At 49.1% G+C, this 62,290-nt stretch overlaps 3 protein-coding genes across 3 annotated transcripts; all 3 read left to right on the top strand.

The window, feature by feature from the left end:
- The first annotated feature begins 3,007 nt into the window (after positions 1–3,007).
- On the top strand, positions 3,008–23,273 carry LOC144113353 (uncharacterized). The gene is made up of 10 exons (XM_077646401.1): positions 3,008–3,855; positions 4,574–4,686; positions 5,367–5,486; positions 6,420–6,606; positions 8,422–8,616; positions 8,848–9,059; positions 9,434–9,618; positions 10,987–11,043; positions 12,354–12,442; positions 21,989–23,273. The coding sequence occupies exons 1-10, from the start codon at positions 3,008–3,010 to the stop codon at positions 23,184–23,186; spliced, it is 3,204 nt and encodes a 1,067-aa protein (XP_077502527.1). The 3' UTR covers positions 23,187–23,273.
- A 14,469-nt stretch (positions 23,274–37,742) lies between these two features.
- LOC144113349 (uncharacterized) lies at positions 37,743–42,620 on the top strand. Its single transcript, XM_077646388.1, has 5 exons — positions 37,743–37,852; positions 39,106–40,026; positions 40,762–40,862; positions 41,543–41,662; positions 42,496–42,620. Exons 2-5 carry the CDS (start codon positions 39,707–39,709, stop codon positions 42,618–42,620), a joined length of 666 nt encoding a protein of 221 aa, XP_077502514.1. The 5' UTR covers positions 37,743–37,852; positions 39,106–39,706.
- A 2,478-nt stretch (positions 42,621–45,098) lies between these two features.
- Positions 45,099–59,461, top strand: LOC144113347 (uncharacterized). The gene is made up of 4 exons (XM_077646375.1): positions 45,099–45,307; positions 45,680–45,864; positions 48,593–48,681; positions 58,327–59,461. Exons 1-4 carry the CDS (start codon positions 45,115–45,117, stop codon positions 59,459–59,461), a joined length of 1,602 nt encoding a protein of 533 aa, XP_077502501.1. The 5' UTR covers positions 45,099–45,114.
- Positions 59,462–62,290: the final 2,829 nt, after the last annotated feature.

Below are 62,290 nucleotides of genomic sequence, written 5' to 3'. Positions count from 1 at the left end.
GTCCACTAATACAACGAACGCAATTGGTGTTACCGTCAGGTTCGTTTTAAGTGGACTGAATTTAGTTCATTGGAAGAGCACGGCCTCGGTACCGAGCTCAACCTTTGCCTGAAGTGGCGTCAGGCGCAGCTTTGATAAGCACTCTTTCTGGAAAAAAGATTGTTCATAAGAAATTATGATTCAACAAACGACTAGAAATAGACGATAGTAAATACAGCAATCTTCATTATACATTTGACCGCGCGTCTATATTGCTGCGCTTTCCTCGTTTGCAAGTCCTTCGCGTGCAAGTGAGCCAATTCGTTGAAGGAGCAGGCAAGAGCATACCGACCCACCCGAAGCGCTTTTATTAGCAAAACAGATTTTTATATATGCGCACACTAGAGCCACGCAAGGAGTAACCAAAATCGAGACGAAGTAAAGGTGGACGATATACACAATGTGAGTGAATGCATTCATTCATTACTTGCATTATGCCCCTAGTCTTCATTCCTAGCTTCACGTGAACTGCAGACAACAGTTTTCACTTATGTTTGCCACACTGTCCTTACCACTTCGCAGCCAAAGCTCAGACCGCAGTCGTGCTCCCTCTCGCGTTCAGCTTCACCCCGCAGCAATGACCCCGCATTTCTGTGGGCTTGCTCTGACTGTCGAGTGGCCTCTGGTTGACTTCACTCTAGCTAACAGCCAACGATGATGCCTGGTGCACACTCCGCGCATTCCTTAGCCGTTGGCGTCTTACGAAGCGTGTGCAAGGCCTGGCATCACCGCCGATCAAGCACATTATATCTGTTGGTAATCGACGCCTTCATCTCTCTTGCATAGTATTCAATCCTCAGTCCACACAAGTTCCCGAAGCACCGAGCTTACGCGAACCCTTTGATTAAAAGTTGCGAGGACGAGACAAGGCACGAACTATGGGATGAAGCGCCTCATAGCCCTTCATGATTTGTCTCGTACTGAAGCCCCAGCATAAATTTCAACGCAAACTGAAACACCTAGAGAAGTTGGTGTGCTGTCGTGGCGACTCACTCCATCCCTGTCTCTCATGCTGCGTGTTTTCTCGATATGAATTCCAGGAAGTCCTGCACGACGAAACCCAGTCACCGGCGAAAAAATCTTCCATTCCTTTTCTTTTTGGTGGATTCTAGGTTTTTACAGATCACGCATCCTGCGCGGAACCAAACATTAAATGCCAGTGCGCATTTGCTCGCCATGTGCATCAGAATTAAATCCCAGGCATTCACTGGGTGCGCCTAGAATCTCATTAAAAACCAAAATAATAATTATCATCATAGGATCAAAATATTCACTTTTACGCTTCGCATCATTCACAGCTCTTTTTTCGTGTGATATTAATGTTTACATTCAACTAATTATACACTATAGAGCGATCGAAAACATTGGCAGTTTCAGTAGCAGGGAAAAATATCCCTGCACGCGGCAGCATTCATCGACACTGAAGAGGAGGACGGTCACGCGATTCCGCAGGTCGCGCGCATCCGCGAGGAGCCAGGAATCCCGCCTCCGTTTCGAAGACGTTCCAGCTCTTCTTGCTGTGGCAAGGCATCGGCAGAAACCTGCCGCTGGGAGCGCGCCATCCTTGACGCGTTCTTGGTGAGAAGGCGGCGGGTAAAAGAGGCGCGTTACAAGACCTTCGCCTGCCAGTATCTGGACCAGGTAAGCTACAAGGCTTAGCTAGGCTTAGCCCGGCCGCGGCGGCCGCATGTCGATGGAGGCCAGAGCGCCCGAGAGCTTAGCTACGTCGCTGCCCGCTCAGGAACCACAGTGGTCGGACTGATTCAATGCACTCCATTTCCTAGCCCGCACATGTGCGGCTTCGGGATGTTGAACCGCACAATGCATATGCCGTACCAAAGTAAAGCTGGATGCTGTGCGCCATATTGTGAGATCCGATGGGTGCTAAGGACGGGCACCACGCACGGGGACTGGTGTTCGTCATCTGATACGTGGGCGCACTTCAAACAGGCACGTAGAGATATCAGTCCCTGCGAGAGACGTGTGCTAATGATAATGATCAGGTCTGCGTGAGTCAGCTAACGGTTTCAAGGCATTGGTTATTTTGCCGATGCGTATTTGGAGCAATCCTGCCGGAATAAACCCGGGCATACGGAGGAGCAGAAAACGGTTTTCACTTATGTTCAGTGATGCATCCGAAATAATTTAAGTCGCAAAATCATCAGGCCTTCGCTTCGAATAGCCAGTTTGTCAGATTTTATTCGAATTCGAGCGATTAATATTTACAGTTTTTACCTGTTTATTGCATTCTCCTATACCCGTCGCGATGGATTTTTTTTAAACTGCCGTTCTGCTTATTAGGCTCTAGGTTTCGCGTGTTCGTTCCGGATCACAAAAGCTGCGTTTCGGCTAAGACGAAATTCTTTGTATACCGAGATTTTGCTGCACGACGGATGTGGACGGTGTGCCAAAGATGAGAACCCTAGAAATTCGAAATTACGAAAGTAGAAGGCGCCGACCAAAACAAAAAGGATGGGATGACGCTTCGGCTCCCCCCTGGAGCCTTGTTCTCCCCCGTCGGGAGATCGCTAATAAGTCTCCCGTGGGGGAGCCGAAACGTAATGCCATCCTTTCTTTTGGTCTGCGCCTTCTACTTTCGTCATGTATCATCCCGACCAGACAGAATTCCGTCAGAGTCTTTACTTGAAGACAGTCGAAATACGGAGCCATCTATCACAGCGTGGCTTATATCCGCTTCCTCGGCTTTGACACGGAAGTAGCTACTGTATAGTAACATTTGCTGCATTTAAAGATAATGCATGTTTAGCGTCATCTAGTCAACGCTAATGCTTGTTTCATGAAACCTCATTGGAAGATGTTGAAGATTAACGTACCTGACAAAATGAAGCGTATTTCACCACTTAGGGCTAGTGGCAGCTTTGATTTTCGTGCAGGAAACTACGCGACCTTGCCGAATTTTGAAGCATCTAAGCGCTAGCAGCTTTCCCCAAACAAGAAAAGGCGAGAGATGAAGGCGAGAGATGAGCCGCGAGATTTCTACGTGCCCTCTCACGACGGCGAAGACTGGGGATGCGGACCTCCCGAAGCCGGCTTCGAGAAAACAATGTACCATCCTAGCAGCGAGAAGAATGCGCGTCGTACAGAAGTGGTTCGTGGCGAGTGTGAAGCTCCGGGAGGTTACATTGTGGAAAGTATGAACCATGGTACCCGTCTGAACAGGGCCCTGCTTGCGCAAGTGGGTCGCGATGAGTGTAGCAAGGAAACTATTGACCGCCGTATCAGCCAGAAAAGGGGTGGAATCTCAGTAGCTGGCCGCGCCCAGAGCAGAATCCTGGAGTTCGACCTTATTGAAAGGATTGAGCGGCGCATCCGCGAGAACAAGGAATGGTGTGCAGATGTGGGCCGTCACGAGTACAGAGATCCTGGTCCTGACATCGTGGAGACCATGGAACGTTTTGAAAGCGAGAGTGGGTGGTGGCGTAGAAAGCGAGACCGTGAGCAGTCTGAAGCCCCTGCATCCGTCTTTGCGGAAGGTATGGGTCCTCGCTTAAGCCAATACAGAGGAAAGCATATAGAAGTGGGTCGCTACAAGTGCACAGCTCCCGAAGCTGGCACTATCGAAACAGTGGACCATCGTGTGGCCGAGGAAAGAAGACGCCATACAGAAGTAGACCGTGACAAATGCTGCGCTCCTGGATCCTACTTGATGAAGACGATGAATCGTCGTGCCAGAGAGTTTCGCGCATGCCACAGTTCGCCAAACTGTGTGGCGGCGAGCAAGGAAAGTGAGCCGCACTACTGCAGCTTTCTGACGAAGATTTTGACGCAAGTCAAGCCGAAAACAGGCGACAAGCGGTGAGTATAATTTATCGAAAGGCCGCCTATATGTGCGGCGTCTTAAGCCAATACACCATCGAACTTTTGATTGTTTTTTGGGGGGAATTATACGAGAACAAGATGCAGGATAGCGAACTAAGCAATAAAGAACTAAAACGTTTCTGCTTCTTTGCAAACACTGAAACGTCCCTCATAACCGCCCTGGTCGATATCTTGACCCCAAACCCTCCCCTGACGGCGTTGTGCTTTGTCTTGTGCGCCTTCTGATACCTGTTACTCTGACGCTCGGCCATCATTTCCAGAACTTTTCAATCATCCAGCTGCGATGTACGATGCATCCCTTTGTGGTATCCTAGCACCGAGAGGTGTCGCAAACTCGCCGAATAGAAAAGGAAGCATTATTTCAGTTGCTATAGCCCTTCCGTTTTTGATTACTGCAATAAACTGTTGTAATCGCTACCCGTTCATGCATGTGGTGTAACACGCGACATCCAAATGCGACACAAAGCAAAGGTGATGTGCTTGTCAAACATCACGCTCTCCCAGCATATATCGTAGCGACTTAGCGCAGCAGCGTTTTCACTGACTAACTTCGAGAACAATATGCCTTTGTGTGTGTGTCGAAACAGAAAACGATGATCGAAAGAGGAGGTGGTGGTGAGGAATGTACATTTGTCTCCTTTTTCTTCTCTTTTTATGTGCCTGTGAACGAAATCCAGATATCCTTGTTTGGCAGCGCGTTTTACAGGGACTACATAACCACTGATGTACTTACCCGCAAAGTTTTGACCCGGAAAATTATGTCTTTCGGAGGCATCACACCACCCCGGCCTAATGATTGCCCTAAAGGTAAGCTGCCCCTCATTTGCAACTTGCAGGCGTATAGTGGTCCATAGCTTGCGTTGTTATCCGCACGTGAGCTATAAAAAGAAACTCCATTTGCTTCGGATTCATGATTTTGTGACACTTACGTTGGTTCGCAGTTTTATGCGGACGCAGTGAAAAACCAGTGTTGCAAGCAACATAGAAAACGCTTTACACGCCCTTGAGATTAATCTTGCAATGGAAACCTTAATTAGCGAGCGACTATACCGGATTAACCGAGGCAAGAGAGTTTCATTACCGGCACTCAGACAGTTATGGGCATTAATTGTACATAACATCGACTTAGTATCTACGAAGGAAGCGCCCTTGGAGAGATCACTCCGGGTTTTATCATTTCCGTTTCTATCTCCGTTTCCTGCTTACATTTTTTAAGTGGGTCAGTCATTCGCATCGAAGATCGTCTTCTTTTTGCACCCTCGAAATCAGTTCCATGTGACGTATGACTCTAGGCCGTAGAGAAACACGCTGTTAAATAACTGCTCAGCGGGATCCTCGCGCATGCCTCCGACACCCGCAGAACGCGTTGTACCCTTGGTTCGCATGCGGCAAGGAGGCCTTCAGGTAGAAGAGTTCAGTGTTAAGTGTTGTTAGACATGTGGGAGGAACAAAGGAAGCTCATTCCAGCGCTCACGCGTTGCGTGCAGGAGACGCCGTGCTGTCCTATGACCCGGGCAGCAATAGCTGGAGCACCTACGGCTTCATGCCTCAGCCCATGTGCTATCACACTGCAGTCGTTGTGGGCAAAAACGACGTCGTTGTGGCAGGTGAGTGCAGTGCAAAACGCCTGCTACAAAAGCAACGTTAACGTCGGCTCTACTCGCAATGTTACACAAAGCTACAAACGGACTAAAATGAAATGCTTTCGATCAGCTTTTGGTCCCCAAGCATGAGTGATGCGCACAAGTGCTCCCCTCTGATATTGCTCTTTTCAAGTCAAACTTTATCCGATGATTAAATGCGAAGTTACTTTTCTTGTAGCTTATAGCTTTATCTGATACTTTCGAGCACCCGTGTCTTGTTCGAAGAGCTTCTAGCCAGCACTAACAGAAATGTTTCATACTCACGAAAAAAGATAAGCAAAATATGATAAACGAAGGAAAATACATTCAGAAATATTTTCACGTCCAACACGTTCCGTTTTAGCCAAGCATTCCTTTAGAAGAAAAAATAGCTGCAGATCTTGATGCATTTGTATTTCATACAAGAAGGAAATCTATGAAGTAAATTGCAAATCAGGAACCGTAATAAAGACGCATTTCTGAGCCCCTGCTTGTCGCTTGGTAGTCTTAGCTACTTATGCGCTATAAAATTGAACGCCATAGAACCTTTATGCGCCATAAAACCAAGCATCTGCGGCTGTCGTCCCATGGATAGTCTTATGCACAGCCGGGCTTAAACTCTAACCTCAGTTCAATTGATTTCTTTTATATTAATAATATTTACCGCACACACATATCATCCCACACTGTCGGTGGATCTCAACGGATGCACACGACGCACCGTGGGGCTAGAGGCGAAACAAGCTTCCAGGGTCTTTCTTCTTTTCGTTTCGTTTCCTCGGTCACCATACACGCAACTGCTTGGTGCGCATCGCAGCCAGTGCGGCGGCTGCTTACAATTTCGCGGCCTACACTTCCGATCCTGTGACTCGTCATAGGCAATGCGCATGCTTGAGTGCAACCGTGCCCTCTGCGCAGGCGGCCTGGACCCCCAGTGCGTGACAAGCAGCGGCAGCATGCAGCCATCGGGGAAGGCATTTTTATTCTGCAACACAAGGAAGAGGTGGATCGAGCTGCCAACAATGCACCATGGACGGGCCTTCCACGCCGCCATTGGCTGCTACGACCGCATGATCGTTTTCGGCGGAATAGATCGCACCGGCCGGTGAGATCACCTAGCCTGCACTCCAGAGCTTTGCTCGAATTCAGAAAATGCAACAGCCTCTATTCGCCCGCTGGAGCAGCCTGTGACAACAGCAAAAAAGAAAAGCCATGAATCAGTTTTACCAGCTGGCATGCACCTTTTGAACCCACAGGGGCTCGTCTAAGCATGGCCAGCATGAAGCGTTTTTTACACGGAGATACGCGCCGCGTCCGAAACAAACGCGGTCGAGCCGCCGAGATTGCATGTCACCGGTGTTTATGTAGCGCCCGCTTCTTACACACGTGGGGGTGCAGGTGTGGCGGCACAGCCGCGTGGGGTTCGCCGGCGGGGCGTTGTCGCGCGCAACAAATTTCTCCATGCGGGTCAGCGAGGACTTAGGCGCATCATTCGCCGTCGCTTCTTCGAACACACCACGAACAGAGCAGACTAAATGGCACCCTCCAAGAAACTGCAGCCCTTCCTGCCAGTTTTGATGAATTTAGAGCTGAAGTGATTCGCTTGCGTCTTGCAAGTGCTTTTTTCACGGCGCTAGAAATTTCACTGATTTCAGAATAAAGTGTTTCTAAATATGTCACTATAGCATTCAGCAGTGACGAGAGAGAAAAAGGCATCAAAATTTTGTTTTCCCCATTTGTTGTTGAGAACCGGGCATATTTTAGTTTTTTTTTTCATGTTGTGAAAACTTTTGACACTCTACATCGAGATAAATGCTGGAAGCATCAGCCGACAGCATGTTTTTTTAATTGCATCAGAAGCAACACCAGAGATATAGCGATGTTTCCGGAAAGCTTTTCCACATTCCTATGTCACTTACTGCCTGCAATGACGAAAGAATTGTTTGTTAAGCTTACTGGATAATTTTCGTTCGAAATTAAAACAAACTATAAGCGGCCTTGGGCGAAAGTCATAAATCATAACGGGGTTGACGAATATGACTTATGTCTCAGTACTATGAGATATAAAAGGAAACAAGATAAACTAATCATTAAGGTCATGTGGTCATTGCGGGACATTACGAGCTTTGCAGTGTTGGCAACGCATAATCGAAGCCAGAACAGTAAAGTGTAGAGGGGATTCTCGGTAAGAACAATAATGTTTTGACCTGAACAGAAGAGTCAATGAATCAATAAATGAGTCAATCAATCAAGTAATCGATCAATCAATCAATGCCTTTATTTTTTCCACACCAGAAACAAGGTGAAGAGGATGGCTCGAAGAAAAACTGGAAGTTTCCACTTGACGAGCTTAAAGCTCCCTATTTACTAGACATATACAATGACAGCCCAAACCACACATCTTTACAGAGTGAAAAGCGATTATAGGAAACACCAGATACAACAAAATATGTATTCAGGCTTTTGCTACAAGGAAAGCTTTTGAGCATATTGTTCTTAGTAGGGCCGATATTAACTCCTGGATCATGAAGGTGTTTGAGCAGGTCCGGGAGAGCATGATGGAGCATTTGTTCACTAATTTTAAGTGTGAAAACAAAATTTTCCAGAACTTATTGTTGCGTGCATGGTAATGTTTTGTTACAGCCGTTAAGTCTGCGCGTGCACGGAGAAAATCTTCTGAGTCATGTTTATAAAGTTCTGCCATGTACAATGAGTACATACGAATGGAATGGACATATATTGCATGTATGACATATTATACATGTGTGTGTAGATATTATGAGTGGAAAGAATGTTGTTTTTATTGAAGAGTTCTGCTTTGCAGTGGTACTGCTTGTGAGAAATAGAGCTCTTGTGGAGGAGGAGCAGTCGGGTGCTTATTTTAGGGCGTGATCCGATCGGCGCGACGGTTTTTCTGCAGGACGCTCAACAGCGCGGAAATGTATGACCTCAACGCGAAGCAATGGTCCTTCATCCACCCAATGCCGATGGCTCTCATGGGAATGGCTGCAGCCACCATCGACAGGCGAGTCTACATCGTGGGAGGCATCACACATGGCCTCGACGGGGACACTCTCCAGAACTCAGTGTATGCATTCGACCTGAGCAAAGACACGTGAGTGCCCGCTATACGCGTTGGACTGTTCTGAGGGCGAATGTTCCCCTTTATAGTTATCTTTACAGGGATAGGGAACGGATAACCTTTCGCGCAAATCTGAAATGCGCAAAATTCAGCGCACAAAGCTCTCTCATTAATATTTTTTGCGTTATGTTAACCGCAGTAAAGAATCGGTGGCAGACGGACTTCCTCTGCTCTCAGTAAAAGCAGACACGCCGTGTTTTGCAGCTGGACTGAGCTACCAGCGATGACGGAGAAGAGGGCCTTTTGCTCGGCCGTGCCCGTGCAGCCTGACCTCTGGCTAGTAGGGGGCGTCGTGGAGCTGAAGCCCGAGGTCAAGTGCACTTCGCGGATCGACGTGCTCCGTCTGGCCTCGTCGACATTGGAGCGACGATGTGACATGCCATCGCCGAGGCACTCTGTATGCTTGGCAAAGATAGGTGAGTGAGCCATTGGCAGTCGCCGACAAGCTCAATCCGCCACCAGAGTTCTGCAGATAACCCTGTCTTAAGGCGGGTTCACGATGGCTAGTCGCAGGGGTTGATCGCGAAACAGGTGTAAATCGATTTGTTACACTCTCTCCTCGATTTCCTAGTGCTGATATGTCGCTACCTGTTATGGCGAGTTTTCGCGTCGTACAGCAAACTAAGCGCAACATCGTTGCGGTCATCGAGAGCGACACCAAGGCATCCCTGACACAGATACTCGGCGTCAGCGCAGCCGGTGTGTTCTTATTGTTGTTCTTATTCTTCGTCGCGACCTCTTTATATCAAGGGCTGCAAACGTGAACAGAAACGTTGGCCACAACGCGCAGGCTACGAGGTGTACCTGGTTGGGGGCCAGGACGACAACAGCAGCCCGTGCGACGACGTGGTCCTGTTCAACCCCCTCCGTCGCAGTGTCATGCCGTGTGAACCGCTGCCGAGGGGCTTGGCGGGCGCAGCCGCAGCCGTGATGCCCGGCGATTGTTTCGATTGGCCACTGTTTCGTTGGATTTGGGTGAGTCTGGCTACTGCGCGTTTCGGCGGCGGCACCACTTGTTCCCCGCGGCCTCTACAGCAACGACCCATCGAAACAAGCATCCTTGATGATCAGTACTCACTCGTGCTTTCATATTCTTAATAGCCAAGTGGGACGTTTTTGTTCCAGGCGGCATGTCCCAGAAGACAGTGCTTCGTGCAGTTCCCATCAGCGGTTAATCAGAGAAACCGCTTACAGAGAAATGAGGTAGCCACGGCTCATAACGGTAGATTTCAAATCAGCAAAACTCATGACGTACACACCTGCGGGGCGTCCCAACTAAGCTGAATTTAACTGCAAAAAAAAAAGCACGGACGAGAAAACTGGCCTGATGTGCGATGATGAAATTGATGTGGCGCTGTCGCAGGCTGTCTAGCCCCCGCAGTTACTTTGAATCTAGATAGCCGAATAATCAGCATAACGTAATGAATTAAAAGGAACATAACCTACCCTGTGTGCGTGGAGAGTAAGCACACACAGCCGACAGAGCACTGGTAATGTTTGCACATCCCCCACATTACACCGGTGTAACAGCGCTCGCAAATCGAACGCGTAATTCGAGCTCTGTTAGTTAGTTTTAAAAAGGTATGCAACCTTGTTAGTACTTTTATGCCTGCAAGGTGCGGTCGCCTCGCGTCAATTGACTGGCTCAGGCGTGCACAGGCGATGAGACGTCCTGATTCTTTCATCAACGAACCATCTGCGCCAGAAAACCGCATTGACCATAATCGAGAAAACTTTGCGCAAGCCAAGACGAGAGGCAGAAACACGCACACACACACACACACACGCGCGCGCCCAAGTATGTGTCCGTGTTTCTGCCTCCCGTCTTGGTTTGCGCAAATTTTTCTTGTTATATCGCTTCAAAAACTGGACCAAGAATCTACACTATACGAAGCTTTGACTATTGTTGTTCGAACCTGGGCAAGTACTTTTCCGCCACGGCCAAACTGAAGAGGGGAGGGGGGGGGGGGGGGGGGTTGAGCTAAGTAGGCATAAAAAATTTGCGTGTAATGAATAGGCGTTATTATCGTGCTTCAGTCTGCTGAAACAAATGGTGTGTTTGAGTATGTAGTAGCCTAGGATGGAGTGTAACCTTGATAGTGATTAGTATTCGGTTATTTTTATTGGTGATTGATAATCAGTTATATGATTCATAATTGCGAGTGTAATCGATGACCGTGATCTGTAATGTGATATTGGATTGGCAAGCGATGAGAAATGAGAAAGAAAAGAAATAAAAAGAGGATAAATGGGGAGAAGGAGCTATCGCATCTACTCTTAAGGCGAAGCTTAAGAGCCCTCCTGATTTTATTTCCTCAATTTCATTTTCACGTGATTTTGCAGCCAACTACAAAGACGACACCGCATAACCGGGACAGAGCGGTGACCGTCACCCAAAAGGTTTGATTTAGTTTTCTTTATGGGGTTTAACGTGCAAAACCAATGTAGTCTATGATGCACGCCGCCGTGGAGGAATACAGTCAGTTTTGACCACCTAGATTTCTTTAACGTACACTGTCATCCCACAGTACACAGGTGTCTAACATTTTGCCTCCATCGAAACGCGACCGGCATGGTCGGGATCGAATCCGCGTGTTTCGGATGTTCAGCCCAGCACCGCAACCACTCAGCCACCGAGGCAGCTGCTCCAAAAGGCATACCTTTCCAGAGAGAGGTTAGCACCGACGCAAGGTAGAAGCTGATATAGGTTCAGAACCACGACGGTTTACACACACTAACGCCAGTACGTTATCAGGAAAATCTTTTTGCTCTTAAGACATTATCTCCCAGATTTTAACGCCATGAACAGGTTTTATGCGAACAAGAAACGCGGACGGCGCTTCCTTGATTCTCTTAACATTTTTTTTCTTCCTATTGACCAGTGCATGCTCCAGCCACACAACGCCAGAGATAGAAACCGAGGATTTATTGTGTCTGAAGCACCTACCCGAGGCGCACAAGTAATTGGCCAAACATTGGAACCGTATTGGCAAAGGCCGGCCTTACAAAGGACCAGGATGAGACCATCCTGTTGCAATATTGCGCCGATGACCTGTGGTCCTTGGGATTATGCCTGGCTCAGGCAAGAAGTATTTGCTGTTTAGATTGCGCATTCACAACGTCGCTTTTTGCGCCCGTGTGCTGAGCGATGCCAGTGCACGTTGAAGAACCACCGGTGGTCGAAATCGACACAGAGTCCTCAACTGTACGTTGGGCCTTAGAGTACATGTGTTGCTTCAAGACGTGAAACCCCACTATTCTCAATTCATAATTCAGTTATTTCATTAGCTGTAACATCGCAAGCGGCGAATTTACGCGGAGGCAGAGTGCTTCCCCGACCAACATATTTGCGAATGGGAAACAACGCAGGAACCCACTTTCTAAGGACAACAGTCAATTAAATAAATGGTTCAAACCGGTGCGCCATAAATTCGCCCGATCATACCACAGCAACTCAAAAGTAAAAAGTGCTTCTTGTGTCACCAGAAAGCAGCAGCAGAAAGGCTCAGTAATTCGGTTTTGATAAAAACTCTCCGCCTCATAAAAATACAGTTGAAAGCGGGCCCCGAGTGCATACCTGAGACGTACGTTTGCGCAGAGTTCGCCCTCTTCTGCCCACCGCACCGTGGCTGTGCTCCTGTCACGCCCGCTAACTCTAAACAGGAACACCTTGAGCAAACACCAAATTTCGCTTTCCCACTTACATGCAGGCGCGGCTTCATCGTGAGACCTGCATTCCGGCGCCTAAAGGTTACAGCGACCGCAACGCCTCTGGGTTCTTCGGTGCAGCGCAGTACCGGTACCACTATCTTTCTGCCTTTTTGTGCCGCTGAGGTTTTCGTGCCGCTGAAGTTTTCATGCCTTTTCGTGCCGCCTTCTCGCCCTCGGCCCTCGGGGAAAGAAGGCGACGGCGTCAGAGGAGGATCGCTTGCGTAGGATGAATAAAGGAAGAGTTCCACTGGCGCTAAAAAGACGAACACAGACGAAAGGACAGGCACCGACTCCAACCGCTTTTACAATGAGACCCAGTTCAACCCGTGCTTGATGCAGCTACTACGGACAAAAGAAGAATATTTGCTTGTGACAAATCGCGCTGCACAATTCTGTACACGCTTCAGCATAGCACAATAGGTCCCGATTTGAGGATCCCAGACTGCGCAGTCGTACTCCATAATAGATCTGATGTTTGTGAAATACAAAATTTCCTTAACCCTCTGAGGTGCATCTCGGAAATTCCTCTTTATGAAGTTCAAAATTCCTGCTGCCTTTGATAATATATTCGGATTGTTTTTCCCAAGTCAGGTCAGCAGAAAAATAAACACCAAGATATTTATAAACGGTTGTTTATTTAAAGGTTCGTTGTTTTAAAGGTAGTCAGGCAAAATTGGAGTGCCTCTGAACATAAAAGAAATACATTAACATTTTGCAGTATTCAAACACATCCTCCATTTATCAACCAAGAGTTGAATGCGGTCCAAGTTTTGCTGAAGATTATCTGAGTCACATGGTGCTTTAGTAGAACAATACAAAACAAAGTCGTTCATGAAAATTCACACTTTCGACTATGTCATTGACACAGATTAAGAACAGTAAAGGCCCCAACACAGATCCCCTGCGGGACACCAGAAGTGACCACTGCAGCGTTTGAAAAGCGCCCATTTATTTAAACGCGTTGCTTGCGCCCTTGCAGGTAATCTTTAACCCATTGAAACAATTTGCTTTGTATGCCAAGAAACAATAGCTTATGGAGTAACAGGACATGGGAAGCTGTCATCATCATTATCACCACCATCAACATCATCATCATCAGCCTTACTACGCCCACTGCAGGGCAAAGGCCTCTCCCATGTCACTCCAATTAACACTTTCCTTTGCCAGCTGCATCCACCCTTTGCCGACAAACTTCTTAATCTCATCCGCCCATCTAACCTTCTGCCGCCCTCTGCTACGCTTACTTTTTCTTGGAATTCACTCCGTTACCCTTAAAGGCCAGCGGTTATCTTCCCTTCGCGTTACATTCCTTGCCCAAGCCCATTTATTCCTCTTGATGTCTACTAGGAAATCATTAAGCCGCGTTTGTTCCCTCACCCACTCTTTCCGCTTCCGGTCTCTTAACGTTACACCTATCATTTTTCTCTCCATGGCTCGCTGCGTTGTCGTTAACTTAAGCTGAGCCCTTTTCGTTAGCCTCCTTGTTTCTGCCCCGTAGGTGAGTACCGGTAAGATACAGGTGTTGTACACTTTTCTCTTGAGGCAAATTGGTAAACTGCCATTCATGATCTGAGAGAACCTGCCATATGCGCTCCACCCCATTCTTATCCTTGTAGTTATTTCCATCTAATGATCCGGATCAGCGGCCACTACCTGTCCAACGTAGTCATATTGCTTTACCACTTCCAGGCCCTTGCTGCCAATTGTGAACTGCTGTTCCCTTGCTTGACTGTTGAACATTACCTTGGTTTTCTGTATGTTAATTTTTAGACCCGGCGTTCTGCTCTGCCTGTCTAACTCATTGATCATAATTTGCAGTTCACCTGGGTGACTCAGCAAAGCAATGTCATCAGCGAATCACAGATTATTTAGGTGTTCTCTATTTACTCCTATTCCCAACTGTTCCCAATTTAGGCCTCAGACTACGTTCTACAAAGAGGCGGTGAATAGCATTGGCGAGATCGTGTCTCCATGCCTGACGCCCTTTCTTATTGCAATTTTATTGCTGACTTTATGGAAGACTATAGTAGCTGTGCAGTTGCTATATATATCTTACAATATTTTGACATAAGGCTCTTCTACACCCTGATTACGCAATGCCTTTATGACTGCTGAGGTTTCCACTGAGTCGAATGCTTTCTCGTAATCAATGAAGGCTATAGAAAGAAGTTGGTTATATTCCGCGCATTTCACTATCAGCTGATTGATAGTGTGAATGATCTATTGTGGAATATCCTTTACGAAAGCCATCCTGGTTATTTGTTTGATTAAAGTCTAAGGTTGCCCTGACTCTATTAGCGAGTACCTTAGTATATATCTTGTAGGCAACGGATAGTAAGCTGATCGGTCTGTAATTTTTCAAGTCCTTGGCGTCTCCCTTCTTATAAATTAAGATATTTGCATTCTTCCAAGCTTCTGGTACTGTCGAGGTCAATAGGCATGGCGTATACCGGGTGGCTAGTTTTTCTAGCACGATCTCCTCCCCATCCTTCAACAGATCTGATGTAACCTGATCCTCCCAGCTGCTTTTTCATTTCTCCTAAGTCTGTCTTTACTTCCTCTTTTTTTTACTGGCGGGATGATGCAATGGTTTGCGCTACTGTCTCTCTCATTAACGCTCTGATTACATTGGGTATTGTACAGATTTGTGTAGAACTCTTCGGCTACGTTAATTATTTTATTCATATTGTTAATGGTATTGCCCTCTTTGTCTCTTAACGTATACATCTGGTTTTTACCTATGGCTAGTTTCCTCTTTACCGCTGTTGGGCTACCTCAGTTATTTAGAGCATGCTCGAATCTCTTCATATTGAACTTCCTTATGTCGAATACCTTGCGCTCATTTATTAGCTTCGATAGCTCTGTCACTTCTCGTCTGTCGGTAGGGTTAGACGCCCTCATGCTTTGGCGTTTCTTAATCAGGTCTTTCGTCACCTGAGAAAGCTTTCAGGTATCCTGTCGAACTGTTCTAACGCCTACTTCTACTGCGCACTCTGCAATCATGGAAGTCAGATTACAGTTCATTCTATGAACATCAAGATCGTCTTCCTCAGTTAAAGCCAGATATCTGTTTTTCAGCGATATCCTGAATTCCCCCACTTTCCCTCCTACCGCTAACTCGTTAATGGACGTCCTCTTCACTAGCTTTTTCCTTTCTTTCCAGGAAACTGTGTCGAAGGCCTTTTAAAGTCTAAAAATACTCAATTTACCTACTCGCGGCTGTCGGAAGCAGAGAATATATCATGACTTAAATCGGTTTCCTGGGTCATGTTTGAGCAGCCACACCTGAAACCATGTTGGGAGTCGGGGAGGAATTTATACCTTTTCGAGGTGTTTCATCACCGAACTGTAAATGATGTGCTCCATTAATTTGAAACAAATACAAGTAAGGAAGATAGGCCTGTAATTAGCGACACTATTCTTTGAGCCACGTTTGCGAATAGGAACTACATCAGCCATTTTACACTCGTCAGGAAGAGAGCTGGATTTAAACGATTTGTTGAAAGAAATCACTAAATAGTGAGCAATTACACCAGAGCGGGCCCGTAGGACATACGCCGGAAGACCGTTGGGCCCACCTGCAGAACCAGCTTTAATATATTGAAGTAATTTTGCTACACCACTGTGCGTATTAACCTGGACAGTAGTATCATTCGTTAGTGCCTCAGAGACTGGAGAGACTGGAGTGATGGACGGTACGTTAGTAAACATTAAGTCGAGGATAGAACCACCGTTACTTCATTGCCTTGCTGGCTCTGCTACTAACTTACCGGTACAGGTCATTAGCTAAAATAAATTCAGAAAAACCTACTGATAAGGCACTCGAGTCTGTCATATTGCATTCATTGCTGTCCCACTGGATAGTGGGCTTATTAAAATCACCACCTAAAACAAAATCTTGGTTAAGCGAAGATAAAAAATGTGATAGGTATTTAAAAACATCCGGATTAGTACATGCAGGAGAACGGTAGAACGAGCCTACAGCTAAGTGGCGACCATTATCTAACTGCACATTGCACCAAACTGATTCGCCGCACTCGAGAGGCGAGGAAAAAGCAGCAGATCGCAGGCAAGGATTCACAAGCATGCAGGAACACACCCCCTCCCTGGGTATTCCTGTCACGACGATATATTTCGAAACCAGTTAGGAAAACTTCAGGGTCCAGAATAGAATCATGAAGCCAAGATTCTGCGCCAATGACAATATGTGCCTAACGGCAGATACTAGAGCTGCAAAGTCATCTACTTTATTTTTCATGCATTGGCAGTTTACAACGAACGGTCAAGCCCTGCAGTACAGATGCAGAACAGTCTTGCCGGAACCTAGTAGAAACTCTCCGGCAAGTTCTGTATCTTGTTTCTAGCTATCGTTTATGAGTCTCGATAACTTGGGTGTGTTTCTGGTGATAAAGGGAACATTTCCCATCTACTGCCAGTTTGTCCCGCCGTAGCTTACAGGGCTTTTCCAAGGCACGAGCATACTGCAAAAGCTTCCAACGTGCATGTCTCATTGTAAATGTGAAGTCCTCGCGAATAGCACAAAAAGGTCCCTTTAGCATTGGGGCGCATGAAGTACTCGCTACCCATTGATGGCGGTTTATCAACATCCCTCACGAGTATATAAAAGCGGTCTCTCACCGGTACTCACCTATGGGGCAAAAATGTGAAGGCTGGCTAGCAAAAATGGTGTAGCTTAAGTTGAGGACAAGGCAGCGAGATAAGGAAAGAAAGATGAGAGGTGTAATATTAAGAGACCTGAAGCAGGCAGAATGGGTGAGGGAACAAACGCGGCATAGTTACATCCTAGTCGAAATCCAAAGGAAGAAATGAGTTTGGGCAGGACACTTAATGCGAAGGCAAGAGAACCGCTAGTCCTTAAGGGTAGCGATGTGGATTCCAAGAGAAGGCAAGCGTTCCAGGGGGCGCAAGTAAGTTGGGTGGGTGGATAAGGTTAAGAAATTCGTGTGCAGACGGTAGACGCAGCTGGCAGAGGACAAGGTTCATTAGCGAGGCATGAAATAGGCATGTGCCCTGCAGTGAGCATAGCCAAGCTGATGGTCATGATGATTACTTTGAACTACTTAACATGTGAAAACATCGTTTCGGGTGAACTCTAGGCACTAACATGAACTCTGAAAAGAGGTGTGCCGTGAAAACCAAAGTGCGACAATTATATTGGAGTGAAAGCGACCTTTGTTATATTTTATTCCGTTATTTTTGTATTTTGTGCGCATAAAGTTCTGTCCGTGGTTATTGTTGTCCTTTAGCTTCCTTGTAAAATCATGACAATCAGGAACCAGAATCTAAAACCGGTATCTTTTATAATTTTTTTGGAAAACGGTTTGGGAGGTAATGGTATAAGCAGAAATTTTCGCACGAATATGCATAGGTCGAGAAAAACCAAGGCGCGCAAATCATGCTGCATTCGTAAAAGCAACTTCTTAATATTGATAATGTATAGATAGGTAAGCTTCGATTGTGTCGCGTGCCAACTTCTTAGGATACCTGAACTGTACTGTGGTCTTTGCAAAAAGCTTTGCCATAAGCTTCTTACTTAAAAAGAGATGTGAGGGGCACCTGTTGCTGCAGCACTCGCTTCGGTGGTCGTGGCTGCTCTATCTGCACGCGGCAGGGATAGCCGCCTAGAAGACCCTTGTAGTCAGGCCGCTGCACTTTCCTCCCTTTCGTTCAACATTAGCAGCAGCAGCAGCAGTCAGATGGCAGTAGCAGCAGTGCTGTCGGCTCTCGTCGGCAAAAACGTCCTAAGCCAGCACTGACCACACTGGCATTTTAAAGTCGTTGACTCGAATCGCACTAAAACTTCCATTTATCTGCTTGAGTTTTCTCGTGATGTGGACAGACCAGTGCACGGATAGGACAAAAACTACGTGGACAGAGTTGAATATTTAGCCTTTAAATACATTCCTGCATTAAAAAACAGTTCATGAGTAGCGTCTGCATCTACATATGATCTGGAATCTAGTAAAAAATGAACAAAATCTAGTACTTTTAAGAGCATTGTTCTGGGCGCTATTATATTAAAAATAACATGGTTTGTGAGACACGTGTTAGTGTCTCATAGTGATGTCACGCGACCTATAAGTATTCGCAATACACGAACAGCTAGAACGTATCAGTACAGAGTCGGCTGAAAACTGCTGCATGCGGCTTTTAACCTAATACTAGCTACAGAGAGAGTTACTTCAAAGTCATTCATGCAGTACTGCAAGTAGTAATGCGCGTCGACCGGGAATATTGGGGCACTCCCGAACATGAAACCACAAGGCACAAAACCAGGTACTTGCACTTTCACACTGCAAAAAAAAAAAACATTGGCCAGGACGGGTTGATGTTCATTTCAGCCTGTCCATTGTCTGTAGAGTGAGTTTCCATATTACCGAGGACTAAATGAATTGTTATATGTATTTACACTGAGCTGAGCTCACGGAACAAAAATGCAACTAGAGTTTACAGGATTCACGCAGAGATGGCATTCCATAACGGCTTCTCATCTCAGACTGTCTATGTATATTCAGGTGGTGCTGAGGCAAAAAGACGTTGACGGATTAGATGTACGTCATCGTACATCACAATGTGCTGCTTGGCTATGGTCGTTTGACGCCCTTTCGACGTGGAGGCGAAACACTCTCTGAATTCGAACAATAGTGCACACAGCTGTTCGCGTTGGCTGGTTAACAGCGCGGAGTTGACATCGAGGCTCTCGAGGGGGAGAGGAGGCTGCACTGGTTCTGAGGAGAAGCACTCGGAGAAATCGGAGATGCGTTCGTCAAATGCTACGGCAAGACCGCGAAAAAGATGGCGATGCTCGCGCGTAATATTGGTAGCAAGTACCTGTGACTGTCCACTATTAAGATGGATCAGACTGCGGGCCACGCACACGCCTTGCGTCAGAAGTAATGAAAGGTTGGTTTCGGCGATGACGTCATCGTCCTGAAATGATTCGCTCTCAACCGTAATGAAGGCGCTGGTTCGAGGCGGCAGTGTGACGGTGTCCGTAAAAACTCGAAGCGTCTGGCTTGGTCGCGGTGTATCGCTGAAGGCGACAGCATTCTCAGTCGAAAATGTGACATTGTTAACGCGTAGGTCAATAATCGCCCCATATTCAAGCAGAAATTCGACACCTAAGATGAGGTCGCGCGAACAGTTATTCAGAACAAGAAAGCAGATGACATATGTGGACCCCCGGATTTGAACTCGGACGGTGCACATGCCGAGAGGTGCAACCAGATGACCACCCGCAGTGCGAACGTGCGCGCCAGCCCATGGCGTGAGAACCATTTCGAGGATGGTGGCGAGCTGGCTGCTTAGAATCGAATGATTACCACCAGTATATAATAACGCTCGAACGTGGCGAAGATCCAGTATCACACGTATGTCTAAAGAAAGCCGCTCGCGAGTTGGAGGCTCCGGAGGGGATGATCGGGCACAGGCGTTGTTGTCTGCAGGCTTTGGCACCGTTAATTTGTCAGCGGGGTGTGTCCTTTGTAATGCCGTCAGTGCGTTGAAGGGATAGGAGAGTACGGACGTCGTAATCGTCGAGGCGCCGTCATGTGTGAGCTTCGATGTGTCGAAGCGAAAGGGTACTGCGGAACTCGAAACCGTCGACGCGTCGTTGTGTCGAGGAAGCGTCGCTGTGTCGGAATGAACGGTGACCGCGGACTTCAGAACCGTCGAGGCGTCGGCATGTCGTGTCCGCGTCGATATGGGTCCCCCGCACAACGATGTCCAGCGAGCCCACCCCCTAAGGTCGCTGGCTGCAGTTTTCCCGCCGTGGGCTGGGTGACCGGCCTTGCCCTGCCCGGGAAAATCTCGCGGTATATGGTGAAGGACGACCCCTGGGGATGGCGATCGAGCCTGCTGGTGACGATACTGAAGCCAACGTTGGTCTTAAGGAAATCCGCGACAGCCCGGGGTCGCTCGCCTTAGCGGGGTCGAGGAGAATTGGCGGGAAACCCGGAGAGGACTAGTCAGCGGTAGGGGCAGTGCCGATACATGTAGGTGACCTGGTTCGCCGCCGTGAACGCATAAGGGGCGTCGGTCGGATGTGCGCCACACGTCGGATTTGTGCGGGGATCGTCGGGTAGCTTCCACGGGTGCAACACGGGTGCAGGCGGTCCCGGAACTTCAGCAGGAGCCGGAACGAAGGACGCCAAAGCCGGCGCAGGGCACCCCAGGGCTTCGGCGTATGTGAGACGACACTCAGGCGAGACAGGAAGAGGGAATGGACGAGTCTCCTCGGCAGGAAAGGACGGCCGGAGCGCTTGCTGCACCTCATCGCGGACAAAGATCGCTATGGAGCTTGAAATTGTTGGAAGGTCCCCGTACAGCTCGCGGAGCTCGTTGCGCAGAATCGAAAGTATGAGATCGCATAGCAGGGAGGCGTCGGTGCCATGGAATGGTAACTCGCTGCAAACGGAGGCGGCGGACACGGGTCGGTCTTACGCGGAGGCTCTGTGCTGAAGAACCCTATTGCTCGTGGAAGACTCAGTGAGAAACTCGGAGACAGTCTTCGGAAGGCTGCAGACAAGGCCAGCAAAAAGTTGCTCCTTGAGGCCACGCATGAAATGGAGTACCTTTTTGTCCTCGGACATTGCAAGGTCCGCGAGCCTGAAGAGGCGTGTCATGTCCTCTACATACGCTGCAACGTCTTTATTTGGAAGCTGAACTCGAGATTGCAGGGCGCGCTCTCCCCGTACGCGACGATCTGAGCTGCTCTATGTTTCTAGGTCTTCACGGTCTTCAAACCAGGTCCGAGCACCGTCGTCTAGACTGAAGTAGGCGTTTCTGCGGTGGGCGGCGTCATTCCACTGGTTGAACACGGCAACTCGCTCGTATGACTGCAACCAGACTTCAATGTCCTCAAAGAGGTCGCTGTGGAAGGACTTCGGGATGCGGGGGTTCTGGAGCGTGAAGTATGGTGTGGGCGCCCGAGCCATTGGTGTGGTCGCACCAGGCATTGAGGAGGCGCGAAGTGCTCCAAGGGCATAGCGGATGGGTCGGGCTCGAGTGGTAAGCCTCGTATCCGGCGGCGAGCACGGTGGACGGGCGTCTTGATGGGTATAGGGCCGAAGCGCCGGCTAACCGTTGGGGTACGGAACGTGAGATCGATCCCACCTCCACCAGATTTGTCACGGTGTTGGTGACAAGACAGGGACCCAGCAACAGAGGGCTCGGCAGCAAGTCCCGTCCAGAGATCGTCCATGCTCTACGCATGAAGCCGTATTTTGCACGATGACCCCCCAGATACTTCGAGCCTTTATTGTGTGCTTGAGTGTGCATGTGTGTGCTCGTGTGTGTGCTTTTTAAGAGGGGAGGAATACCAGGTGGCGCTGAGGCAAAAAGACATTGACGCTGGTGGCGCGCGGAGTGAAGGACGTTGAAGATCGCCGTTTCTCACACCGAAGGACGTACTGCAGAGCCCTCTTTTGCCGGGTCCCTGCCTTGTCACCAACACCGTGGAGGAAAACGTTCTAATTACATGTAGAACTGCTGTTAACAGGTGTTCCATCTATTTCCAACCACGATTACAAGAGATTGGGGCCTCCACTCTCCCTCCAATGCATCAAGCCTTCCAAAACCCCCCGGCCCAACAGGCGCCTTCGGCCCTTCCCAGGCCCTCATCCGACACTGCGGCTCCGCCCTCCTGGCGCCAACGGAAACCCCTGCACTCCAGGCACCCCGCTCTCCCGGCGTCTATGGCCCTCACAGCACCCCCGGCCCTTCCCCAAGCAGTCGCAACTCTCCAAGCGGCTTCGGCTCTCCTGGCGCCCCCAGCCCACCCGGCGTCCTTGGCAATCCCGGCACCACCGGCCCACCCAGCACGCCCGGCCCTCCATCCGGCCCTGACTCTCCCGGCGCCCCCGACAATCAAGACGGCCTCGCCCTACCCGGCGGCCCCGGCCCTCCCGGCGCCCCAGGCCGTCACGACGGCCTCGCCCTTCCCAGTGGCACCGGCCCTTAAAGCAGCTGCGGCCCTGCCGGCGCCAGCGGACCTCCTGGCGCCCCCGGTCCTTCGGGTGCCCTCCAGAGCCCTCCAGACACGCCAGGCCATCCGGGCGCTCCTGGCCCTCCTACATGCCTCGGTCCCCTCACTACTCTCGGCCCTCCAGGAAGCCCGGGTTCTCCAGTTGGCCCGGACTCTCCCGGCCTCAGCCCTCGCAGCGCGCCTGGCCTTCTCGGCGCCCCCAGTCCTCACGACGCCCTCGGCCTTCCCAGCGGCACTGGCTCTCCCGGTGCCAAAGGCCATCCCGGTGCCCCAGGCGCTCCCGGTGCCCCCACCCGTCCCGGCACTCCCGGTCCTCCTGGCAACCTCAGCCCTCTCTTCACGCCCGGCCCTACAGGCGGCCCTGACTCTCCCGGAGGACTGTGCCCTCCCGGCAACCCCGCCCCTCACGGCGCCTTCGGCCCTTCCAGTGGCCGCGGCCCTCCCGGCGCCACCGGTCCTCCTGGCGCCCCCGGTCTTCCCAGTGCCCCTCAGCCCTCGGGACACGCCAGGCCATCCGGACGCTCTTGGCCCTCCTAGAGGTCTGGGTCCCCTCGCTACGCTCGGCCCTTCAGGAGGCCCGGATTATCCCGGTGGCCCAAACTCTCTCGGCGGCCTCGGAAATCCCGGTGAACCCGGCCCTCCAGGCACTCCTGTCCCTCCTAGTGGACTCGGCTCACGCTTCACGCCCGGCCCTCCAGGCGGCACGGACTCTCCCAGTGGCCGCGGCTTTCGCAGCACCCCTGGCCTTCCTGCCGACCTCGTCTCTTTCGGCGCCCCTGGCCCTCACGACGGTCCCGGCCCTCAAGGCACCCCCGGCACTCCCTAAGATTCTAGCTCTCCCAGCAGCCACGGTGCTCCCGGAGTTGCCGCCGAAGTCGCCGAAGCGCAGAAGCCGGTAACTCAGAAGGCTGCCAGAAAGGGTGGCCTATGATTAATAAAGGCACAGTAGGTCGGCCAGAATGGATGTCGCAAGATTGGCAGCGCACGGCGCTACTACAGTTAGAGCATTCCAATCGGATGACCAGATGTAGTCGCTTTAAACGTGCCTCGCAGCTCTTTAGGCTGTGTTTGCTTTGCGCTGTCGTCACAAACACTTAAAGACGTGAAGCTGATCGCGCACATCTACTGGTGCGTTTCTTTTGCAGCCAATATTGACATATTTACGAGAGTGCTATCGGCGGCTACTGAGAGTAAGGCCCCTTATTCTTAGAAAATAGCACGAACGAACGAAGGATCGAGAACGATTAAACACACTGACGAGCGCTGACTCGCCACTACATTTTATACTGAGAAAAAAACACATTTATAACCGACAATCACATGACCATCGCACATGCCCAGAGTAAAATATTAGGACCAAAACATATATATCAATGGCTAAAAACTCCTATTCATCGGTAGCAGCTAGGACAGCCGAGGCAACCAAAAACACGAAAAAAAGAACCACGAAAAATTCAAATTCACTAAAACAAATCACGTGTTGTCTAGGAAAGGAATCTGAATATTGACTAACAATAACGATGGCTGACTAACGCATTCATCCTGTTTCTTCAGATCCCTGTCATTGGTTGATCACCGGCTGTTCGCAGTAGCCTCGCTTTCAATGCTGCCCCTCTGCCGGGCTTACCGCGTTTATGCTTTCAGTTTAGACTCTTTGCCCAGCCGGCACACACGCACGCAATCATTGTGGCTTTCAGCCTGTCTGGGAGCGCTCAGTTTCGATGAAGCTCCGAAATTTCGCAGGTATATAGCTATGATTCTAGTTGACACCACCGTATTTTTTCAAAAGCGCTCAGCGTTTTCGATAACAGTAAATTTCTTGCAAATGTATAACAAATTTCATGCTTCGTACTGCGGTGTTTGTAATTCATTCTGTGCCCCTGGAGGCGAGATTGTGCCCAAGAAAGGTGTTGATCTACATTCTAAGCTTGAAATTGTATATGAGCTGATTTGTCTCAATGCTTCATAACATGCATTTCAGTTAATTTGATGGAACTCTCAATGGAATAAGGACAGGAGAATGACTGTTCATGCGGTCCACTGCCATATGGCAAATAAACACAAAATAGGGATGTCGTACAGAATTTAAAGGTTGGTTGTTTCGTTCTGCGACATTTATTTTGTCTTGCTGAAGACATATACAGCGGACGGTAAAAAAAGAAAAACACTACACTATTGCTAACGAATGAGGAAAGAAAACCAGACAGAAGGCTGGGATGTTAAGCCATCTCCTAAATAGAGATCACTCTACTTGATTCTGAAACTTGAGTGCCGACTATAGCAGTATTTCAACACAGCGACAGCACTGTGTCGAGCAACTGTTTCGGACATTTACATGGGCCATATGACGTTCTCATCGGTGACAAGCAGTGTTTTAAAAAACATCTTTGCACGGGCGTTTAATATGGTGACGTAAGCGCCGATTAAAACAGCGACGATCTTCCGGCTTCTCCCTTCTACGAAGAAGTGCTTAAAATCTTGACGACACCACTGTTACCGAAATTTTCCATTCCAGCCGCCTTCACCTACTTGGTGCCGCTCGTTGTAAGACGCCACCAGAAAACGCTTCGTGGGCTTTACCTTCGGCAGCGTTGGTGATGTTCCTTCAAGTAACTGTTTCTTTGCAGTAAATGTACCGCTGCTAGGAGGGCCGGGAGGTGCCGGGAGGGCCAGGGGCGCCGGAAGGGTCGAGGCCTCCAGGAGGGTCAGGGGCGCAGGGAGGGCTGAGGACACCAGGAGGGTCAGGGGCTCAGGGAGGTCCGAGGCCGCCAGAACGGTCAGGTGCGCAGGGAGGGCCGAGGCAGCCAGGAGGGTCAGGGGCGCAGGGAGGGCCGAGGCCGCCAGGAGGGTCAGGGGGGCAGAGAGGGCCAAGGCCGCCAGGAGGGCCAGGGGCACAGGGAGGGCCGAGGCCGCCTGGAGGGTCAGGGGCTCAGGGAGGTCCGAGGCCGCCAGTAGGGTCAGTGGCGCAGGGTGGGCCGTGGCCGACAGGAAGGTCAGGGGCGCAGGGAGGACCGGGTGCGCCGAGAGGGCCGAGGCCGCCGTGAGATCCAGGGGTATCGGGAGGGCTGAGGCCCATTCTCATTATTAAGGATTGCAAATCAGCTGTCCCCCGACGAACACCTTGTTAGGTGCTAAAATTGTGCAGAGATGTGCGCCCTTCAGGAAGGGTGCATAGGATGAAAGTTGAAAGGGCGCACATCAGTAAAAGACTTGCTTCATGGTTGCATCAGTGTGGAGCTCCCTTCCAACATGCATTCGTAGAGGTGGTATGGAAAATTAGTACGTTTTAATGGGGGTGCAACCATTCCATCCTCTAAAGCATAATTAAGTGCACCCTTCCTTATGGGTGCTGATCTCTGCACCCTTTTTTAGCACCCAACATTAGGAAATGGGTGTTCGTCTAGCGACAGCTGATTTGCAGCCTTAAGGGTGAGAAATTATTTAGTGTACGCCGTGAGAGCCGGGGGCTCCGGGAGGGCCGAAGCCGCTGGGGTGTGCGACGAAAGGGCTGGGGGTGCCGGGAGGGTCGTGGACGCCTGGAAGGCCGGGGGTGCCTCGAGGGTCGAGGCCGCTGGGAGGGGCGACGAAAGGGCTGGGGGCGCAGGGAGTGTCGGGGACGCCTGAAAGGCCGGGGGTGCCGGGAGGGCCGGGTGCGCCGGGAGGACCGAGGCACCAGGAGGGCTGGGCGCGCAGGCTCGGACGAGGGCTAAAAGCGCTGGTTGGGACGGGGTTTTTGGAGGGCTGGGTGCGCCGGAGCGGCAGAGTGGAGGCCCCAATCTCTGGTCGTCAGATGGTAACAGTAGTGCTACGTGTATCCTTGAACTTTTGCTCCCTCTGACCTTGACTAGATACATTGACAGTCTGAGACATGAGGCTTCGTACTGCAATGTCTTCTCTGCGTGAATCTTGTATCCTGTACTTCGAACTCCAGCTGCGTTTTATTTCCAGAACTTAACTCATGGCAACAGATGACACTAAAAGCCCAGCCTTTCAGAAATTTTCCAAATACGTATCGCTAAAATAACGAATGCCTTATAACCTTTAATAGACTCCCGCAGACCACACCAATCGCACAGATAACATGTAGGGGCAGACATCTCGACGTACATCATTGAGGAAATTTCGCGGGATGTAGGTTTCGAAATTTTTTTTGCTGTGCGACCGAGCGAAGGAGGTCAACACAAAGCATTGATGCTCAAGAGGACACCGAACGTTTCCTAAAAACTGACCAGCGAGGCAGCAGAAAATTATGTTTCGTGAATCCACATCTCGCAAACTTTTGTCGTTGACTGTACCTCTTCAATGTGCGCGTACATATCCAATTATGGATTTCAGTCGCTGGCAGACGGCAGACCGCATGCTGCTTTCCTTAGGTACGGCATATGCTGCGTGGTGTTTAACGTCCCGAAGTTGCACACGGGATATGAAATGGAGTGCACCGATTAGAACCGAGCACTGGGGTTCCTGAAAGGGTAGCGACGTCGCTCAGCTCACGAGCGTTCTGGCATTTGCCCTCCATCGACATGCGGCCGCCACGGCCAGGATTTCTCCTATGTCTTGTAGCTTACATGATCCGGCTACTGGCAGGCGAATGTCTTGTAAGGAACTCTTTTACCGGCCAGCGTCTCACGAAGAACACGTGAAGGATGGCGCGATACCAGCGGCACTTTTCTGCTGGAACATTGCCGCAGCAAGATTAGCTGGCACGTCTTCGTAGCGGAGGCGAGATTCCTGGCTGCTCGTGGATGTTGTTGTTGTTGTTGTCAGCCGATCAAAAGGTGGCACATACGCACACTGGGAGATCGGCCAGGAATCGGGTGACTATTCACCTGAACGCAGTTAATAAAAAGGAAATGCACGTGGGAGCGCAACACCGGTGAATTCTTCGTCATGAACAGAAAAGGGATGAGAGTTTGATTTCAACATTATAAGAATAATAATAAAGAGAGGGAATAAATAATAATAATTAAGTCAAGATGTAATAATTGATAGAAAAGTTTCGAACACTTAGCAAGGCAGCCGTTGAGATTCTATCAGGAAATTTAGAACAGCGGTACAAAAAGATCTGTGGCTTAACCCAAATGTGGTGGCGCCAAATGATAGCAAGAGCAGGCTGCTCAAACTAAGGCCAAGATGCTGCAAGGGCTCCTCCAGCAACCTTTTTCTCAGAGTTGAATCGGCGACAATGCAGCCAAAAATGTTCTATAGATTCAGGCTCACGGCCAAATGCACAAAGGGGAGAGAGCGCCAAACCCGACTTGTGTAAATAGAAATTTAGAGGGGGGGATGCGGCAGCACAGCCTCGTCAGTGATACCTCAAGCTGCCGAGAGCAACAAATTTTCCTGTTCCAATAATATTTAAGCTGCTCATTATCCGCCGATGTTAAAAGTGTTGTCTTGCGTGCTTAAAAACGCACGTCGCCGAAACCAAGATGCTGTAATATAGGCTGTAGCCGGGATAATTGGCAACACGAGGCCGCTGAGAGAACCCTTTGCGAGATTGTCAGCAATCTCATTTGCTGTCACACTGCTGTGACCGGTAACCCATACTAAATGAACAAGGCTCAAATGGGGAGGAAGTAGGGATAAGAAAGTTGTTAAAATGGGACCGTCAAAATGTGCAGCGAAGGACGAACACAAAGATAAAGTATCAGTAATTACTGCAACTGCTGTAATTGAGGGGTCTAGCTTGCGTAGAGAAAGTACAACTGCTAGAAACTCTGCTTGAAAAATAGGGGTGAAATCTGGAAGGCGCCGTGAAAAGGACCAGTCTAAATGCGAGCAAAATATTCCCACGCTTGCTTTTTCATTGCATTGCGATGCGTCAGTGGCTATTGCTATATCTGTAGGTAGGGTCCTCAGATGATCTTCTAGAAGACCATTTAGAATACTCGGTGGCAAATGTTTTGCATTTTTTGGGAATATGTCGTCGAAACCAATGTGAATAGGGGGCCCATTGCGAAGCGCAGGAAGGATATTATAAATGTTTACATCTAAAGGCTGAAGTAAACTTTGCACAAACACTACCTGAGGGGAATTGAAACGAGACCAGGGGACACCAAAGAAGGAAGTCGGCTAACAACAGAAAATGCTTTGGGAACGGTGGAAATGGGATTCATAGATCTTGAGGTAAGCTTGCACAGTAAAAAATTAAAGTCGTGATAAGAGAGGCGGAATGCGGGCTTCAAGGTACAGCGCATTGATAGCCACAAATTTTGGAAGGCCGTGGCACATGCGAAGTGTTTCCCTCTCTAAAAGGACGAGGGTACGAAGTTTATATGTTGCCGAGCTTGAAAACAACACTAATCCAAATTCTAAAATTGGCCTGACATACACAGTGTAGATCATTAATAGCGCATCTCTGCGCGACCTGCGGAATCGCGTGACCGTCGTCCTCTTCGATGTCGATGGGTGCTGCCGCGAGCTGGGATTTCTTCCTTGCTATTGAAACTGCAACTGTTTCCGATCGCTCTATAGTTTATAATTTGTGAAAGGAACAAAAATTTAGATTACATTTAAGAAAGCTGTGAACGATGCGAAGCGTAAATTGTGATTATAGACGATGCTAAGATGATGCTGCTGATGACGATTCAAGTTGGCTGATGAGATTTTAGGCATGCACAACGCATGTCTGGGGTTTAATTCTGACAACGTGGTGAGCAAATGCGCCCTCGCATTGGATGTAAGCTTTGAGGAGGATGCGTGATTGATAAAAACCAGAACCCATCAAAAAGAAAAAGGAAACCGAAAGAAAAGGAACTTCTAGAAAAAATAACAGAGCTAACGCATACAACCATGAACTAGAGACGAAACAAAGGACACAAGCGTCTCTCGTTCTGTGTTAGCGCTGTTATTTTCGATTGCCGGGAATTATCACGTCACTCAAAAGGTAGGTTTAATGAAGATTCTTTTCGTTTCTGACAAGCACGCGTCTCGGAGGACTTGCTGAAATTCATATCGAGAAATCACGCAGCATAGAAGAGAAGGTTAAGAAGCGTATAGGATTGGGCAAGTTGGTCAGATATGCTAAAGGGAAGAATTGCGCAGCATCAAGTAACGAGGACAGCAGACGCTTGTGCATGTGTGTGCTCTCCTGCTGTCGTCGTTGCTTGGTGCTGCGCCATTCTTCCCTTTAGCATGAAAGACAGGGACGCAGCAAGAATCGGCACGACAGCACATCAACTCGCTCATCTGTCTCGACTTGTTTTGGAATTTATGCTGGGGCTTCACTACGAGATAAAACATGAAGGGCAATGAGGCGCTTCGTCAAGTCGTTCGTGCCTTGTCTCGTCTCTTTGCCTTGTCTCTTTCTCAGTCCTGTCTTTCGTGCGCTGTGCCTTCATTTAGTACCATGTAGCGACTAGCCCAGACAAACACCTTATTGCAAGCCTGGTGCGTCGGGAACTTGAGGGGACCGAGGATTTAATACCACTCACGGGAGATTAAGGCGTCGATTGCCTGCAGCAATCACGTGCTTGATGGGCGGTGATGCCAGGCCTCACACACACTTCGTAAGAAAGCGATGCTGGGACACCAACGGGTAAGCAAGTACGGCGAGTTTACAACAGGCATTGTTGGCTGTTAGCCAGAGTGAAGTGAACCAGATGTCACTCAACGATCACGCAACCCCACTGTAAAGCGGGGGATGGTGGGGTCACTGCGGCGGGGTGAAGCTGAACCAGAGAGATAACACGACTGCAGTCTCAGCTTTGGCTGGCAGAGTGGGTTAATGATATCCAAGTCAAGATCAAGAGAAAGAAATGGGCTTGGACAGGGCATGTAATGCGAAGGCAAGATAACCGTTGGTCCTTCAGGGTAACGGAGTGGATTCCAAGAGAAGGCAAGCGTAGCTGGGAGCGGCAGAAGGTTAGGTGGACGGATGAGATTAAGAAGTTCGCGGGCATAGGGTGGCCGCAGAAGGCAAAATACCGGGTTAATTGGAGAGACATGGGAGAGGCCTTTGCACTGCAGTGGGTGTAGTCAGGCTGATAATGATGCTGGTGATGACAGTGTGAACATCAGTAAATACTGTTCTCTACATTGTAAGTGAATCTAGGAATAAATATCTGGGGCATAATGCAAGTAATGAATGAATGCAGTCACAGGCTTTGTGAATATCACGAACTATTGCTCCGTCTCGATTTCGGCTTCTCCTTGCGTGGCGCTAGTGTACGCTTACATAAAAACCTGTGCTTTACTTTTAAAATTGCTTCGTACAGTTTGCTCACTTGTAAAAAAAGAATTCGCTAAGCGTGCAAAGTGGAGCCACTGATACGCGATCACACAAAGATCTCATGAATATTGTTGTATTTACTGTTGTCTATTTCTAGCCGTTCCTGGACTCATAATTTTTTATTAGCACTCTTCTTCCCAGGAAGAGTGCATATCAAAGCTAGCTGCTGCAATTGCCGATAGAGGTTGAGCTCGGTACCATGGCGGTGCTCTTCCTATGAACAAATTTCATTTGCATCGCACGAAGTCGTCACCTCTTCTGTACCGCTGCGCAAAACTCGGAAACAGTAAAGCAGGGCACTGTACGAGATTTTGTGCGACGTTTGCCCGACGTATAAATATTAGATTTAAGAGCGGTGGGAAGGGGTTCCTTTGAGAAAAACACAGTGACCTTCATCCTTAACCGTAGATATTTGCTGGCCTGTATTCAAGTTACTGTATTAAAGGAACGGTTTCAGTTTCAGGATAGAGACACAGGGAGAAAAAAACTTTAATTAGGTGACCAATTCGCAGGAGCCGGGTGGTCGGGGCCCCTAGTCCAGTCCTCCGCTGGCGGCAGGGAGAGACATGCCAGAGACACTGGAGGGAACCATCCTGTGCCCACCCCCTTCCCAAGAGCACCTTTCATGTTTCGCTGATATCCGCTCTTTCCGATATTACGCTGAGACACTCCTTAAAGACGGACCGGGAAGCCAACAATACCGGGCGTTGTAGTGCTCCAGCAAAATTCAACTTTACGCGTGTTCCTTAGAGGAGGCTAGGGGTTCAAATCTGCCAGTTCACTGCCACAGTTGTCAGGGATTGTACCACAGTTCTGCCATGCTCAGTTTATAGGAACAAGAAAGGGACAACTTGAAACAGATTGTTGAGGAAGTTCACATCTTACGTGTGCAACCCGATGAATGTGTTAGCTCGACTTCTGTCTCTATCCTCCAAAAAGAATTAATTTCCTTATCACGAAACCTTTTCGTTGCTTTTTCCTTTTCTTTCGATATGCATTTTGTGTCATTTATGTTGCGGTCTTTCATGTCTTAACTTCCACGTGCGGTTGCCGTCTTACAAGTTTCGGAGCTGGCTTGTTATCCTTTTCATGTACGAATAGTGTCGTTTATGTTGAGCCCTTTCATTTTTTCATTTCTTCACTTCCACATGCACGTTTCTTCGCCGAAGATCTTTTGTTGTTTTACCATTTATGTCTTCATCTTATCTTACAATTGGTCATAGGGTCACACGCGCAATCTATCTATAAAAACGATAATGTTTTTCAGTAAAATCTCAGTTTTATTATAGCCCTGATTTGTCGCCTGCCTCCGTCCCATGTCTGTTGCGGTTTTTACTCGTTGTGTCTTACCAAATGGCCTACAACGTTGCCCTCGTAAGGTGTTAAGGGGTGTACACACTGCGATGGCATAACTGATAAAACACGAGTGAAATATCTTACTACTCGGTCCAGTTCCTGAACGATGTCCGAAGCAGTAAGTGTCACTCAAGTGGTTTTAAAGCGCAAGATTGCGCACTAGGTTTCACTCGCGCCCAGTCACATCATGGGCTGCAAGCAGTTTGGCAGTGCGGGGCATGTGTTTGTACAGTCCAGCCCTCCTTCATATCACCTTAAAGTTCGCGATGAAGAATGAGGCGCGGCAGCGCATGATACTCTCTCAATCCGTCAATCAATGGAAGCTTTATTTCCTCATAGAAGAAAAAGTTCCACAAAATATTTGGACCTATAATCTACATGGATAGAATACGCTCCAATACAAAGAACATATTTGGGAAATCGTGTAAGAAATGTGTAAACTTAGATTTCAGCAAAATTCAAAGAGCAAAATTGCAGGGAACGCTTAAGCTTCGCCTTAAGGGTATGACACGATAGCGTAATGGGTGAATTTCCTTATATGCACATCTTCTCTACTCTACATTCACAGATCCATGGGAGTCCTCACACCCCTCCTGGCGCAGTATTGCAGAGGTCAAGCGATGCGCCACAGCCCTGCGACGGCAGGTGCTCCCATCGGTCATGCAGTGGGCGTGGTCAGTCTAATGGTCGCGATGATGAAAGTTGTTTTCATAAAAGGCTTGGGCGGAAGCTGGACCACTTCACAGTGTCGAGCCTGAAGCTGAAATTGTTCCATTATTGCAGTAACTTGAGCACCTCCTAGGAAGGTATACGTGTAAAGATGTGAAGAAAATACTGTGACACCCCGTTTTGATCGCTTGTAAATGTACCATGTATATATCGAGCAAAAGTTAAACAAGATCTGATCTAGTGTCCTGGTTTACCATTTCCTAGTTCTGGCAGCGGTAAAATGTGATGACGGCTTCGTGCGGTGAGAGCGGAATTACAGTCGACCGCACTTATAACGGCCGCAGTTATAACAAACGCTCGCTTATTACGATCCAGGGTGGAACTACCGTCAAAATATGCATTACGGCTATGAAACTGCGTGTCAGATAAAACAACCATGGCCGCCCCACTTAGTTATTGCGATCAAAAAGAAGCTGTAAACTTCCCCTGCTGTCAAAAAAAAAACGCGCGCTTTGCGTCAGTCCGGAGGTCGAGGAGCGTCTCCCAGCTCACGTGATCCCTCCACTCAATAAAGCTCAATAAAGTATCGCCCCCCCCCAAAGAAAAAAGAATAAAAAACCGCCATTAAAACTTAGCGTGCCCAGACAGGCTAAAAGGCACAATCGGTGCATTCGTGTGTGCCGGCTGCACAAAGCGTCTTAAACTGAAATCAGATGCGCGCTAAGCCCGACACAGGGGCAGCATTGAAATCGAAGCTACTGCGAACAGCCGGTGACAAACCAATGACAGCGATCTGAGACGTTTTTAAACCAGTTACATGAATCTAGGAGGTCCTCCTGGCTCATCCGGACACGTGTCATGCATCGCCTTCGCAAAAGAAAATCCGCCTTCTGCGCTGCCGCCGTGTGCAGGAAGCGCACAGACGGCTGGCTCACATGAGAAGCAGTACCTTCATTTCTACATCCTTAGAACGTCGTAGAGGGACGAAGACGAGCGTGCCGCCCTACCGTAAAAAGTTGCCGCCAACGCTTCAATCGCTCTCGTACAAAGCTGGAGAGCTTAGAAAGCGGCTTGATTGAGTCGGTCTTCGGGAAACAAACGTTGTTCAACTGGACTTCATAAAGAAATAAGGGCCACATTTGTCCAACTGTATGTTTTTCCAGTACAAGGGCAAGTCCACTTATACAACGAACGCAATACGCCTGACCGTCACGTTCGTTGTAAGTGGACTAGACTGAAGTTCATTGGAAGAGCACTGCCTCGGGACCGAGCTCAACCTGTGCCAGCAATGGCGAAAGGTAGCTTTGAAAATAACGCATTCTGGATAAACGATTTTTAATAATAAATTATGATTCAATAAAGAACTAGAAATAGACGATAGTATCTGCAGCAATGTTCATGAGACGTTTGTTTGACTGCGCATCTATATGGCTCCACTTTCCTCAGTTTGCGAGTCCTTCGCGTACAAGTGATCCAATTGACCGAAGTAGCAGGCGACAGCATTCCGACCCACCCGAAGCAATTTTATTAGCAAAACATAGGATTATGTTCAGGAGAGCAAGCTGCCGGGCTAGTTGGTGATGCATGTTGTAAACTTGGAAGCGCAAAAAATCGGACGACGGACAGAGTAAGGGAACCTGTTTTTTGTGTTCCCTTACTCTGTCCGTCGTCCGGTTTTTTGCGCTTCCAAGTTTACAATAGGATTGTGTGTGTGTGTGTGTGTGTGTGTGTGTGTGTGTGTGTGTGTGTGTGTGTGTGTGTGTGTGTGTGTGTGTGTGTGTGTGTGTGTGTGTGTGTGTGTGTGTGTGTGTGTGTGTGTGTGTGTGTGTGTGTGTGTGTGTGTGTGTGTGTGTGTGTGTGTGTGTGTGTGTGTGTGTGTGTGTGTGTGTGTGTGTGTGTGTGTGTGTGTGTGTGTGTGTGTGTGTGTGTGTGTGTGTGTGTGTGTGTGTGTGTGTGTGTGTGTGTGTGTGTGTGTGTGTGTGTGTGTGTGTGTGTGTGTGTGTGTGTGTGTGTGTGTGTGTGTGTGTGTGTGTGTGTGTGTGTGTGTGTGTGTGTGTGTGTGTGTGTGTGTGTGTGTGTGTGTGTGTGTGTGTGTGTGTGTGTGTGTGTGTGTGTGTGTGTGTGTGTGTGTGTGTGTGTGTGTGTGTGTGTGTGTGTGTGTGTGTGTGTGTGTGTGTGTGTGTGTGTGTGTGTGTGTGTGTGTGTGTGTGTGTGTGTGTGTGTGTGTGTGTGTGTGTGTGTGTGTGTGTGTGTGTGTGTGTGTGTGTGTGTGTGTGTGTGTGTGTGTGTGTGTGTGTGTGTGTGTGTGTGTGTGTGTGTGTGTGTGTGTGTGTGTGTGTGTGTGTGTGTGTGTGTGTGTGTGTGTGTGTGTGTGTGTGTGTGTGTGTGTGTGTGTGTGTGTGTGTGTGTGTGTGTGTGTGTGTGTGTGTGTGTGTGTGTGTGTGTGTGTGTGTGTGTGTGTGTGTGTGTGTGTGTGTGTGTGTGTGTGTGTGTGTGTGTGTGTGTGTGTGTGTGTGTGTGTGTGCGCGCGCGCGCGCGTGCGTGCGTGCGTGCGTGCGTGCGCTTTTTAAAAAATACGGTGGTCTCAACTAGAATCATAGCTATATACCTGCGCAATTTCGGAGCTTCATCGCAAAAGCACCGAAGTTTGGGCCAGTTGGTAATGATCCATCTTGAGAAAACGAAGCAGCACGAAAAAACGGGGACGAAAAATGATTGCGTGCGTGTGTGCCGGCTGGGCATAGAGTCTAAACTGAAAGCTGAAGCGCGGTAAGCCCGAAAGAGGGGCAGCATTGAAAACGAGGCTACTGCGAACAGCCGGTGATCAATCAAAGACAGTGATCTGAAGAAACAGGATGAATGCGTTAGTCAGCCATCGTTATTGTTAGTCAGTAAACAGATTGCTTTCCTAGACAACACGTGATTTGTTTTAGTGAATTTGGTTTTTTCGTGGTTCTTTTTTTCGTGTTTTTGGTTTCCTCGGTTGTCCTAGCTGGTACATATGAATAGGGATTTTTAACCATTTACATATATGTTTTGGTCCTAATATTTTACTCTAGGCATGTGCGATGGTCATGTGATTGTCGGTCATAAATGTGTTTTTTTCTCAGTAGAAAATGTAGTGGCGAGTCAGCGCTGGTCAGTGTGTTTAATCGTTCTCGATCCTTCGTTCGTTCGCGCTATTGTCTAATGAAAATGAACAGCGATCTCAGACGTCTATAATCAATCGATGAGGCCCTCCTGGCATGTGGCGTGCGTCGCCTGCGCAAATGAAACTCCGCCTTCTGCACTGCCGCCTGGTCAAGGAAGCGTACAGACGGCTGGCCCACATGAGAAGCACTCGCTTCATCTCTACATACTTGCAACGTTGTTGAGCAACGAAGACGAGCGTGCCGACCTACCGTAAAAAGTTGCCGCGAACGCTTCAATCACTCTCGTACCATGCCGGAGAGCTTAGAAAGCGGCTTGATTGAGTCTGTCTCCGGGAAACAAACGTGGTTCAGCTGGACTTCATAAAGAAATAAACGCCACATTTGTTCAGTTCTGTTTTTGCCGTACTAGGGCAAGTCCACTAATACAACGAACGCAATTGGTGTTACCGTCAGGTTCGTTTTAAGTGGACTGAATTTAGTTCATTGGAAGAGCACGGCCTCGGTACCGAGCTCAACCTTTGCCTGAAGTGGCGTCAGGCAGCTTTGATAAGCACTCTTTCTGGAAAAAAGATTGTTCATAAGAATTTATGATTCAACAAACGACTAGAAATAGACGATAGTAAATACAGCAATCTTCATGATACCTTTGACCGCGCCTCTATATTGCTGCGCTTTCCTCGTTTGCAAGTCCTTCGCGTGCAAGTGAGCCAATTGGCTGAAGGAGCAGGCAGGAGCATACCGACCCACCCGAAGCGCTTTTATTAGCAAAACAGATTTTATATATGCGCACACTAGAGCCACGCAAGGAGTAACCAAAATCAAGACGAAGTAACAGTTGACGATATACACAATGTGAGAGAATGCATTCATTCATTACTTGCATTATGCCCCTAGTCTTCATTCCTAGCTTCACATGAACTGCAGACAACAGTTTTCACTTATGTTTGCCACACTGTCCTTACCACTTGGCAGCCAAAGCTCAGAGCGCAGTCGTGCTCCCTCTCGCGTTCAGCTTCACCCCACAGAAATGACCCCGCATTTCAGTGGGCTTGCTCTGACTGTTGAGTGGCCTCTGGTTGACTTCACTCTAGCTAACAGCCAACAATGATGCCTGGTGCACACTCCTTAGCCGTTGGCGTCTTACGAAGCGTGTGCAAGGCCTGGCATCACCGCCGATCAAGCACATTAATTCTGTTGGTAATCGACGCCTTCATCTCTCGTGCATAGTATTCAATCCTCAGTCCGCACAAGTTCCCGAAGCACCGAGCTTAAGCGAACCCTTTGATTAAAAGGTGCGAGGACGAGACAAGGCACGAACTATGGGATGAAGCGCCTCATAGCCCTTCATGATTTGTCTCGTACTGAAGCCCAAGCATAAATTTCAACGCAAACTGAAACACCTAGAGAAGTTGGTGTGCGGTCGTGGCGACTCACTCCATGCCTGTCTCTCATGCTGCGTGTTTTCTCGATATGAATTCCAGGAAGTCCTGCACGACGAAACCCTGTCAGCGGCGAAAAGATCTTCCATTCCTTTTCTTTTTGGTGGATTCTAGCTTTTTACAGATCACGCATCCTGCGCGGAACCAAACATTAAATGCCAGTGCGCATATGCTCGCCATGTGCATCAGAATTGAATCCCAGGCATTCACTGGGTGCGCCTAGAATCTCATTGAAAAACCAAAATAATAATTATCATCATAGGATCAAAATATTCACTTTTACGCTTCGCATCAATCAAAGCTCTTTTTTCGTGTGATATTAATGTTTACGTTCGACTAATTATACACTATAGAGCGATCGAAAACATTGGCAGTTCAGTAGCAGGGAAAAATATCCCTGCACGCGGCAGCATCCATCGACACTGAAGAGGAGGACGGTCACGCGATTCCGCAGGTCGCGCGCATCCGCGAGCAGCCAGGAATCCCGCCTCCGTTTCGAAGACGTTCCAGCTCATATTGCTGTGGCAAGGCACCGGCAGAAACCTGCCGCTGGGAGCGCGCCATCCTTGACGCGTTCTTGGTGAGAAGGCGGCGGGTAAAAGAGGCGCGTTACAAGACCTTCGCCTGCCAGTATCTGGACCAGGTAAGCTACAAGGCTTAGCTAGGCTTAGCCCGGCCGCGGCGGCCGCATGTCGATGGAGGCCATAGCGCCCGAGAGCTTAGCTACGTCGCTGCCCGCTCAGGAACCACAGTGGTCGGACTTATTCAATGCACTCCTTTTCCTAGCCCGTACATGTGCGGCTTCGGGATGTTGAACCGCACAATGCATATGCCGTACCAAAGTAAAGCTGGATGCTGTGCGGCATATTGTGAGATCCGATAGGTGCTAAGGACGGGCACCACGCACGGGGACTGGTGTTCGTCATCTGATACGTGGGAGCACTTCAAACAGGCACGTAGAGATATCAGTCCCTGCGAGAGACCTGTGCTAATGATAATGATCAGGTCTACGTGAGTCAGCTGACGGTTTCAAGGCATTGGTTATTTTGCCGATGCGTATTTGGAGCAATCCTGCCGGAATAAACCCGGGCATACGGAGGAGCAGAAAACGGTTTTCACTTATGTTCAGTGATGCATCCGAACTAATTTAAGTCGCAAAATCATCAGGCCTTCGCTTCGAATAGCCAGTTTGTCAGATTTTATTCGCATTCGAGCGATTAATATTTACAGTTTTTACCTGTTTATTGCATTGTCCTATACCCGTCGCGATGGATTTTTTTTTAAACTGCCGTTCTGCTTATTAGGCTCTAGGTTTCGTGTGTTCGTTCCGGATCACAAAAGCTGCGTTTCGGCGAAGACGAAATTCTTTGTATACCGAGATTTTGCTGCACGACGGATGTGGACGGTGTGCCAAAGATGAGAAACCTAGAAATTCGAAATGACGAAAGTAGAAGGCGCCGACCAAAAAAAAAGGATGGGATAACGCTTCGGCTCCCCCCCAGAGCCTTGTTCTCCCCCGTCGGGAGATCGCGAACAAGTCTCCCGTGGGGGAGCCGAAACGTAATGCCATCCTTTCTTTTGGTCGGCGCCTTCTACTTTCGTCATGTATCATCCCGACCAGACAAAATTCCGTCACAGCCTTTACTTGAAGACAGTCGAAATACGGAGCCATCTATCACAGCATGGCTTATATCCGCTCCCTCGGCTTTGACACGGAAGTAGCTACTGTATAGTAACATTTGCTGCATTTAAAGATAATGCATGTTTAGCGTCATCTAGTCAACGCTAATGCTTGCTTCATGAAACCTCATTGGAAGATGTTGAAGATTAACGTACCTGACAAAATGAAGCGTATTTCACCACTTAGGTCTAGTGGCAGCTATGATTTTCGTGCAGGAAACTACGCGACCTTGCCGAATTTTGAAGCATCTAAGCGCTAGCAGCTTTCCCCAAACAAGAAAAGGCGAGAGATGAAGGCGAGAGATGAGCCCCGAGATTTCTACGTGCCCTCTCACGACGGCGAAGACAGGGGATGCGGACCTCCCGAAGCCGGCTTCGAGAAAACGATGTACCATCCTAGCAGCGAGAAGAATTCGCAGCGTACAGAAGTGGTTCGTGGCGAGTGTGAAGCTCCGGGAGGTTACATTGTGGAAAGGATGAACCATGGTACCCGTGTGAACAGGGCCCTGCTTGCGCAAGTGGATCAGGACGAGTGTAGCAAGGAAACTATTGACCGCCATATCAGCCAGAAAAGGGGGGTGATTACAGAAGCTGGCCGCGCCCAGAGCAGAACCCTGGCGTTCGACCTTATTGAAAGGACGGAGCGGCGCATCTCCGAGAACAAGGAATGGTGTGCAGATGTGGGCCGTCACGAGTGCAGAGATCCTGGTCCTGACATCGTGGAGACCATGGAACGTCTTGTAAGCGAGAGTGGGTGGTGGCGTAGAGAGCAAGATGTGAGCAGTCTAAAGCCCCTGCATCCGTCTTTGCGGAAGGTATGGGTCCTCGCTTAAGCCAAAACAGAGGAAAGCATATAGAAGTGGGTCGCTACGAGTGCAGAGCTCCCGAAGCTGGCACTATCGAAACAGTGGACCATCGTATGGCCGAGGAAAAAAGACGCCATACAGAAGTAGACCGTGACAAATGCTGCGCTCCTGGATCCTACTTGATGAAGACGATGAATCGTCGTGCCAGAGAGTTTCGCGCATGCCACAGTTCGCAAAACTGTGTGGCGGCGAGCAAGGAAAGTGAGCCGCACTACTGCAGCTTTCTGACGAAGATTTTGACGCAAGTCAAGCCGAAAACAGGCGACAAGCGGTGAGTATAATTTATCGAAAGGCCACCTATATGTGCGCCGTCTTAAGCCAATACACCATCGTAATTTTTTTTTTCTGGGGGGGGGGGGGGAATTATACGAGAACAAGATGCAGAATAGCGAACTAGGCAATAAAGAACTAAAACGTTTCTGCTTCTTTGCAAACACTGAAACGTCCCTCATAACCGCCCTGGTCGATATCTTGAACCCCCACCCTCCCCAGATGGCGTTTTGCTTTGTCTTGTGCGCTTTCTGATACCTGTTACTCTGACGCTCGGCCGTCATTTCCAGAACTTTTCAATCATCCAGCTGCGATGTACGATGTGTCCCTTTGTGGTATCCTAGCACCGAGATGTTTCTCAAACTCGCCGAATAGAAAACGAAGCATTATTTCAGTTGCTATAGCCCTTCCGTTTTTGATTACTGCAATAAACTGTTGTAATCGCTACCCGTTCATGCATGTGGTGTAACACGCGACATCCAAATGCGACGCAAAGCAAAGGTGATGTGCTTGTCAAACATCAAGCTCTCCCAGCATATATCGTAGCGACTTAGCGCAGCAGCGTTTTCACTGACTAACTTCGAGAACAAAATGCCTTTGTGTGGGTGTCGAAACAGAAAACGATGATCGAAAGAGGAGCTGGTGGTGAGGAATGTACATTTGTCTCCTTTTTCTTCTCTTTTTATGTGCCTGGGAACGAAATCCAGATATCCTTGTTTGGCAACGCGTTTTACAGGGACTACATAACCACTGATGTACTTACCCGCAAAGTTTTGACCCGGAAAATTATGTCTTTCGGAGGCATCACACCACCCCGGCCTAATGATTGCCCTAAAGGTAAGCTGCCCCTCATTTGCAACTTGCAGGCATATAGTGGTCCATAGCTTGCGTTGTTATCCGCACGTGAGCTATAAAAAGAAACTCCATTTGCTTCGGATTCATGATTTTGTGACACTTACGTTGGTTCGCAGTTTTATCCTGACGCAGTGAAAAACCAGTGTTGCAAGCAACATAGAAAACGCTTTACACGCACTTGAGATAAATCTTGCAATGGAAACCTTAATTAGCGAGCGACTATACGGGATTAACCGAGGCAAGAGAGTTTCATTACCGGCACTCAGACAGTTATGGGCATTAATTGTACGTAACATCGACTTATTATCTCCGAAGGAAGCGCCCTTGGAGAGATCACTCCGGGTTTTATCATTTCCGTTTCTATCTCCGTTTCCTGCTTACATTTTTTAAGTGGGTCAGTCATTCGCATCGAAGATCGTCTTCTTTTTGCACCCTCGAAATCAGTTCCATGTGACGTATGATTCTAGGCCGTAGAGAAACACGCTGTTAAATAACTGCTTAGCGGGATCCTCGCGCATGCCTCCGACACTCGCAGAACGCGTTGTACACTTGGTTCGCATGCGGCAAGGAGGCCTTCAGGTAGAAGATTTCAGTGTTAAGTGCTGTTACAAATGTGAGAGGAACAAAGGAAGCTCATTCCAGCGCTCACGCGCTGCGTGCAGGAGACGCCGTGCTGTCCTATGACCCGGGCAGCAATAGCTGGAGCACCTACGGCTTCATGCCTCAGCCCATGTGCTATCACACTGCAGTCGTTGTGGGCAAAAACGACGTCGTTGTGGCAGGTGAGTACAGTGCAAAACGCCTGCTACAAAAGCAACGTTAACGTCGGCACTACGCGCAGTGTCACACAAACATACAAACGGACTAAAAGGAAATGCTTTCGATCAGCTTTCGGTCCCCAAGCATGAGTGATGCGCACAAGTGCTCCCCTCTGATATAGCTCTTTTCAAGTCAAACTTTATCCGATGATTAAATGCGAAGTTACTTTTCTTGTAGCTTATAGCTTTACCTGATACTTTCGAGCACCCGTGTCTTGTTCGAAGAGCTTCTAGCCAGCACTTACAGAAATGTTTCATACTCACGAAAAAAAGATAAGCAAAATATGAGAAACTAAGGAAAATACATTTAGAAATAGTTTCACGTCCAACACGTTCCGTTTAAGCCTAGCATTCCTTTAGAAGAAAAAATAGCTGGAGATCTTAATGCACTTGTATTTCATACAACAAGGAAATCTATGAAGTAAGTTGCAAATCAGGAACCGTAATAAAGACGCATTTCTGAGCCCCTGCTTGTCGCTTGGTAGTCTTAGCTACTTATGCGCTATACAATTGAACGCCATAGAACCTTTATGCGCCATAAAACCAAGCATCTGCGGCTGTCGTCCCATGGATAGTCTTATGTACAGCCGGGCTTAAACTCTAACCTCAGTTCAATTGATTTCTTTTATATTAATATTATTTACCGCACACACATATCATCCCACACTGTCGGTGGATCTGAACGGATGCACACGACTCACCGTGGGGCTAGAGGCGAAACAAGCTTCCAGGGTCTTTCTTCTTTTCGTTTCGTTTCCTCGGTCACCATACACGACACTGCTTGGTGCGCATCGCAGCCAGTGCGGCGGCTGCTTACAATTGCTCGGCCTACACTTCCGATCCTGTGACTCGTCATAGGCAATGCGCATGCTTGAGTGCAACCGTGCCCTCTGCGCAGGCGGCCTGGACTCCCAGTGCCTGACAAGCAGTGGCAGCATGCAGCCATCCGGGAAAGCATTTTTATTCTGCAACACAAGGAAGAGGTGGATGGAGCTGCCAACAATGCACCGTGGACGGGCCTTCCACGCCGCCGTTGGCTGCTACGACCGCATGATCGTTTTCGGCGGAATAGATCGCACCGGCCGGTGAGATCACCTAGCCTGCACTCCAGAGCCTTGCTCGAATTCAGAGAATGCAACAGCCTCTATTCGCCCGCTGGAGCAGCCTGTGACAACAGCGAAAAAGAAAAGCCATGAATCAGTTTTACCAGCTGGCATGCACCTTTTGAACCAGCAGGGGCTCGTCTTAAGCATGGCCAGCATGAAGCGTTTTTTACACGGAGATACGCGCCGCGTGCGAAACAAACGCGGTCGAGCCGCCGAGCTTGCATGTCACGGGTGTTTATGTAGCGCCCGCTTCTTACACACGTGGGGGTGCAGGTGTGGCGGCACGGCCGCGTGGGGTTCGCCGGCGGGGCGTTGTCGCGCGCAAAAAATTGCTCCATTCGGGTCAGCGAGGACTTAGGCGCATCATTCGCCGTCGCTTCTTCGAACACACCACAAACAGAGCAGACTAAATGGCACCCTCCAAGAAACTGCAGCCCTTCCTGCCGGTTTTGAGGAATTTAGAGCTGAAGTGATTCGCTTGCGTCTTGCATGTGCTTTTTTCACGGCGCTAGAAATTTCACTGATTTCAGAATAAACTGTTTCTAAATATGTCACTATAGCATTCAGCAGTGACGAGAGAGAAAAAGGTATCAGAATTTTGTTTTCCCCATTTGTTGTTGGGAACCGGGCATATTTTAGTTTTTTTTTCATGTTGTGAGAACTTACGACACTCTACATCGAGATAAATGCTGGAAGCATCAGCCGACAGCATGTTTTTTTTTAATTGCATCAGAAGCAACACCAGAGAGATAGCGATGCTTCCGGAAAGCTTTTCCACATTCCTATGTCACTTATTGCCTGCAATGGCGAAAGAATTGTTTGTTAAGCTTACTGGATAATTTTCGATCGAAATTAAAACAAACTTCGCTCAAAAGAAACACTGACGTGCAAGTCCTAATTGTAATGCTCGGTAAGTGTCATCATATAAGCGGCCTTGGGCGAAAGTCATAAATCATAACGGGGTTGACGAATATGACTCATGTCTCACTACTATGAGATATAAAATGAGACAAGATAAACTAATCATTAAGGTCACGTGGTCATTGCAGGACATTACGAGCTTTGCAGTGTTGGCAACGCATAATCGAACCAGAATAGTAAAGTGTAGAGGGGATTCTCGGTAAGAACAATAATGTTTTGACCTGAACTGAAGAGTCAGTGAATCAATAAATGAGTCAATCAATCAATCAATCAATCAAGTAATCGATCAATCAATCAATGCCTTTATTTTTTCCACACCAGAAACAAGATGAAGAGGATGGCTCGAAGAAAAACTGGAAGTTTCCACTTGACGAGCTTAAAGCTCCCTATTTACTAGACATATAGAATGACAGCGCAAAGCACACATCTTTACAGAGTTAAAAGCGATTATAGGAAACACCAGATACTATAAAATACGTATTCAGGCTTTTGCTACAAGGAAAGCTTTTAGCATATTGTTCTTAGTAGTGCTGATAATAACTCCTGGATCATGAAGGTGTTTGAGGAGGTCAGGGAGGGCATGAGAGAGCATTTGTTCACTAATTTTAAGCGTGAAAACAAAATTTTTTAGAATTTATTGTTGCGTGCATGGTAATGTTTTGTTACAGCCGTTAAGTCTGCGCGTGCACGGAGAAAATCTTCTGAGTCATGTTTATAAAGTTCTGCCATGTAGAATGAGTACATACGAATGGAATGGACATATACTGCATGTATGACATATTATACATGTGTGTGTAGATATTATGAGTGGAAAGAATGTTGTTTTTATTGAAGAGTTCTGCTTTGCAGTGGTACTGCTTGTGAGAAATAGAGCTCTTGTGGAGGAGGAGCAGTCGGGTGCTTATTTTAGGGCGTGATCAGATCGGCGCGACGGTTTTTCTGCAGGACGCTCAACAGCGCGGAAATGTATGACCTCAACGCGAAGCAATGGTCCTTCATCCACCCAATGCCGATGGCTCTAATGGGAATGGCTGCAGCCACCATCGACAGGCGAGTCTACATCGTGGGAGGCATCACACATGGCCTCGACGGGGACACCCTCCAGAACTCAGTGTATGCATTCGACCTGAGCAAAAACACGTGAGTGCCCGCTATAGGCGTTGGACTGTTCTGAGGGCGAATGTTCCCCTTTATAGTTATTTTTACAGGGGAAGCGAACGGATAACCTTTCGCACAAATCTGAAATGCCCAAATTCAGCGCACACAGCTCTCTCATTAATATTTTTTGCGCTATGTTAACCGCAGTAGAGAATCGGTGGCAGACGGGCTTCCTCTGCTCTCAGTAAAAGCAGACATGCCGTGTTTTGCAGCTGGACTGAGCTACCAGCGATGACGGAGAAGAGGGCCTTTTGCTCGGCCGTGCCCGTGCAGCCTGACCTCTGGCTAGTAGGGGGCGTCGTGGAGCTGAAGCCCGAGGTCAAGTGCACTTCGCGGATCGACGTGCTCCGTCTGGCCTCGTCCACATTGGAGCGACGATGTGACATGCCCTCGCCCAGGCACTCTGTTTGCTTGGCAAAGATAGGTGAGGTAGCCATTGGCAGTCGCCGACAAGCTCAATCCGCCACCAGAGTTCTGCAGATAACCCTGTCTTAAGGCGGGTTCACGATGGCTAGTCGCAATGGTTGATCGCGCGACAGGTGTAAATCGATTTGTTACACTCTCTCCTCAATTGCCCAGTGCTGATATGTCGCTACCTGTTATGGCGAGTTTTCGCGTCGTACAGCAAACTAAGCGCAACATCGTTGCGGTCATCGAGAGCGACACCAAGGCATCCCTGGCAGATACTCGGCGTCAGCGCAGCCGGTGTGTTCTTATTGTTGTTCTTATTCTTCGTCGCGACCTCTTTATATCAAGGGCTGCAAACGTGAACAGAAACGTTGGCCACAACGCGCAGGCTACGAGGTGTACCTGGTTGGGGGCCAGGACGACAACAGCAGCCCATGCGACGACGTGGTCCTGTTCAACCCCCTCCGTCGCAGTGTCATGCCACGTGAACCGCTGCCGAGCGGCTTGGCGGGCGCAGCCACCACCGTGATGCCCGGCGATTGTTTTGACAGGCCACTGTGTCGTTGGATTTGGGTGAGTCTGGCTACTGCGCGTTTCGGCGGCGGCACCACTTGTTCCCCGCGGCCTCTACACCAACGACCCATCGAAACAAGCATTCTTGATGATCAGTACTCACTCGTGCTTTCATATCCTTACTAGCCAAGTGGGACGTTTTTGTTCCAGGCGGCATGTCCCAGAAGACAGTGCTTCGTGCAGTTCCCATCAGCGGTTAATCAGAGAAACCGCTTACAGAGAAATGAGGTAGCCACGGCTCATAACGGTAGATTTCAAATCAACTAAACTCATGACGTACACATTTGCGGGGCGTCCCAACTAAGCTGAATTTAACTGCAAAAAAAAACACGGACGAGAAAACTGGCCTGATGTGCGATGATGAAATTGATGTGGCGTGTCGCAGGCTGTCTAGCCCCCGCAGTTACTTTGAATCTAGATAGCCGAATAATCAGCATAACGTAATGAATTAAAAGGAACATAACCTACCCTGTGTGCGTGGAGAGTAAGCACACACAGCCGACAGAGCACTGGTAATGTTTGCACATCCCCCACATTACACCGGTGTAACAGCGCTCGCAAATCGAACGCGTAATTCGAGCTCTGTTAGTTAGTTTTAAAAAGGTATGCAACCTTGTTAGTACTTTTCTGCCTGCAAGGTGCGGTCGCCTCGCGTCAATGGACTGGCTCAGGCGTGCACAGGCGATGAGACGTCCTGATTCTTTCATCAACGATCCATCTGCGCCAGAAAACCGCATTGACCATAATCGAGGAAACTTTGCGCAAGCCAACACGAGAGGCAGAAACGCGCACACACACACACGCGCGCCCAAGTATGTGTGCGTGTTTCTGCCTCCCGTCTTGGTTTGCGCAAATTTTTCTTGTTATATCCCTTCAAAAACTGGACCAAGAATCTACACTATACGAAGCTTTGACCATTGTTGTTCGAACCTGCACGGGCAAGTACTCTTCCGCCACGGCCAAACTAAAGAGGGGAGGGGGGGGAGGGGGGGGCTAAGTAGGCACCAAAATTTGCGCGTAATGAATAGGCGTTATTATCGTGCTTCAGTCTGCTGAAACAAATGGTGTGTTTGAGTATGTAGTAGCCTAGGATGGAGGGTAACCTTGATAGTGATTAGTATTCGGTTATTTTTATTGGTGATTGGTAATCAGTTATATGATTCATAATTGCCAGTGTAATCGATGACCGCGATCTGTAATGTGATATTGTATAGGCAAGCGATGAGAAATGAGAAAGAAAAGAAATAAAAAGAGGATAAATGGGGAGAAGGAGCTATCGCATCTACTCTTAAGGCGAAGCTTAAGAGCCCTCCTGATTTTATTTCCTCAATTTAATTTTCACGTGATTTTGCAGCCAACTACAAAGACGACACCGCATAACCGGGACCGAGCGGTGACCGTCATCCAAAAAGTTTGATTTAATTTTCTTTATGGGGTTTAACGTGCAAAACCAATGTAGTCTATGATGTACGCCGCCGTGGAGGAATACAGTCAATTTTGACCACCTAGATTTCTTTAACGTACACTGTCATCCCACAGTACACAGGTGTCTATCATTTTGCCTCCATCGAAACGCGACCGGCATGGTCGGGATCGAATCCGCGTGTTTCGGGTGTTCAGCCCAGCACCGCAACCAGTGAGCCACCGAGGCAGCTGCTCCAAAAGGCATACCTTTCCAGAGAGAGGTTAGCACCGACGCAATGTAGAAGCTGATATAGGTTCAGAACCACGACGGTTTACACACACTAACGCCAGTACGTTATTAGGAACATCTGTTTGCTCTTAAGACATATTATCTCCCAGATTTTAACGCCAGGAACAGGTTTTATGCGAACAAGAAACGCGGACGGCGCTTCCTTGATTCTCTTAACATTTTTTTTTTTCTTCCTATTGACCAGTGCATGCTCCAGCCACACAACGTCAGAGATAGAAACCGAGGATTTATTGTGTCTGAAGCACCTACCCGAGGCTCACAAGTAATTGGCCAAACATTGAAACCGTATTTTCAAAGGCCGGCCTTACAAAAGGACCAGGATGAGACCATCCTGTTGCAATATTGCGCCGATGACCTGTGGTGCTTGGGAATATGCCTGGCTCAGGCAAGAAGTATTTGCTGTTTAGATTGCGCATTCGCAACGTCGCTTTTTGCGCCCGTGTGCTGAGCGATGCCAGTGCACGTTGAAGAACCCCCGGTGGTCTAAATCGACACAGAGTCCCCAACTGTACGTTGGCCCTTAGAGTACATGTGTTGCTTCAAGACGTGAAACCCCACTATTCTCAATTCATAATTCAGTTATTTCATTAGCTGTAACATCGCAAGCAGCGAATTTACGCGGAGGCAGAATGCTTCCCCGACCAACATATTTGCGAATGGGAAACAACGCAGGAACCCACTTTCTAAGGACAACAGTCAATTAAATAAATGGTTCAAACCGGTGCGCCATAAATTCGCCCGATCATACCACAGCAACTCAAAAGTAAAAAGTGCTTCTTGTGTCGCCGGACAGCAGCAGCAAAAAGGCTCAGTAATTCGGTTTTGATAAAAACTCTCCTCCTCATAAAAATACAGTTGAAAGCGGGCCCCGAGGGCATAGCTGAGACGTACGTTTGTGCAGAGTGCGCCCTCTTCTGCCCACCGCACCGTGGATGTGCTCCTGTCACGCCCGCTAACTCTAAACAGGAACACCTTGAGGCAAACACCAAATTTCGCTTTCCCACTTACATGCAGGCGCGGCTTCATCGTGAGACCTGCATTCCGGCGTCCAAAGGTTACAGCGACCACAACGCCTCTGGGTTCTTCGGTGCAGCGCAGTACCGGTACCACTCTGTTTCTGCCTTTTTGTGCCGCTGAGGTTTTCGTGCCGCTGAAGTTTTCATGCCTTTTCGTGCCGCCTTCTCGCCCTCGGCCCACAGGGAAAGAAGGCGACGGCGTCAGAGGAGGATCTCTTGCGTAGGATGAATAAAGGAAAAGTTCCACTGGCGCTCCAACTACATTTAGGTTAATGGCAGTTTTATAGCAGTAAATTCGGAAGAGAAGTTCTAACTTAATTCGCAAAAGGCGCTTTTACAATGAGACCCAGTTCAACGCGTGCTTGATGCAGCTACTACGGACAATAAAAGAATATTTGCTTGTGAACAAATCGCGCTGCACAATTCTGTACACGCTTCAGCATAGCACAATGGGTCCCGATTTGAGGATCCCAGACTGCGCAGTCGTGCTCCATAATTGATCTGATGTTTGTGAAATACAAAATTTCCTTAACCTTCTGAGGTGCATCTCGGAAATTCCTCTTTAAGAAGTTCAACATTCCTGCTGCCTTTGATAATATATTCGGATTGTTTTTCCCAAGTCAGGTCAGCAGAAAAATAAACACCAAGATATTTATAAACGGTTGTTTATTTAAAGGTTCGTTGTTTTAAAGGTAGTCAGGCAAAATTGTAGTGCCTCTGAACGTAGAAGAAATACATTAACATTTTGCAGTATTCAAACACATCCTCCATTTATCTCCCAAGAGTTGAATGCGGTCCAAGTTTTGCTGAAGATTATCTGAGTCACATGGTGCTTTAGTAGAACAATACAAAACAAAGTGGTGCGTGAAAAGTCACACTTTCGACTATGTCATTGACACAGATTAAGAACAGTAAAGGCCCCAACACAGATCCCCTGCGGGACACCAGAAGTGACCACTGCAGTGTTTGAAAAGCACCCATTTATTTAAACGCGTTGCTTGCGCCCTTGCAGGTAATCTTTAACCCATTGAAACAATTTGCTTTGTATGCCAAGAAACAATAGCTTATGGAGTAACAGGACATGGGAAGCTGTCATCATCATTATCACCATCATCATCATCATCATCATCATCATCATCAGCCTTACTACGCCCACTGCAGGGCAAAGGCCTCTCCCATGTCACTCCAATTAACCCTTTCCTTTGCCAGCTACATCCACCCTTTGCCGACAAACTTCTTAATCTCATCCGCCCATCTAACCTTCTGCCGCCCTCTTCTACCCTTACTTTTTCTTGGAATTCACTCCGTTACCCTTAAAGGCCAGCGGTTATCTTCCCTTCGCGTTACATTCCTTGCCCAAGCCCATTTATTCCTCTTGATGTCTACTAGGATATCATTAGGCCGCGTTTGTTCCCTCACCCACTCTTTCCGCTTCCGGTCTCTTAACGTTACACCTATCATTTTTCTCTCCATGGCTCGCTGCGTTGTCGTTAACTTAAGCTGAGCCCTTTTCGTTAGCCTCCTCGTTTCTGCCCCGTAGGTGAGTACCGGTAAGATACAGGTGTTGTACACTTTTCCCTTGAGGCAAATTGGTAAACTGCCATTCATGATCTGAGTGAACCTGCCATATGCGCTCCACCCCATTCTTATCCTTCTAGTTATTTCCATATAATGATCTGGATAAGCGGCCACTACCTGTCCAACGTAGACATATTGTTTTACCACTTCCAGGCCCTTGCTGCCAATTGTGAACTGCTGTTCCCTTGCTTGACTGTTGAACATTACCTTGGTTTTCTGTATTTTAATTTTTAGACCCGGCGTTCTGCTCTGCTTGTCTAACTCATTGATCATAATTTGCAGTTTACCTGAGTGACTCAGCAAGGCAATGTCATCAGCGAATCACAGATTATTTGGTGTTCTCCATTTACTCCTATTCCCAACAGTTCCCAATTTAGGCCTCAGAATACCTTCTGCAAAGAGGCGGTGAAGAGTATTGGCGAGATCGTGTCTCCATGCCTGACGCCCTTCCTTATTGGAATTTTAATGCTGACTTTATGGAAGACTATAGTAGCTGTGCAGTTGCTATATATATCTTACAATATTTTGACATAAGGCTCTTCTACACCTTGATTACGCAATGCCTTTATGACTGCTGATGTTTCCACTGAGTCGAATGCTTTCTCGTAATCAATGAAGGCTATATATAGAGGTTGGTTATATTCCGCGCATTTCACTATCACCTGATTGATAGTGTGAATGATCTATTGTGGAATATCCTTTACGAAAGCCAGCCTGATTATTTGGTTGAGTAATGTCTAAGGTTACCCTGACTCTATTAGCGATTACCTTAGTATATATCTTGTAGGCAACGGATAGTAAGCTGATCGGTCTGTAATTTTTCAAGTCCTTGGCGTCTCCCTTCTTATGAATTAAGATATTTGCATTCTTCCAAGCTTCTGGTACTGTCGAGGTCAATAGGCATGGCGTATACAGGGTGGCTAGTTTTTCTAGCACGATCTCCTCCCCATCCTTCAACAGATCTGATGTAACCTGATCCTCTCCAGCTGCTTTTTCATTTCTCCTGTCTGTATTTACTTCCTCTTTTTTTTTACTGGCGGGATGATGCAATGGTTTGCGCTACTGTCTGTCTCATTAACGCTCTGATTACATTGGCTATTGTACAGATTTGTGTAGAACTCTTCGGCTACGTTAACTATCTTATTCATATTGTTAATGGTATTGCCCTCTTTGTCTCTTAACGTATACATCTGGTTTTTACCTATGGCTAGTTTCCTCTTTACCGCTGTTGGGCTACCTCAGCTCTTTAGAGCATGCTCGAATCTCTTCATATTGAACTTCCTTATGTCAAATACATTGCGCTCATTTATTAGCTTCGATAGCTCTGTCATTTCTCTTCTGTCGGTAGGGTTAGACGCCCTCATGCTTTGGCGTTTCTTAATCAGGTCTTTCGTGACCTGAGAAAGCTTTCCGGTATCCTGTCGAACTGTTCTAACGCCTACTTCTACTGCGCACTCTGCAATCATGGAAGTCAGATTACAGTTCATTCTATGAACATCAAGATCCTCTTCCTCAGTTAAAGCCAAATATCTGTTTTTCAGCGATATCCTGAATTCCTCCACTTTCCCTCCTACCGCTAACTCGTTAATGGACGTCCTCTTCACTAGCGTTTTCCTTTCCTTCCGGGAAACTGTGTCGAAGGCCTTTTAAAGTCTAAAAATACTCAATCTACCTACTCGCGGCTGTCGGAAGCAGAGAATATGTCATGACTTAATTCGGTTTCCTGGGTCATGTTTGAGCAGCCACACCTGAAACCATGTTGGGAGTCGGTGAGGAATTTATACCTTTCGAGGTGTTTCATCACCGAACTGTAAATGATGTGCTCCATTAATTTGAAACAAATACAAGTAAGGAAGATAGGCCTGTAATTAGCGACACTATTCTTTGAGCCACGTTTGCGAATAGGAACTACATCAGCCATTTTACACTCGTCAGGAAGAGAGCTGGATTTAAGCGATTTGTTGAACAAGATCACTAAATAGTGAGCAATTACACCAGAGCCGACTTGCAGGACATACGCAGGAAGACCGTTGGGCCCACCTGCAGAACCAGCTTTAATATATTGAAGTAATTTTGCTACACCACTGTGCGTAATAACCTGGTCAGTAGTATCACTGGTTAGTGCCTCAGAGACTGGAGAGACTGGAGTGATGGATGGTATGTTAGTAAACATCAAGTCGAGGATAGAAGCACCGTTACTTCATTGCCTTGCTGGCTCTGCAACTAACTTACCGGTACAGGTCATTAGCTAAAATAAATTCAGAAAAACCTACTGATAAGGCACTCGAGTCTGTCATATTGCATTCATTGCTGTCCCACTGGATAGTGGGCTTATTAAAATCACCACCTAAAACAAAACTTGGTTAAGCGAAGATAAAAAATTTGATAGGTATTTAAAAACATCCGGATTGGTACATGCCGGAGAACGGTAGAACGAGCCAACCAATAAGTGGCGACCATTATCTAACTGCACATTGCACCAAACTGATTCGCCCCACTCCAGAGACGAGGAAAAAGCAGCAGATCGCAGGCAAGGATTCACAAGCATGCAGGAACACACCCCCTCCCTGGGTATTCCTGTCACGACGATATATTTCGAAACCAGTTAGGAAAACATCAGGGTCCAGAATAGAATCATGAAGCCAAGATTCTGCGCCAATGACAATATGGGCCTAACGGCAGATACTAGAGCTGCAAAGTCATCTACTTTATTTTTCATGCATCGGCAGTTTACAACGAACGGTCAAGGCCTGCAGTACAGATGCAGAACAGTCTTGCCGGCCCCTAGTAGAAACTCTCCGGCTAGTTCTGTATCTTGTTTCTAGCTATCGTTTATGAGTCTCGATAACTTGGGTGTGTTTCTGGTGATAAAGCGAACATTTCCCATCTACTGCCAGTTTGTCCCGCCGTAGTCTACAGGGCTTTTCCAAGGCACGAGCATACTGCAAAAGCTTCCAACGTGCATGTCTCGTTGTAAATGTGAAGTCCTCGCGAATAGCACAAAAAGGTCCCTTTAGCCTTGGAGCGCATGAAGTACTCGCTACCCATTGATGGCGGTTTATCAACATCCCTCACGAGTATCTAAAAGCGGTCTCTCACCGGTACTCACCTATGGGGCAAAAATGTGAAGGCTGGCTAGCAAAAATGGTGTAGCTTAAGTTGAGGACAAGGCAGCGAGATAAGGAAAGAAAGATGAGAGGTGTAATATTAAGAGACCTGAAGCAGGCAGAATGGGTGAGGGAACAAACGCGGCATAGTTACATCCTAGTCGAAATCCAAAGGAAGAAATGAGTTTGGGCAGGACACTTAATGCGAAGGCAAGAAAACCGCTAGTCCTTAAGGGTAGCGATGTGGATTCCAAGAGAAGGCAAGCGTTCCAGGGGGCGCAAGTAAGTTGGGTGGGTGGATAAGCTTAAGAAATTCGTGTGGAGACGGTAGACGCAGCTGGCAGAGGACAAGGTTAATTAAATAGGCACGAAAGAGGCATGTGCCCTGCAGTGAGCATAGTCAAGCTGATGGTCATGATGATTACTTTGAACTACTTAACAGGTGACAACATCGTTTCGGGTGAACTCTAGGCACTAACATGAACTCTGAAAAGAGGTGTGCCGTGAAAAGCAAAGTGCGACAATTATATTGGAGTGAAAGCGACCTTTGTTATATTTTATTCCGTTATTTTTGTATTTTGTGCGCATAAAGTTCTGTCCGTGGTTATTGCTGTCCTTTAGCTTCCTTGTAAAATCAAGACAATCAGGAACCAGAATCTAAAACCGGTATCTTTTATAATTTTTTTGGAAAACGGTTTGGGAGGTAATGGTATAAGCAGAAATTTTCGCAGGAATATGCATAGGTCGAGAAAAACCAAGGCGCGCAAATCATGCTGCATTCGTAAAAGCAACTTCTTGATATTGATAATGTATAGATAAGGTAAGCTTTGATTGTGTCGCGTGCCAACTTCTCAGGATACCTGAACTGTACTGTGGTCTTTGCAAAAAGCTTTGCCATAAGCTTCTTAGATAACAAGATATGTGAGGGGCGCCTGTTGCTGCAGCACTCGCTTCGGTGGTCGTGGCTGCTCTATCTGCACGCGGCAGGGATAGCCGCCTAGAAGACCCTTGTAGTCAGGCCGCTGCACTTTCCTCCCTTTCGTTCAACATTAGCAGCAGCAGCAGCAGTCAGATGGCAGTAGCAGCAGTGCTGTCGGCTCTCGTCGGCAAAAACGTCCTAATCCAGCACTGACCACACTGGCATTTAAAAGTCGTTGACTCGAATCGCACTAAAACTTCCATTTATCTGCTTGAGTTTTCTCGTGATGTGGACAGACCAGTGCACGGATAGGACAAAAACTACGTGGACAGAGTTGAATATTTAGCCTTTAAATACATTCCTGCATTAAAAAACAGTTCATGAGTAGCGTCTGCATCTACATATGATCTGGAATCTAGTAAAAAATGAACAAAATCTAGTACTTTTAAGAGCATTGTTCTGGGCGCTATTATATTAAAAATAACATGGTTTGTGAGACACGTGTTAGTGTCTCATAGTGATGTCACGCGACCTATAAGTATTCGCAATACACGAACAGCTAGAACGTATCAGTACCGAGTCGGCTGAAAACTGCTGCATGCGGCTTTTAACCTAGTACTAGCTACAGAGAGAGTTACTTCAAAGTAATTCATGCAGTACTGCAAGTAGTAATGCGCGTCGACCGGGAATATTGCGGCACTCCCGAACATGAAACCACAAGGCACAAAACCAGGTACTTGCACTTTCACACTGCAAAAAAAAACATTGGCCAGGACGGGTTGATGTTCATTTCAGCCTGTCCATTGTCTGTAGAGTGAGTTTCCATATTACCGAGGATTAAATGCATTGTTATATGTATTTACACTGAGCTGAGCTCACGGAACAAAAATGCAACTAGAGTTTACAGGATTCACGCAGAGATGGCATTCCATAACGGCTTCTCACATCTCAGACTGTCTATGTATATCCAGGTGGTGCTGAGGCAAAAAGACGTTGACGGATTGGATGTACGTCATCGTACATCACAATGTGCTGCTTGGCTATGGTCGTTTGACGCACTTTTGACGTGGAGGCGAAACACTCTCTGAATTCGAACAATAGTGCACACAGCTGTTCGCGTTGGCTGGTTAACAGCGCGGAGTTGACATCGAGGCTGTCGAGGGGGATAGGAGGCTGCACTGGTTCTGAGGAGAAGCACTCGGAGAAATCGGAGATGCGTTCGTCAAATGCTACGGCAAGTCCGCGAAAAAGATGGCGATGCTCGCGCGTAATATTGGTAGCAAGTACCTGTGACTGACCACTATTAAGATGGATCAGACTGTGGGCCACGCACACGCCTTTCGTCAGAAGTAATGAAAGGTTGGTTTCGGCGATGACGTCATCGTCCTGAAATGATTCGCTCTCAACCGTAATGAAGGCGCTGGTTCGAGGAGGCAGTGTGACGGTGTCCGTAGAAACTCGAAGCGTCTGGCTTGGTCGCGGTGTATCGCTGAAGGCGACAGCATTCTCAGTCGAAAACGTGACATTGTTAACGCGTAGGTCAATAATCGCCCCTATTCAGGCAGAAATTCGACACCTGAGATGAGGTCGCGCGAACAGTTATTCAGAACAAGAAAGCAGATGACATATGTGAACCCCCGGATTTGAACTCGGGCGGTGCACATGCCGAGAGGTGCAATCAGATGACCGCCCGCACTGTGAACGTGCGCGCCAGCCCATGGCGTGAGAACCATTTCGAGGATGGTGGCGAGCTGGCTGCTTATAGAATCGAATCGAATCACCACCAGTATATAATAACGCTCGAACGGGGCGAAGATCCAGTATCACACGTATGTCTAAAGAAAGCCGCTCGCGAGTTGGAGGCTCCGGAGTGGATGATCGGGCACAGGCGTTGTTGTCTGCAGGATTTGGCACCAGGAATTCGTCGGCGGGGTGTGTGATTTGTAATGCCGTCAGTGCGTTGAAGGGATAGGAGACGCGGACGTCGTAATCGTCGAGGCGCTTTCATGTCTCAGCTTCGATGTGTCGAAGCGAGAAGGTACTGCGGACCTCGAAACCGTCGACGCGTCGTTGTGTCGAGGAAGCGTCGCTGTGTCGGAGTGAACGGTGACCGCGGACTTCAGAACCGTCGAGGCGTCGGCATGTCGTGTCCGCGTCGATAGGGGTCCCCCGCACAACGATGTCCAGCGAGCCCACCCCCTAAGGTCGCTGGCTGCAGTTTTCCCGCCGTGGACTGGGTGACCGGCCTTGCCCCGCCCGGGAAAATCTCGCGGTATATGGTGAAGGACGACCCCTGGGGATGATGATCGAGCCTGCTGGCGACGAGACTGAAGCCAACGTTGGTCTTAAGGAAATCCGCGACAGCTCGGGGTCGCTCGCCATAGCGGGGTCGAGGAGAATCGGCGGGAAACCCAGCGAGGACTAGACAGCGGTAGGGGCAGTGCCGATACATGTAGGGGACCTGGTTCGCCGCAGTGAACGCATAAGGGGCGTCGGTCGGATATGCGCCACACGACGGATTTGTGCGCAGATCGTCGGGGAGCTTACACGGGTGCAAAACGGGTGCAGGCGGCCCCGGCACTTCAGCAGGAGCCGGAACGAAGGACGCCAAAGCCGGCGCAGGGCACCCCAGGGCTTCGGCGTATGTGAGACGACACTCAGGCGAGACAGGAAGAGGGAATATACGAGTCTCCTCGGCAGGAAAGGACGGCCGGAGCGCTTGCTGCACCTCATCGCGGACAAAAATCGCTATGGAGCTTGAAATTGTTGGAGGATCCCCGTACAGCTCGCGGAGTTCGTTGCGCAGAATCGAAAGTATGAGATCGCATAGCAGGGAGGCGTCGGTGCCATGGAATGGTAACTCGCTACAAACGATGGCGGCGGACACGGGTCGGTCTTACGCGGAGGCTCTGTGCTGAAGAACCCTTTTGCTCGTGGAAGACTCAGTGAGAAACTCGGCGACAGTCTTCGGAGGGCTGCAGACAAGGCCAGCAAAAAGTTGCTCCTTGAGGCCACGCATGAAAGGGAGTACCTTTTTGTCCTCGGACATTGCAAGGTCCGCGAGCCTGAAGAGGCGTGTCATGTCCTCTACATACGCTGCAACGTCTTTATTTGGAAGCTGAACGCGAGATTGCAGGGCGCGTTCTGCCCGTACGCGATGATCCGAGCTGCCGTATGTTTCTAGGAGACGATGCCAAAACTCTCTACAAGAGGATAACTTGTCTTCAGGGTCTTCAAACCAGGTCCGAGCACCGTCGTCTAGACTGAAGAAGGCGTTTCTGAGGTGGGCGGCGTCATTCCACTGGTTCAACACGGCAACTCGCTCGTAGGACTGCAACCAGACTTCCATGTACTCAAAGAGGTCGCCGTTGAAAGACTTCGGGATGCGGGGGACCTGGAGCGTGAAGTAGGGTGTGGGCGCCGGAGCCATTGGGGTGGTAGCGCCAGGCATTGGGGCCGTCGCACCAGGCATTGAGGAGACGCCAAGTGCTCCAAGGACATAGCGGATGGTTCGGGCTCGAGTGGTAAGCCTCGTATCCGGCGGCGAGCACGGTGGACGGGCGTCTTGATGGGTATAGGACCGAAGCGCCGGCTAACCGTTGGGGTATGGAACGTGAGATCGATCTCACCTCCACCAGATTTGTCACGGTGTTGGTGACAAGACAGGGACCCAGCAACAGAGGGCTCGGCAGCAAGTCCCGTCCAGAGATCGTCCATGCTCTACGCATGAAGCCGTATTTTGCACGATGACCCCCCAGATACTTCGAGCCTTCATTGTGTGCTTGAGTGTGCATGTGTGTGCTCGTGTGTGTGGTTTTTAAGAGGGGAGGAATACCAGGTGGCGCTGAGGCAAAAAGACATTGACGCTGGTGGCGCGCGGAGTGAAGGACGTTTAAGATCGCCGTTTCTCACACCGAAGGACGTGCTGCCGAGCCCTCTTTTGCCGGGTCCCTGCCTTGTCACCAACACCATGGAGGAAAACGTTCTAATTACATGTAGAACTGCGGTTAACAGGTGTTCCATCTATTTCCCACCACGATTACAAGAGATTGGGGCCTCCACTCTGGCTCCAATGCATCAAGCCTTCCAAAACCCCCCGGCTTAACCGGCGCCTTCGGCCCTTCCCAGGCCCTCATCCGACCCTGCGGCTCCGCCCTCCTGGCGCCAACGGAAACCCCTGCACTGCAGGCACCCCGCTCCCCCGGCCCTTCCCCAAGCAGTTGAATCTCTCCAAGCGGCTTCGGCTCTCCCGGCGCCCCCAGCCCACCCGGCGTCCTTGGCAATCCCGGCACCTCCGGCCCACCCAGCACGCCCGGCCCTCCATCCGGCCCTGACTCTCCCGGCGCCCCCGGCCGTCACGACGGCCTCGCCCTTCCCAGTGGCACCGGCCCTTCCAGCAGCTGCGGCCCAACCGGCGCCAGCGGACCTCCTGGCGCCCCCGGTCCTCCGGGTGCCCTCCAGAGCCCTCCAGACACGCCAGGCCATCCGGACGCTCCTGGCCCTCCTACATGCTTCGGTCCCCTCACTACTCTCGGCCCTCCAGGAAGCCCGGATTCTCCAGTTGGCCCGGACTCTCCCGGCCTCAGCCCTCGCAGAGACCCTGGCCTTCCCGGCGCCCCCAGCCCTCACGACGGCCTCAGCCTTACCAGCGGAACTGGCGCTCCCGGTGCCAAAGGCCATCCCGGTGCCCCAGGCCCTCCCGGCACGCCAGGCGCTCCCGGTGCCCCCACCCGTCCCGGCACTCCCGGTCCTCCTGGCAACCTCAGCCCACTCTTCACGCCCGGCCCTCAAGTCGGCCCTGACTCTCCCGGAGGACTGTGCCCTCCCGGCATCCCCGCCCCTCATGGCGCCTTCGGCCCTCCCGGCGCCACCGGTCCTCCTGGCGCCCCCGGTCTTCCCAGTGCCCCCCAGCCCTCGGGACACGCCAGGCCATCCGGGCGCTCTTGGCCCTCCTAGAGGTCTGGGTCCCCTCGCTACGCTCGGCCCTTCAGGAGGCCCGGATTATCCAGGTGGCCCAAACTCTCTTGGCGGCCTCGGAAATCCTGGTGAACCCGGCCCTCCCGGCACGCCCGGCCCTCCAGGCACTCCTGTCCCTCCTAGTGGACTCGGCCCACGCTTCACGCCCGGCCCTCCAGGCGGCCCGGACTCTCCCAGGGGCCGCGGCTTTCGCAGCACCCCTGGCCTTCCTGCCGACCTCGTCTCTTTCGGCGCCCCTGGCCCTCACGACGGTCTCGGCCCTTCCGGCACCCCCGGCACTCCCTAAGACCCAGCTCTCCCAGCAGCCACGGTGCTCCCGGAGTCGCCGCCGAAGTCACCGAAGCGCAGAAGCCGGTAACCCAGAAGGCTGCCAGAAAGGGCGGCCTATGATTAATAAAGGCACAGAAGGTCGGCCAGAATGGATGTCGCAAGATTGGCAGCGAACGGCGCTACTACAGTTAGAGCATTCCAATCGGATGACCAGATGTAGTCGCTTTAAACGTGCCTCGCAGCTCTTTAGGCTGTGTTTTCTTTGCGCTGTCGTCACAAACACTTAAAGACGTGAAGCTCATCGCGCACATCTACTGGTGCGTTTCTTTTGCAGCCAATATTGACACATTTACGAGAGTGCTATCGGCGGCTACTGAGAATAAGGCCCCTTATTCTGAGAAAATAGCACGAACGAACGAAGGATCGAGAACGATTAAACACACTGACGAGCGCTGACTCGCCACTACATTTTCTACTGAGAAAAAAACACATTTATAACCGACAATCACATGACCATCGCACATGCCCAGAGTAAAATATTAGGACCAAAATATATATATCAATGGCTAAAAATCCCAATTCATCGGTAGAAGCTAGGAGAGCCGAAGCAACCAAAAACACGAAAAAACGAACCATGAAAATTTCAAATTCACTAAAACAAATCACGCGTTGTCTAGGAAAGGAATCTGGATACTCACTAACAATAACGATGGCTGACTAACGCATTCATCCTGTTTCTTCAGATCCCTGTCATTGGTTGATCACCGGCTGTTCGCAGTAGCCTCGCTTTCAATGCTGCCCCTCTGTCGGGCTTACCGTGTTTATGCTTTCAGTTTAGACTGTTTGCCCAGCCGGCACACACGCACGCAATCATTGTGGCTTTTAGCCTGTCTGGGAGCACTCAGTTTCGATAAAGCTCCGAAATTTCGCAGGTATATAGCTATGATTCTAGTTGACACCACCGTATTTTTTCAAAAGCGCTCAGAGTTTTCGATAACAGTAAATTTCTTGCAAATGTAAAACAAATTTCATGCTTCGTACAGCGGTGTTTGTAATTCATTCTGTGCCCCTGGAGGCGAGATTGTGCCCAAGAAAGGTGTTGATCTACATTCTAAGCTTGAAATTGTATATGAGCTGATTTGTCTCAATGCTTCATAACATGCATTTCAGTTAATTTGATGGAACTCTCAATGGAATAAGGACAGGAGAATGACTGTTCATGTGGTCCACTGCCATATGGCAAATAAAGACAAAATAGGGATGTCGTTCAGAATTTACAGGTTGGTTGTTTCGTTCTGCTACCTTTATTTTGTCTTGCTGATGACATATACAGCGGACGGTAAAAAGAGAAAAACACTTCACTATTGCGAACGAATGAGGCAAGAAAACCAGACTGAAGGCTGGGATGTTAAGCCATCTCCTAAATAGAGATCACTCCACTTGATGCTGAAACTTGTGTGCCGACTATAGCAGATTTCAACACATCGACAGCACTGTGTCGTGCAACTGTTTCAGACATTTACATGGGCCATATGACGTTCTCATCGGTGACAAGCAGTGTTTTAAAACACATCTTTGCACGGGCGTTTAATATGGTGACGTAAGCGCCGATTAAAACAGCGGCGATCTTCAGGCTTCTCCTCCCTTCTACGGAGAAGTGCTTAAAATCTTGACGACACCACTGTTGCCGAAATTTTCCATTCCAGCCGCCTTCCCCTACTTGGTGCCGCTCGTTGTAAGACGCCACCAGACAACGCTTCGTGGGCTTTACTTTCGGCAGCGTTGGTGATGTTCCTTCAAGCAACTGTTTCTTCGCAGTAAATGTACCGCTGCTGGGAGGGCCGGGAGGTGCCGGGAGGGCTGAGGCCCATTCTCACTAGAAAGGGTTGCAAATCAGCTGTCCCCCGACGAACACCCTGTTAGGTGCTAAAATGGTGCAGAGATGAGCGCCCTTCAGGAAGGGTGCATAGGATGAGAGTTGAAAGGGCGCTCATCAGTAAAAGACTCTTGCTTCATGGTTGGATCAGTGTGGAGCTCCCTTCCAACAAGCATTCGTAGAGGTGGTATGGAAAATTAGTACCTTTTAATGGGGGTGCCACCATTCCATCCTCTAAAGCATCATTAAGTGCACCCTTCCTGATGGGTGCTGATCGCTGCACCCTTTTTTAGCACCCAACATTAGGAAATGGGTGTTCGTCTGGGACAGCTTATTTACAGCCTTAAGGGTGAGAAATTATTTAGTGTGCGCCGTGAGAGCCGGGGGCGCCGGGAGGGCCGAAGCCGCTGGGGTGGGCGACGAAAGGGCTGGGGGCGCCGGGAGGGTCGTGGACGCCTGGAAGGCCGGGGATGCCTCGAGGATCAAGGCCGCTGGGAGGGGCGACGGAAGGGCTGGGGGCGCGGGGGGGGGGGGGTCGTGGACGCGTGGAAGGTCGGCGGTGCCTCAAGGGCCGAGGCCGCTGGGAGGGGCGACGAAAGGGCTGGGGGCGCAGGGAGTGTCGGGGACGCCTGGAAGGCCGGGGGTGCCGGGAGGGCCGATGCCGCCGGAAATGCCGGGGGTGCCGGGAGGGCCGGGTGCGCCGGGAGGGCTGGGCGCGCAGGGTCGGACGAGGGCTAAAAGCGCTGGTTGGGACGGGGTTTGTGGAGGGCTGGGTGCGCCGGAGCGGCAGAGTGGAGGCCCCAACCTCTGGTCGTCAGATGGTAACAGTAGTGCTACGTGTATCCTGGAACTTTTGCTCCCTCTGACCTTGACTAGATAAATTGACAGTCTGAGACATGAGGCTTCGTACTGCAATGCCTTCTCTGCGTGAATCTTGTATCCCGTACTTCGAACTCAAGCTGCGTTTTA

Source organism: Amblyomma americanum, chromosome 1, assembly GCF_052857255.1.
Source record: "Amblyomma americanum isolate KBUSLIRL-KWMA chromosome 1, ASM5285725v1, whole genome shotgun sequence".
Taxonomy (NCBI): Eukaryota; Metazoa; Arthropoda; class Arachnida; order Ixodida; family Ixodidae; genus Amblyomma; species Amblyomma americanum.
This window is presented reverse-complemented; position numbering and strand designations above follow the sequence as displayed.

Coding starts and splice junctions, on each gene's coding strand:
- LOC144113353 (XM_077646401.1), top strand. CDS start 3,008: ATGAAGGCGAGAGATGAGCCGCGAGATTTCTACGTGCCCTCTCACGAC. Junction 5,487..6,419: donor AAACGACGTCGTTGTGGCAG/GTGAGTGCAGTG, acceptor CCCTCTGCGCAG/GCGGCCTGGACCCCCAGTGC. Junction 12,443..21,988: donor TTCGGTGCAGCGCAGTACCG/GTACCACTATCT, acceptor GGCCCTTCCCAG/GCCCTCATCCGACACTGCGG.
- LOC144113347 (XM_077646375.1), top strand. CDS start 45,115: ATGACGGAGAAGAGGGCCTTTTGCTCGGCCGTGCCCGTGCAGCCTGAC. Junction 45,308..45,679: donor TGTTTGCTTGGCAAAGATAG/GTGAGGTAGCCA, acceptor CACAACGCGCAG/GCTACGAGGTGTACCTGGTT. Junction 45,865..48,592: donor CACTGTGTCGTTGGATTTGG/GTGAGTCTGGCT, acceptor ACTTACATGCAG/GCGCGGCTTCATCGTGAGAC.
- LOC144113349 (XM_077646388.1), top strand. CDS start 39,707: ATGGGTCCTCGCTTAAGCCAAAACAGAGGAAAGCATATAGAAGTGGGT. Junction 40,027..40,761: donor CCGAAAACAGGCGACAAGCG/GTGAGTATAATT, acceptor CGCGTTTTACAG/GGACTACATAACCACTGATG. Junction 41,663..42,495: donor AAACGACGTCGTTGTGGCAG/GTGAGTACAGTG, acceptor TGCGCATCGCAG/CCAGTGCGGCGGCTGCTTAC.